At 39.2% G+C, this 72,089-nt stretch overlaps 1 protein-coding gene and 2 long non-coding RNA genes across 3 annotated transcripts; 1 reads left to right on the top strand and 2 right to left on the bottom strand.

Moving 5' to 3' along the window:
* Positions 1–20,412: 20,412 nt before the first annotated feature.
* On the bottom strand, positions 20,413–33,070 carry LOC131592284 (uncharacterized). Its single transcript, XR_009280568.1, has 3 exons — positions 32,881–33,070; positions 28,181–28,265; positions 20,413–20,928 (listed from the first exon to the last, which is right to left on the bottom strand). It is a non-coding gene; the product is annotated as an uncharacterized LOC131592284 (long non-coding RNA).
* A 4,336-nt stretch (positions 33,071–37,406) lies between these two features.
* Positions 37,407–46,210, bottom strand: LOC131592430 (amphoterin-induced protein 2-like). Its single transcript, XM_058863928.1, has 2 exons — positions 45,833–46,210; positions 37,407–39,175 (listed from the first exon to the last, which is right to left on the bottom strand). The coding sequence occupies exon 2, from the start codon at positions 39,100–39,102 to the stop codon at positions 37,537–37,539; it is 1,566 nt and encodes a 521-aa protein (XP_058719911.1). The 5' UTR covers positions 39,103–39,175; positions 45,833–46,210; the 3' UTR covers positions 37,407–37,536.
* A 9,103-nt stretch (positions 46,211–55,313) lies between these two features.
* Positions 55,314–60,774, top strand: LOC131592491 (uncharacterized). Its single transcript, XR_009280629.1, has 3 exons — positions 55,314–55,396; positions 56,148–56,246; positions 60,653–60,774. It is a non-coding gene; the product is annotated as an uncharacterized LOC131592491 (long non-coding RNA).
* Positions 60,775–72,089: the final 11,315 nt, after the last annotated feature.

Genomic DNA, 72,089 nt, shown 5'->3' with positions numbered 1-72,089 from the left:
TCCTTATGGTACATTTTATTCCATTTTGGTCATTTAGAAACAATGTTCTACCTGAACACAAAGGAAAATGGGTTCACAGATGAGCTGTTATTTCAGTATGACAGCATGTGGGAGGAAAAGTGCACTCAGGTTGCAAACCAAATATAAGGTATGTAAGGTTACATCTGCTTTGTTCAGGTTTTTCTCAGGAAAGTAGTGTGGAGAACAGCTGCCATTATTGGTGCTGAAAGCACTAGGGAGGCACATCCCTGAGATCTCCAGCCAATGTTTCAGCCATTCCCAGTGATCTGACCACTACCCCTTTTTCCCCCTGCCACCTCTCTTTCATGAAAGGAATCTGGGGCACGTGGAAAGTCCTTTCCTGACTGCCCACTAGAGGTAGGCTGAGTTGGTTTAACTGTGATCTTGGAGGATTCTCATGAATCCCATGAGGGATATGGGGATTGCTGTCTGTAGCCTATTACAGCAGTGGTCTTTATACAGAAAAATATTCAGAAATAGCTATTGAGGTAGTGCAAATACATACTCTGCATAAATCTGCTTTAACTTGCAAGTCTGCACAAGCCTTTATGCTTTATTATCTAAGTAAAAGCAATAATTGGTGTGAAATCAGCAAAGTAAAAACTCCCCAACCAGCAAAACAAAAAAGGAAACTAGGTTTTGAACAGGAGATACATTTAAAGAAGCAGCTATCTTTTTTTTTTTTTTTTTTTTCTGTGAGAGATCTGAGCTGCTGGTTCACATTTAAGGTGTGAGGGTGAGCATGATGCCGTGCCCTGCACAGGTAAGTGTTACCAGAGATCAATACCAGAGATGATATTGATGTCCTACTGCAGCACTGGCCTCCTCTTGACTCAGCACAATAAAACATTGTGCTCAGGCAGCTAGACTGCTTCCAAGGGTGAGATACCTTTGCTTGACATGGTGTTGTGCTGTACATATGTACTGTCTGCTCTCACCTGCAGCTTGCATCCTCTTTACAGCATTGCCAAGTCATTAAACCATGAGAGGAGAGAGGGCACCAGCTTTGAGTAGGGTCATGTCTACCAAATCTTGGGTCTCAAGTCTGTAATGATTATTGACAGTCATAGAACTGATCAGCTGAAGATATTTGGTTCATAACTAACCCTCCCCCTTTGTACTGATCAGAGTAGGAGTCTTTTGGGGACTCCTATCACACTTGCTGAAAGCAGCCTGTGAACTAAGCTGCAGCATAAACATAATCTGTCTTCTACCTCTTAGCCTGTATGTGCTCTAAAATCTCTTCTGAAACTGGACAAAAATGTTGCATGACATTTTCCTTGATTAAAAGTAGGCCTGAGAACATCTGCAGTAGATGTATATAAGTAAGGAGCAATAAATTGTTCTGCTGCCAAGTATGATTTTATTGTGAGTCCTCCCTAGAAGCTGCTTTTCCCTGGAGCTCTAAGAGAGAAATATCCAATTTTACATAAAAATAGGTTTCTAAAGGAATCTAAAGAAAGTTTTGTACATAAAATTCTATACAGGAGGTTGAAGATCAGAAATTAGGCAAAAAGAAACCCGTAATACCTTTCCTACGCTGTCAAGATTTTAATAAAAATCTTATGATTATACAGTGGAAGTCATTTACCATAAATTTCAAACGTTCTGGTTTAGCAACACTGAAATTGCCTCTATGGTAACTCTTTCAGGCTCACCGAGTACCTTCAAGTCTTTCTCCTACTGTTTTACAACTGTTCCAGGTGTTCAAAAAGGTTTTAGAAATCTTTAATCTGGCTTCCAAAATTTTTGGATGAAGAGTCAGCTGTCTAGATTTTGTAGAATATAATGTGGAAGGAGGCCTCAGGGATCATTTTGTCCAACCTTTCTTGGCAAAAGAATGTTCTAGAGAGTATGTCCCTCTTAAGAGCCCAGGACTGGGGAATCCATCACTTTCCTGGGGAAATTGTCCCAATGACTGATTTGTCTCATTCTGAAAAACATTTCTCTTGTATCTAATCAGAATCTCCCCAGGATGAACTTGTATCCATGGTCCTGTCTTTTCCATGTGACTCCTTGAAAACAGAGAGTCTCCATCTTCTTTGTAGCCATTCATGTCTTGCAAGACTTGTCTTGTAAGCACTTTTAAGAGAAAACACTTGAATGATCCCTTACTTTACTGCTGAATATGGTGCTGTGTTTCAGCTGAAGCCTTTTTTGCAAAGCCTGAGACAGACTTCAGGTCACGCGACATCTGAGGGGACACAGTGCTGTCCTGCTGCAGCATCCCTCCAGGGCTTAGGCAATGAAGAATGCAGTTTCTGTGGCTGTAGAGCAGTCTAACAGCTTAATTCACATGCTGGGCCATCTTCATACATTGCAGCAAGAGGTTCAAAGTGCCCACTGATCTGTTTCCCAGGTTTTGGAGTTATAGAATAAGATAGAACTAGAAAAGCTGTGCTATGGTTGTATACCCTGCAGAAAGGTCACTGCACTTAAGCAGAATAAGATGAAAGCCAATTTTATGTCCCATTCTTGTTGCATGAGCATTGAGAGGTCATAAAACTTACAGACTTGCCATATCTGTGACAGACTGGGAGTGTTTTTCCTGCTGATGAGAGGAGCTCAGGGTGTCTTTTGGGACCACAATCATCATTTGGCTTCATAAGGTTGATGGCAAAGAGCAACACCCCTTTTAGTCCTACTTCACTGAAAAAGTTAATGAAAAAGAAAAGTAGAGACATAGCCTAATGAAGACTTTTAATTCTACTGGAAGTGGTGGAGGAACTCTAATTACAGTTTGTATTTTGGTTTGAAAGTAGTGGGGCTAATTTTTGGAAAGATGTCATGCCTCTTCCCTAATGTCTCCGTAAAGCCACTAGAGGGCCCCAAAGTCCACCTTAAAAATTTGTCTTTGGCATTTTTGAAAAGCAGTGAACGTGTTCTCCAGAACTCTTGTGCTTTCTCATTTTGCTGTTATCAATGGGATGTGCAGGGTGAACACAATCACAAGAAAATAAAGGTTTGGGAAAGACGGTACCTTGAAGGATAGCATCGCCAGGGACTTCTATCCACTAAGGACTTGCATGGCTTTCTGGATTTTGGTGGAAGTGGTGTCTTAGCAGCAGCTGGATTTCCACTGTGTCTTTTCCTTTTTATGAGACAGACGTAAATGTAGGAGATTCTCTGAGAGTGCACAGGAGGCTTTTGATTTCGTACAGCCCCCTTTGAGGATGATTGCCATTTGTCAACCCTCCCCTCAAGCCTTCCATAGCTTGTCTTTTGTTTGTGGAGGAGTGAACTAGCTGGGTTGCACCTGCTGTTGAGTGTGAGTTATAAACAGGGTGAATTCTTTATTAAACAAGAAAAGGTTCTTTTTGAACAATATTTCTTTTTTCTTGTAGAGTTGAATGTGGAGGGCAGCAATGCTGCTCTGCTCTGTGTTTGTGGATGCGTCTGAGCAAAACATTTCTGGGCTTTTTGGTCATCCTGAAGAAGAGCACTTCCTTGTGCTCTGTCTCCTTGCAGTCCAGAGTAATAAACAGATTTTTGAAGGTGTTCGGACAAAGGCAAAGTTTAAAAATAAATCCAGAAAATCCTACTTTCTTTTTTTTTTCCCCATTTACTTTTCCCCTTCCCTTTAATTAAATAAGCCTGCCACTTCACATGCCATGATCTTGATCTGAGACATTTAGATAAAGATGTGTAAAATTATGTTAAATATTTGGCATCTCTCTCATGACTGAAACTGAAGCTGGATTCTATGAAGAGAGAATATGTCATTGGGACCAACAATTCACTCATTTATGTCCTGGACACTTTGAAATGTTGGGCACTGAAATACAAAAATGTCATCATAAATTTTATGTCTCTTGCTGAAACACCTATGATTTGATGGATGATACTAGAGCAACTGACTCCACAATCTAGAGAGGAAAAAACACTAAAATTGCCAGAAACCTTCCTAAAATACTTTGCCTGTGGCATATAAGAAAACATAGTGCAGTGTGGGCTGGCTCTACTGGAATTTGCTTTAAATGACCTGCATCATATCAGTGTCCCTTCCATCCCAAAAAGAGCTGTTCAGAGTGACCTCTGTTATCCATTTAATGCACTTTGCCAACACTGCCCTGTTTTTTTGAGGGCTGACAGTGGATACAAATGAGGTATAAAGTATGTGTTTTCCTTTAGAGATAATTTTGCCTTTCCAGAACTGAATTAGTATTTGCATAAGAAGTAGCATTTGAGACAAATGTATGTCTGCTGGACCAGTGAATTCCAGAAAAATTGTTCACTAAATCTAAAGGTAGATGACTAAAATATATTATGCAGGTCATGTCTGAGAAGTATTCATTTATCTCCCTTAATTACAAAAGAAGTCTAGATGACTTCATGGGTTGTATATTATATATATCTACTTTCTGGCAAGATGAATTTCACCTGTAATATCAGTATCATCATGTGAACCTTGCATTTGTTTGTGCTAAATTACCAGTCTCTGTGCTGTGTGCGTGGCACTTGGGGAGAGAAAAGCTTACCCTGGAGGCAGCTTTCAATACATGTAGGGTCTTGAGAGACACCACAGCTCCCAGGAATGACCAGGTAGAGCTCAGTTATTCCAAAGGATGTCCTTTTCCCATCCTGGAACTCTGGAGATGCTACATGAGCAGCTGTAGACAAGCTGCTGGTTGAGGAAAGCCTGACCAAAGGTCCTTGGCTCAAGGGTGACACACTTCTGTGTCTGAGCACTTTCATGGGCTGTCTGTTGGGTCCTTTCTCCATCCCACCTGCCAGCATCCCTCTGGGAGCCAGGAGCATGTTTGTGCTCTTATTTGGGACATGGCACATGAGGAGGGTGACATGAGGAGGGATGGAGAAAGAGAGGTCTGATAAATCATTTAAAGTATTTTAAAAGATCACTCTTCAGGGTGTAGATTAACACACTCTCTGCCTCCAACTGAAGATGTTTCACTTGTGTTATGAGTGAATGTTCTATTCTTAAAATAATACAGCTTTCTATAAAGGAGTGGTTTGAATTTGCAGTAATTCAAATTTTATTTTTAATTTTATTTAAGAGGCCATAAATGGAATAATAAAATTCTTTACAGTATTTTAATTCCTTTCATAAGCTTATTTTGGATTTTGAGGAATGTTCATAACAAACATGTGTTGGTTCAAAGTACCTTTCTTCTTAAAATCTTTGTGTTTTGGGACACAGCCAGATAGGATGACAGAATATATATTATTTTTATAGCTCATATGTTGGATTGACAGAATGAAGAATGTTTTATCCTTGCAAGAAAATTAAACATTCCTGTCTAGTTTAAAAAAGGGATTGTTCTAAAGGACTTGCTTTATATACTGTCAGGATCCTCTTCCTGCTCATTAGGAACTGCTCTGTGTTCTTTTGCAATCACCTCTCATCATGTATTGTGTCATTTCAATTGTAAGTGGTTTAAAGATGCTTAAAAAAGCTCTGTGGACATCTAGTGTGTTAATTGGATGGGGAACAGGAAGGTGTTGTTGCAGTGAGGTATTGTACACAGTATAAAATATCTCTGAGCAAGATACTTCAGTTTAGTGTCTGATTGTATGGTTCATTCAATACTGAATGAGGAGCAAGAATTCCTTTCAAACAGTGGTTGTCTTTTGTGTTGTTTTTGTTTTTAATAATGCTGCTGGGAAGTTCAGGAAAAAATAGAAAGCTCGTTTAATTAAAAAAAAAAAAAAGAGAAGACTAGCATTCTCAGAAAAAAGAAAATTTTCTGGAATAGAATTTATCTCACCCTCCAGGCTAATGAATAATAACATATTCTGCTGACAAAAGGTAACTTTAGAAATATGATATCATCACAGCTAAATCTTATTGATTGATCCCATGCAGTTTGCAGGACAGTTGTGATAGTCTCATACAAATTACTCTCTCCCTGAATTTCAGACCCACTTTATGTTCCTTTTTATTATTTCTCCCATTGTCACTGTCTCCAGAACTGGTGAGAAGTACCTGGAGTACTGGGTCCAGGACTGGGTTCTCAAGTAAAAGGCAAACAGACATACAGAAATCAAGTCAAGCAGAGGACCATGAAGGAATGGGAGCATCTGAAAGAGGAGGAGCATCCGAGAGAGCAGAGATTGTTAAACCTGAAGATAAGATGGCTCCAGAGGGATCTCATCAATGCATATAAATATCTGACGAACAAGAGTAAGGAAGAGGGATCCTGGCTAATCTCAGAGGTTCCCAGTGACAGCACAGAGGCATTGGGCATAAGCTGAAATACAGGAGACTCCCTCAGAATACAGAAAAACACCTTTCTGCAGGGAGGGTGATTGAACCCTTGCACAGGTTGCACAGAGAGGTTGTGGAGCATCTGTTCTTTATTAGCCTGGAGAAAAGGAGGTTCAGGGGTGACCTTATCACTCTCGACAACTCTCTGAAAGGAGGGTGTAGCCAGCTGGGGGTTGTCCTCTTCTTCAGAGGTGTCCCAGATCTCAGGTCTCTTCCAGCCTAATTGATTCTGTGATAGTCCAAATTCCTCTGAACATGATCCTGGACAGCCTTCTCAGAAGGACCCTACTGGAGCAGGGGGGTTGCACTAGACCATCTCAAACCTCAGCTCCTCTGTGCTTCTGCCACTGTTTCTGCAGTTTGACAAGAGCCAGGACAGGCTATGGCTGAGCAGCCTCAGTGCTACTTAGTTTATATGCAGGCATGAGCTTCTGAAAAAGGCTTTATGTTGATTTACAGACTGAGAAAGAGATTTCTTCATTTCTACTGTGAAACTGAGCCAAAGACCAGAATGGACAAGGCATATATCCAGACTGAAGCCCTGTACATTAAAAGCCATAATGCCTAGCCTAAATGAATTAATAGTAAAATAGGATCTTCAGAGGCTGTGTAGTCTGTCTCTTTGTCCCTAGGCAGAATTAAATGTACCTAAATCATTACTGGCAACATTTCCAGTCATTAATGATCCTTTGATCCTTACTATTAGAAAGAGTTCCTCGATATCTAAGTGGAACTTCAGCAACTGATGGCCCCAGATTCCCATTAATGTCTTTTTGCTACTCTGATCATTGAGCAAAGTTTTCAAGACTGCTGCCATTCCCTCCTCAGCCTTCTTTTTCTCCAGGTTGAACAAACAGTTCAATTCTGTCCACCCTTTCTCACTAAAGACACAGAAAAAAGCCACTTTGAACCCAATGAATGACACTAGGTTATCTGCCTAGTTTAAGTGCTACCAAATAAATTTCCGGGTGCTCTCAGGCTGACCCTTGTAAACAGCCCCTGATGTTGATGTGTGGCATGTACTGAAGAAAATGATCCTGCATATGCACCTAGAGGCCTTTGGGACATTTTTTCAAGACTAAAAGCAGTGTTTAGGCCAATCCATATGTACCTAAATGAAAGCAGTGTTCCTCGCGAGGGAAGATGGACACAGGGTGTCTGTGCCTGGTGTCACTGGGCTTCCTGCCCTGCCAGGCATGCCTGAGCTTTGGGACAGCAGCTCACTGCGGGTTTACAACTGAGATTCTTGGACAACTTCCTGTGTGGAGGAGCTTGTCTCCCTCCCTTAGTTGAGCTGGGAGCACTGGGAGAGCTGCCTCCTGCTCCAGGAGCTCGGGAGAGCTCTCTCCTCCCTGGGGACATCCTCAGCACCTGCAGCACAGCTGAAATGATCTCACCCACAGGTTCACTGAGGTGAGCCAAGTTCACAGAGCTCCGTAGTGCCCCAAACTCCCCTGGTGGGAGCAGAAACAGCGCTAGCAAGCACTTGAGGCATTTTCTTTGCTGTCTCAGAGCACCAGGTAAACCTTTGCCTTCAACTACCACGATCTGCCTGAAGAAAGTAGTAGAAAGCAAATGGATAAATACAAGTTAAAATAGCAAAGAAAGTAGGGGGAAAATTACTCCACATCATGCCCTTTCCTCCTAGCCTAGTCAGGCAGTAAAGGCCTTGAAAGATTTTACTTCTGTATTTGTTACATTACAAAGCTGAAGGAGTTATAGATGCACTAAATTCAACACAAACAATTCAACTTCCCCCAGGAACTGCACTATTTGCCCAGAGACAATTTAAAAAATAGGAAGAGATAAGTCTTGTATGCCGAGTTAATGAAATCTGTAGCTTCTATAAACATAATAGGGCTACAAACAGTAAACCAAGAAAACCGGTAAGACTTTGAAATCACAGAAAAGTTGCTGCTATTGGGAATAACAAGGAAAAATGGTCTGCTCTTTTGAAAGTTTATGCAGAATTTTTTTCTCACTCATTTCACTTTGAAAATACCTTGAGAAATAATATAAGGTATATTCTGACATTAAAATTCTGAAAAATGAATAGAAATTCACAATACTTTTCAGTGCCACCTAATCTATATTTTTATTCAGGTGAACTCACTGAATAAAAACAGATAGAAGAGGAATCAGGACCAAAGTAGTGAAGTGAATAAAATAATTTAAATGCAAAGTGTAGCCTGCTAAAAGTAGAGTGCACATTTTTATGTTCAGAAATATACTGATGCTTTCAATCTCTCCCACATATTACTGAAGTATGAACTATTTTACTCAAAATGTTGTATTCTAATTCTTTTGTCAAACTCCATTGATTTTAATAAGATATCAGAGTTGTAACAAGGTGTAGAATTAGAAAAGAAAATGCTCTAATACAGATATTTGCTTTTACAGATCTGTTTCAGATGTCCTTGATTATGCTTTGCTGGGGTCTTTGACACCACCTTCCAAGTTCTTTCTGTGGAGGCTACAGTTTTATTCACAGCCTCTTTGGGCGAAGCTTTTTCTAGGAATTGACAAGGCCCCTAAGGCAGTTTGCGAAGTTTGCTTTTTGTGGGTATGACAGTACCCACAAAAAAAAAAAATGGTACCAGCTTCTGGCAGAAGGACTAAGTTTTAAGTAGAACTTCTTATTGTCTGCTTTGACACGTTGTTGTGAGCCCTGACAAGATAGGGGCAAGATCACCTACAAATTCAAAAGACAAATAGACCTGATAGCTCAACAGAGTGAAAATTATTTGAGAAAAGCTAGGGGTTTGAGCTATATTTAAGATGTATGGGTTTAAAGTTCTCTCTGGCAGAATGTCAATTGTAATACATTTATAACTCGAGAAAAAGAGCATAATATAATTTTTCAGCAGTTTGATAAATGAGACATTGGAGAAAAATGTTTATCCTAGAACAAAAAATGCCCAGAAATCTGCTATCCTTGATGATGGGCTTTTCAAACCATGATCACCTCTCTTGCAGTAGTTGATTAAGCCATATTTGGGACTATCATCAGCTTAATTTTGATTTCCTTTATCAGTGTTTTACAAAAAACAGAGCTGGGTGAAGGTCAGAAAACAAATTAAATTAGCTTTTTTTGATAAAATTATTAAGCCCATGTTTTTATTAAGCATTCATATCTACTCTCTGTTTCCCTCAATACCCAGAGGGTAAAAGAGATCAGCAAGGAGTAGGTCTGAAAGAATAAGGTCATATATGAATAAGAATATGGAAATAGAATTACAGGGCATGTTTGGAGGGAAAGATGTGGAAAAACGGCTTGGGAAAAAAGTGAAAGTGAAAAGATACTGAGATATTGATAGAGGAAGGACAGTCAGTCATCTTTTCCAGATTTACAGGATTTGGAATAGCACTAGGAGTGAAAACTGCACACAAATTTTATGGAAAAAATACAAATTGAATGAAAATTCTTCCTGAAAGACACACATTTTTTCCCTATCAGTTTTCTTCCATGCAGAGCATCATTCTGGTTTTAGGAATTAAACTTGTACCTTTTGGTGTAGTGGGGACTTGCAGGCACTCCTCTTTATTTGAGTGGAGTAGATACTCAACCAGCAGAGACCCTGTTTCAGTGGCATTGACTTTGCTCTGATGTTCTCCAGCTTGAGTCCTCAAAACAAGTAGCTGTATAGCATAGTATGTAGTTTGAAGTAGGTCTGGGCATCTATATTTCCTGAATAAATTTTAATGAAATAATTATGGTAAGAATGCAGTGTTTGTAGTTTTGGGAGAAATAAACTGTTCTCTGTAATTTTTTTTTTCACTTTTCACAATATGGATCTTGTCTTTTTTTTGTACAGCTAATTATCTGCCTTGCATTCTCATTCCTTCATTGTTTTGTCATTCACTTTTTTGTCTTATCATTCACTTTTCTGTTATTGACTATGATCATACCATTTGTCACAAATTTCTGCCATAATTTTTTTTGCCATACATCCTCATCTTTCCACCTCTCTTTCCCTTGTGGGCAGGGGTCTGGAGCTAGAAGTGAGCTATGATGTTCACTGCCACAACCTAAGGCTGATAGCATCCCCACAGGGGATGAAACTGCACAGATGTCAAACAGCCATGGTGCAAGGAAGGTCTCTCCAAATCTTTTGTTCTAATAAAAATGTTAGTCAGTGGAGTAACTAGGGTATTTTGATGGGATTTCCCCACCACAAAGCTAGAGGGGGTGATGAAGCAGGAAATGGAGGAGCAATACTCCCAGATCATGTCATATGATTTTCTTTCCTCAGTGTTGGAAGGTGGAGTTACAGGAAGAAAAGATGCTCTAAGAGATCTTTAATCAATATTTACAAATTTATTTGACAGATGCAATTAAAACTGAAAATGAAGGTAGTAGATTCTGAAAAGAGTAGGACTGATCTAGTTTAATGAAGATATTTGACAAAATTACATAACATGTGGTAGAAAAATAGCACTTCTATTCATCTCCATAGTAGAAGAACAAGGCAACTTACTGCGAAACTGAAAAAAATCCATTTTAAAGCTAATAAAAGAGAATGTGTTGATACCCAGTATGCTGTTAGCCTGGGACTCCTCACAATTTCTATCACAGGCAGCTTTTGGCTGGGATGACCATTACTTGTGGAAACATGGAGACAGCTGATAGTAAAACACCGAAATAAACTCAGCCCTTAAATGTGCGTAGGGACACACATGAATATTGAATCATATATTCTTGTCTTCATGAAGTCCTTAGAGGAAAGTGGATTTCAATTAAATATAAAATAAATCAATAAAAGATACCATTCCTCAATGAAACTAGTCTGTCTTTGTGTGAGATGCTTGCAAAAATAGCTATTTTTCCATTTTTCTACAATTTCAGGCTTCTTGCTTAAAATATATGTCTAAAAACATGACACTAAAACTCATTCCTAGTGTTTAAGATGACAATAATTATCTCTTACAATAACTCTACAACCCTACAATAAGCTCTAAGAATAATAATAAAAAATGTTTTTCTACTATTTCCTTTCCTGTGCAGGAGGCACATTATGCTATATTTATATTTCATGTTTCTCGACTTCTACATTCAAAATTTTACTGAAGTAAAAGGTATATTTTGTGTGTAAAATAGACTTAAAATGTATGAGTAGAGTGGAGGAAATAGAAAGGAAAAAATCTGCAATTATCTTGAGTTTTCCATGGTTAAAGGAGTCTATAAGACAGTGGTGAATTCATAATATTGTTAATTTCCACCAATTTCTGTTTTACACTTGTGTCTCTCTGCCATTCCCTTTTTATCTGAAGTGTCTGAACAAGACTCACTGGCAACCATCTGCCATGGATTTTATTTTCTTTGCACTGCACTAATAGCAAAGTTGTTTATCTCTGAGAGGCTTACTCGATAAAAAAAAATGTCTAGCAGTGATTGCTTGGGGGGTGGCTCTCTGCTGCTGAGAAGAGTTCATACAAAGAGCATGGGTTTCTTTCCCTCTAGTGCAGTGAAATTAAAATCCATGTCCAGCTGGTTCACGTGTGGTAGGTGTGTGTTTGTTGTCTGAGCGTGGGCCATAAGGACAAATGACCCTTCTGTCACCCGCTGGCAGTGGGGTGGAACTTCAGTGAGAGCCACAGCTGAGGTCCACACCTGGTGCTCACTGTTACTCCTGTGCACACAGCTGAAGGTGCTGGGGAGGCACCCTGAGAGCTAAAGGGGAGGGCTAAAGAGCACCTCCAGTTCAGCAGCCTCTGGGCTTGGAGGATGCTGGAAATAATCCTCAAAGAATAAAACACTTTTCCTTTCAACCTCTCAAGCACCATGTCATAGGAAATAATTCAACAGCTAATTTGGAAAATATTCTCATCAGCAAAATGCTAAATTTGTCTATTGTAGACTGTTGCTTGGTGGCATTTAAACAAGTTTTATACAAATGTTTTTCTCTGCCTTCTTTTATTTACTGGTGATGTTAATTAAGAAGGTGAGCCTGATTTTTTGTCTATTTCTATTACTTCCTGTGATTCAATGGAACCATTCTATCTTATTTTATATATGCACTATTATACTGTATGTACCTGGATATTTTATTTAATTTGGTCTACCTTAAAATGGGAATCAGTTCACAATTATGCATATAGAATTTATCCCATAACCCATTCCCACTAGCAGGGGAGTTTGCATGGGTGTTCTCTGCTCTGCTTCAGTGAACATCAGCATTTCTAAAGGCTGGTTTGACTTGGCTTGACAAACCTCTGTAGAGCAAAGAAATAGATTAAGAAATGCATGGAGTAAGAACTGAACTCTGCAAAAGGTACAGAACTGGACTCTTAAAGGTATGATATTTCCTTAACAACAAAGTGAAATTTCCTGGAACCCACCAATTACAGTACTATCTGGAAAATATTTTTAATTTTTATTTTATAATATTTTATATATATTATATAGATATATATTACAATAAAAATTTATAAAATTTTTATTTTATCACTTTTTTATTTATAGGTTAATGTGCAATGCTATGGTTATTTCCTCATATTTGAAAAAATATGATCAATGGCCATCAATGAGTTTGATCTCAATCCTGAAGTAGTTACTTGTGAGTTTGTAACTTCTTTTCTTAAATTTGTGTTAGATTTTAAGGGGTTTAGTCTGAGGCATGATTAAGTGCAGAGCATGAGGTAATGTACAATGAGTGGAAACACCCTATCTTTCCATATGAAAATTTTTGTATTTCAGAGCCTTGGTGAATGTAGGTAGTATACGCATTTTGAATAAAAAAAACTAACAGAAATACTTAAACACAGAAAGGTGTTGAGAGAGATAGACTGGCTATGTCTATAATGTACCTGTGGAGCCAGTGTGACCCAGCTGGGCTCTCTGCCTCTTCTCTGCCTGTACTGGCAGGGGACACCTCTTGGAGCACTGTCCTTAGCTGAGGGCCACTAGCGAAGTGCATTGACCCTTCTCCTACTCTTGCTGCACACAGGGAGGATGGGGCCAGAAGGACGGCCCCTTTTCCAAAGGGAGAAATGGTGTAGGCCACGCTAAAGGTCATTGTTATTTGCATCTCTTGTGACCTTTCAGTAAGACCCACTGCACACATGGTTGACCTTTCCGTGGTCCAGCTGCTGCAGAGTTTGCAAAGAACGTGTTTAACTTTGCTATTTGCAATAGGAATTGTATATTTATAATGTGGGGTAAAGTTTTGAACAAAGACCATAGGACCTAATCACCCCATATCCTCTGGATCCAGGATAGTCTTAATCTGTTCTTACTATGTCCCTTCAAGTAATGCAATGATGATATTTCAGAAACGATTGCATTCACATCCAGTTTGAGCCAAGTTAGATATAAAGTTGTCCTGGATAGAATTATGGAGGAATGCAAGATTTCTGTTAAATGTGCTGTGTCCACAGCTCATCTCTGTGTTTTGCTTGACTTGCTGTTGATCTTCCCCCCCCTTAGCTGCCTGGAGTTGGGTAAACTCGGGCTGGACTGGTTTGGGGTGCCCTTCATCCCTTTATTCTTGACTGGTTAATACAAGATGGATCTAGCAGGGATCCTTGCTACCTGTATAGCTACAAATACTCTGTGTTCTACTCAGTGATGAAACTGGAAGCACTAAATAAGAGAAAACAAATCCTTGTAATAAAGGGACTCTGGAAATAAATATACTGTGAAAACATTTCTTACATAATTGTATTCTGAAGTCATGTGATTGGTGAGAGGAGCTGAATGAGGGAGAATGGGGAGTTTGGCTCATGGTGGTCGCCTCTGGAATAATTATTCTGGACAGGTGTTTACCCTGTATTTTCACTTGGCCTTCCTGTACAAAGTTGGTTAATGCACATTTTTGCTTTATCTGTCTTAGAATCACAGAATCTGCCTTGCACATTGTTCTTTATTTCCATTGTTTCAGTAAAATGGCACAGCTCTGAAAGATGAATTCTGATGTATGAATCAACCAAGCAACACATAGCTTAAAATAAATAGTTTTAGAAGGAAATCAGGAAGAACTTATATTATATATGCTAATTATAATAGGTCACTGAATGTAAGACTAAAAGGCAATTTAATATGGAATCTGTCTTGCCTAACTCTGGCTGTCAAAGCTAAATTAGGAACACACAGGGGAACTAGGCTATCAAAGACAGTCATTTAATGTCTCACAGAGCAAGTTTTTCAAAGATCCTTAGATATGTATTTCAGATATACTTCACTGGTTATGGAAAATCCTAGATGATTAGTTTAGGCTGCATGATGAACATGTAAATTAGATAAGGCAAATCTTTGTCTTCGTACTGTAGTGAAGCAGATCATGAGATAAGACAACAGCAAGTTATTAACAGCCATGGCTAGCAGTTGAATAACTGAGATTATATTAAATGAAGAAATAATTCCCGAAGAGTGTCATTAACTTACCTGCTTACAGTCTCCCACATTCACAAAGTCTATACTGTCCCTCTGCACAGAGATGGTTGTTTGCCCTTCTTCTCAGGTCAGGAGGATACAGGGAACACTGGGTTGAGATGTATGGAGGTTAGGGTATATAGACCTGCCCGTGGTGTTTAAATTGACAGAGTTGTAGCTGAAACACATTTAATGTGAAAAGAAGCAGTCAGCATCAATGAAAAGACAGGAGCTTTCATTTGGAACTGAGGATTAGCCATTTAGCAGCAACTAGAGGAAATACGTAAATGCTGATGTAGAGCCAAGAAGTCATTCTAATATTTGCTGTTTTCCTGCTTTGTATTTCAGTTCTGAACTGAAGGTTCAAATGAGGCATGGTAGTCAAAATGTATTAGTGGCCATAACAGTGGTAGACATTGCTCGCTGTGATGAAATTTGAAATGCTTGTTTAAAAACCTTCTCTCAACATTAACTCTAGCACTACATAGACAAAATACTAACATTTTTGTTTCCAAATCTAATCATTTGATTGAGCGAATATTTGTGATAGGAGTTATTTGGGAGCTACTAAAAAATGAAACTCAGAAAATTCTGGTGTACCAGCAGGGTTGCTCAGCTCCTAGGAAACAACATCTAACCAGCACCAAATCAGCAATAGGCTCGGTGCGTCAAGAGGGCACATTGCTGGTTACTTCTGCTCAGTGACTCTTCTTTTGGTTGAGAGTTGGAAAGAGAATTAATGAGCTCATGGTGTTCCTTGCTGTCTTTGTAGCTGGACAAACAGGATGTGCTGACACGATGAGAAAGGTGACAATTCAATTACTTTAGTTTAAGGCATGGGAAGGCTGAAAGCTTTTGCTTTGAGAATAGGGAGACTATTTAAAAGCCATTTAAATGTTGTGTAGCTGGAATTTTAAACAGATATTGGAGACTACTGTGAGGAAAAGACAGAAATGGCAGGAAATTCTTGTGGTGTGATTGTAACTTGTCTGTGTGTAAGGGGTGGCTGAATTAGCTGTGAATCGTATGAACTTGGTGCTGCACTGTGATTTTTGGCCTCTATCAAATTGCAGTGAGGGACCTATGCATTTGCTGGCTATATTTTCATGTTCCCTCTAATCAGTTCTTGCATGCCAGTCATTTTGTAATTCTATTAAAGGCTAAGCTTGAAGGGCAAGCTGTATGCAAATCCTCTGACATTGCTGACTTTCTATCTCTGCTAGAAAAAAATGACAACACAAGTATGAGTGGGATGACCCTGACTACTGACAGTATTGCAGAGCCAGAAAATATTGCTGCAGGGGCCATGAAAAGTGTGAGAAGCAGAAATAACTAGGAAAGAAAGAAACTGTAGCCCCAGAATAAACACAGTGTGGAAGTCAGTGTTTCCTCTAAATGTTAACCTGTGGCCATTCTAAAATCCAGACTTTTGTCCGTCCAGATGGCAACCCCAAACACTGTTAAGAGAGTGTCCTGGAGGATTCCTGGAGGATCCTGGAGGATGAGAGGAAGCTCCTGGGCAGCTCAGAATGCCATGAGATGTTCTCCCAGATTCTCCTCTGCCAATCTTTGAGGGTTCTGGAGATGTATCTCCTGTTTCCTCCAGAGACACAGATGAGGAAAGAAGGCCTGACTACTTCCCCCCAGCAACTAGGAGTGTTTCTCCTGAAATCAGAGTGATCTGTGCTATCTCAAAAAGGAAGGTGCACTGGCTTTTTTTCAGTAGGGTTTCTGGGCCCTCTATCCTCCTGTGCAACTATGGTCCACTGAGAATGGTGGACTTTTTACTTTCCTTGAAAGAAAGGCATCACAAATTTTATAGTACTTCTTTAAGAACAAGTTTCATATTATGCATGAATAAGACTTCTTGAGCCAATAATACTTTATTCCTCCTCATTTGATTCTTTTCTTCTGGAGAATTGTTTCAGACACATTTAGCTTTGAGATAACCCAAACTTGGGATTTTGTCCTTTTTAGAAGACTGTCCCCTTCTGGTCTTGCTCTTGATGGATTAAATTTTTTTTCACACATATAGAAATAAGTTATTGTTGCAATTTAGAGCACAGTAAACCAGTTGCACTTGCATGTATTTCCCCAGACTCTCACAGCAACTGGAAGGAACTGACATTTTTGTCAGCTGCCTGCTTTGTGCAAAAAGAACAGAAAGAAAACAAGCAGAAATGTCAAGTTTAGGTAACAGTGGAGGCTACACAGGGTATACAGTTTGGAATATTCTCTACCATGAGAACTTTCCTCCAGTGGCTCTGAGATACATAAGCTTTTCTGCAATTTAAAGACCTTGTGTATTTTTGTAATATGTTGCGGTTGATGAAACCATATTTTGTGATGAACATCTGTGGTTTTTATTGCAAGCACTTCCCTCTAGCACTGTATGATTATGACTGAATGTACCCCCATAAAAGGTCTCTGCCAAAGTCTGATCCTGTGGACAAGCCTCAAATCAGGGAGGTGCACCTGTTGAGCAGGATTAAACCTTCTCTTTTAACCGTGAAGAGCCACAGTGTGTTTCAGACACAATTGTGCACACAGAATAGAAAATGGCCCTAATGCTTCTATCACAGGTAATTTTGTGCCCTGGTGGCTTTGCACTGGCAGACAATTTCTCTGGGATAGGTTTCACAGGAGTCTATGCCTGAGTTAGTCACAGGGATGTGCTTCGTAGCCAGAAGAGCCATGTTAACTTGTATTGGACAAATGCTTCTGTTCACCAGCAATCAAGGGAATCTAGATAACCAGTTCAGATGTAGACATCAGCTAAAGAGACACCTGGGGTTTTCTGCTGAATTTCACTGTAGATATGCTTCTTCTCTTTATTGCTCAGCCTCTGCATTTTGTAACCTGCCAGTGCCCCCATTGGGAAATAGGGCCAGCAGAGTCAATTTACATGGCCTTGGTGCTGCAAGTTGCTCCACAGAGCACAGGCATCCTATGGCCCCAAAGACATGGTGACCTCAACTTGTGTGTTGATCTGCTCACAAATTTGTGATGCTTATCACCTTTTTTCTCAGGGTACATTTGACTGCGTTCTTCCCATATTTAGGGTTTCTTGTCTCAGTGGCACATAGTTGTTAGAATTTGTGCAGAAGTTTTTGTGAAGGGAATTTTTTTTAAGGTTTACGTTCAGGCTTGGTACATATGGAAGCATATCTGATCTGCTTGTCTGGCTGATTTGCTGAAACATATTCCACCACTAATCTGGAAAAGCCGAGGCTTTTCTTTTGAAAAATTGGCATGCAGAGGCAAATCTGGTCCCAGCACTGCAGATGCGTAAAGCACTTCAGCAGAGGGATAAATGTGGTTCTTCTGCACAGACTGTGCTGCTTCTCTCTGAAAAACAATCCTTCTCTCAGAGGATCTTTGGAGGAAAGACAGAGTGGTGCTGATCCTGCGGGATAGTATGCAGCTTTTCACCACCACCTTTGCAACTGATTCAAAGTGTGAACTCAAAGCCTGCAAGGAGAACTATGAAACCACTTTTGCATTTAATGAAGATGAAGGGCAATTGAGAGACTTCAGAAAGACTAATACTCTTATCAGTGAAGAATCAGAAGAAACTGCTACCAGTGCCTTTTTTTTTTTTTTTTTTTTTTTGTACAAGATGACATTTTGAGGTTGTTTTGTGCCTCTAAAAATGTCTGTGAAACATGAATGGAGAGGGAAATTTTGTCTGAATACATGAAGGTGAGATGTAACCGTGCAGTGGCATTTTAGAGTCCCTCTAAACAAAGGGCTGAACACTAGAGGACAAGGCCTAGGAGAGGAAGAGCATTCTTTCCACATGTCCTTCTCAAACTATTCAGGATAGAATTGGAACACATACTTTTCTAATGGTGGACTGGGAATATATAATCATTATTTTGTTCTTATGACAGAAGCCTGATGATTCTTCAAATGAACTCCTGCAGCTAAGAATGCATTAATAAAAATGTCCCACTTATCCTGCTTTACTAGACTTTCTAGAGTAGAAAACTGGGAATAGATTAGATTTTTTATTTTTTCCATAGAAATCCTGGGCTTAGAATGGGCATTGGAATCAAATCAATAAATAAAATATTGCTGCTCCCACATGGTAACTGAACAGAATTGTGTTTTAATAGTCAACATATAAATATGAGAACATTGAAAGAAAACTATATGCATAGGGGAAATTGAGGGAATTCTGTGGTGTTTTATGACAAGATCTGCAAGAGCAAAAATAAATATGTACAAACTATGACTGGACGTGAAAGCACTGCCTGTCACGTTGGTCAGAGTTTCATGAGCTGTCCTACCAGGGAGAAACCAACCAGTATGAAAACCATCTCACCTGGTTTGTCCCAGGTGAGATGGTCAATATTTCAGAAGGTCAATATTTCATATCAATGTGAATTGCCCAGCACACACTTTAGAAACAGTGGAAAGAAACAGGTGCCTCTGGTAAACAATTTCTCTGCCCTGTTTTTTAGGATTGAACACAGTACCCTCTAAAGGTGCTTATTTTTTTAAGAAAAGCACCTCAGCCTGAGGTGCCAATTTGAGCTGAAAATGATATATGTTTAGATCCCTAACTTAGGGCAGTTGAATCTCACTACTAAACTAATGTGTGACTTCTGTGAAATTAAATTTTTGAGCTAAAGCATTTTGTGGAAAAAGCCAGCAAATCTTGTGTTTAAAATGATCAGTTGTGAAGGATCTGCTGCATTTTATAGTAAATCTAGTAAATTTTCTAGTGTTTTAAAAGCTTTTGCTTGATTTATAGCTTGATTTAGTCCACCTTCAACTTTTATCAGATAGATCTCATTAAACCCTGGCCTGCCCCTGCAAGCTACTGCATAGCTTTGCTCCCATGAAGTGTATGTGAGGATTTATCTCCTTTTAATTCTCTTGTCTCAGTATCAGGTGTCTAGCCTGAATAAATCATTTACTTTGCCCTCGCAGCCCATGGAGACAGATAATGATTTATCCAGGTTGTTTGGGACATTTGTTTTCTGCTGGAGGAAAAGCATCCTGGGGTGATGACACTTTCCTTCAGTTACACAGTAGGCCTGGAAGAGGTGGCTTACACTAGGTGACACTAGATCAGCTACGATAAGGTGGAATAAATTCTTCTCTGAGGTGTGCTCATGACATTCCTAACCTTGGTTTCATTAAATTAAGCACACTAAGCCAATGGAAACCACCTTTAAAGGTTTTCTTAAATTATTTTTCCCCAAATTCCTTCCCTGTCTTCTATAGTCTGTTATGTTATTCTCAATTGAATTATTCTGAATTTCTTAACACTCCTCTCAATAAGTGGACACCAGAAGTGGACACTCTTGGCTCAAAGAAACAAACTGCCCTGCTCCTACTTGGGATTCCCACTTGAAACTGTAAGTGCTTTGGACAATGCCCAGTCACTCATGCCTCAGTATGATTGTTTTTCTCCCATGAACCTCAAATCCTTTCCAAATAACCATATACCAAAACATGGTTCTCCATCCTGTGCACATGGCCTACGTTCTTTGAAAGGATAAATGTTTTGAGGGACTAAAATAAGCTGATTTATTTTTAAATTCCAGATCTCAAGACACATAAGGCAGACACTTTGTAGAAAGGTAATATTTAATCTGTAAAATTTGACCTTAGCTTAAATCACAGGGATGTGGCTCAGAGGAGACAGTATTTTGTAAACCATATGTTCTCTACTTATGGAATCACGGTGTAGCCACAGAAAGAAGTCAAAAATTAACTGTTTGAATGCCTGACAATCTGTGATGCAGTGGAATCCTGCAGGAATTCTGCCTCATGCTCACACATCCCTCATATGTGCAGTGGCAGGTCTTTGGAAGGAGACCTACATTTTCTGTGTACATAAATGTCAGTTTGGTTGGAATATGATCTCAGCTGAACCAGCCTGAATCTAAAGGAACATTACTGACTGTGCAGCTGTCACTCTAGGTTTACACACTTGTAACTCAGCCCATTCTGAAATCCCAGTCAGTCTGCATCTTCATGGAATGAGTGTATAATTTACTGAAAGTTTGTCTGGAAGAGAGAAAATAAGACAAAGGATACACAGAAAAATTGCTCCATTTCTCAGATGTCCTCAGAACCTTAGGAAAATGTCAGGTGCTTTTAAAGAGAGGATACAGAGACTGGTTTGGTGTACTTTATCCTGGGTTGCCATTGTAAGGATGTATTGATTATGTTGGGGAACACCTATATACAGACAGATGTAATCCTGTGGCTCTTTGTCTCCAGGCCAGAAGTTATTTTCCAATTGCTGTTGCTTGTGCTCAAAATAGCAGGTCTTGCCTGGTATTTTTGTTTTCTGGAATAGAATACAACATTAGCCCATGGTGAGAGGAAAAGATTGGAATATTTTAACCCAATATATTTTTAAGGAGGTCTGAAGTACTCCAGTGTCACAGATTAAAGCATTCCCATGGAAACATATGGCAAACATTAGTCCTTAAAACTAAACTGTGTTACACTTGAAGTTGTACATAAAAACTGCAGGCACCTGCTCCCATTTCTGTTCCATGCTATACAAGTACTCCTGGGAATTTTTTCTTTTTATGTCCTGTTTTTATTTTATTTACTAAAGTCTTCTGATAATAAAAAAGAAAAATATTCACATAATTCAAAATGGTAATTAAAAGACTTGCTTTCTACAAAATAATTGCCCTATATTTTTTTCTTGTGGTTTATTTATTCACCTTTCCTCCACTTCTTCCCACACGTGGGTCTTTTACTCAGATTTTTTTTCCCCTGAGGAGTTGGAGATGAAATCATCATCATTAAATATTTAATTTTATTCCATATCCCTCACAGCTTCAGATTTACTCCTCTGAGAATGTGTTTTATTTTAGCCATCGTAGTTTGATGGTGATTACCAGAGGCTAACTTTAATAAAGGTGACTGAAGGTTTTCCTAGTGAATAATTTTCTTTTGGAAATACTCCAAAGAACAGATCTTTACCAAGAATGTATCAAAGCATAAATAAATTGCAAAAAGAAAACACTGCAACAGTAAAACTGCCATGAGTGTACCAAAATGCTTTATGCTGGCTATGCAGAAATACAGATTTTTGGTTTTATTTATTTTCATTTCAATTTGCTGTATGCTTAAATGTAGCATGAAATATGTATTTCCTACTATGTACTGTTATACATTTTCAAATTGTCACAGTAAAGTGATCTTAAATCAAAATAGATTATAACAACTATATAAATTCTTGCACAGTGCGTCCAAACAACACAAGACTGGATCCTTTTGGAGCTGGTGCAGTGAAACAAGACCCAAGCTCCAGCAGGCTTTCAAGCACCTCAGTGAACATCCCTGGAGTTTCCTGTGCCCTGGAGATGGCTTAGCTCACACCTGAGCAATGCCCTCTATAATTACCTTTTTTGTTCTCATTCCTTTTCACTTTCCTACCTCTTTCCCCCAGCCTATTTCTCTCTCCCTCCTCCAAGCCCCTGCTCTGTGTCTGTGTGATAGCTGGTGGGAGAGTGGTGTGCCCCGTCTCCTTCTGGGCATGGAAGAGCTGTGGGCTGCCCAGTTTCTTGCACAGGGAGCCAGCAATCACATCCTCCAGCTCACAGCAAAAGCTCTGTCAGCCTCTGCACAGAGCAGAGAGTTGGGACTGGCTCTGAAATACGTTTCTTATTATATAAGGATTTGGGCTTGAGGAAATATAATGATAGCAAGTGGCTATAATGGAAATTGTTTTGGCATGATATGACTCAAAAGCCCTAGCTCTAGCCACCATTCCCCCCCCAATATGCTAGTACACACACCAGGAAGATTTGAGTCAATTAGCAAGCCTCAGTCACAATTGACTTGGGGAGGAAGAGCCTATCCACTTGAGACTCTTCAGATGTGTAACTAATAACATGTTGTCAGCTTACATTAATTTTTACACATCTTGGCTACATCAGAGATATACAGACAAAATCTAGCATTCAGAGAAACGACATGGAGTTGAGGACTCCACAGGGAACTTAATCAGTGCAGACATTATATTGATCACAAGCAGTTTTTTTGTTGTGATGAGATTTCTCTCCTTCTGTAACTCTTTTACAATAATGTGTAGGAGGAAAGATAATAGAATGGAAATTGCATCTGTGAAATACAAGAGGGTGTTGGAATATTTTGTGAAATGCTGCTCAGTGATGCCAAACATCTCTCACAGTACCAGTTCTCTGTCAGAAAGATGCATCCAATATGCATAAATGTAGGTGACTTTCAGCCTCAGGAATATGGATTGTCATATAATCATAAAATATTTGAATGGCCTGAGTTAGAAGGGGCCTTAAATTATTTAGTTCCAATCCCCCTATCATAGGCAGTAACACCTTTTACTAGACCAGGTAGTTCAGAGCCCCACCCAGCCTGGCCTTGAACACTTCCAGGGATGGGGCACCCACAGCTTTTCTGGACAACCTGTTCAAGTGTCTAACCACCTCCAGAGTAAAGGATTTCTCCCTAATATCTAATCCAAACCTACTCTCAGTTTGAAGCCATTCCCCCTTGTCCTGTCACTCCATGCTCTTGTGAAAGGTCTCTTGCCATCCTTCTCACAGGCTCCCTTTGGGTACTGGAAGGCCACAATTAGGATTATTTATGAAGGGCTGAGTCTTATCTCAGTTAAATCTGCATGATCTGAAATGAATTGATTTGATCTTACTGATGCAAACGTGATCCAAGGCTGGCACTATGTTTAACCTGAGGAAACTGTTGCCCTTTTCTTCAATAGCATTATATTCTCAAAATAAATTGTTAAAACTGATGATTTAAAAAAAAAAAATAATGAAATTTTGTAAAGAAAATTGAAAGTTTATCTAGAGCCAAACCTCCCAGACATCTACTTGACACCAGGAAGCAGCAATTCCAGATCTCTTTTTTAACTCTTGGGGTAAGAAGATATACATCAGGGGGCCACACAGAGAAAACACTGAGGCAGAGTCCCATTTTATCTATGAAATATCAAGGCATAGATTAACTCAGTAACTTTGCCTGAAGACACACAGATAAGGTCAAGATATAGGATTCTGTCAGTATAAAGGCTAATTCCTTGCTTAAAATACAGAGTTACAGTATGAGTCAAAAGAAAAGCCTAGACCAAAGTACTGTTCACATGGCACCATCTTGTGCTCTCCGGAATTGACTTTATCACCTACAGTTATCCCACACAGCAAAGGTATCTGAGAGTCTCACAAGTACCAAGTGTCCATAACCTAAAGGATGGGAAACATCATGTTACATAAAAAGAAATTGTTCAGCTCAACACTGTTAATGTTTATTTATTTATCTATTTATTTATATTCCATAAAGTACATCAGTTAAATTATTTAGGAGTCCAGTCTCATGCATCTAATGGCTGAATGTGTCCAGAATACTGCAGTTTAACAGAAAAAAAAATTATGTGGGAAATCCAAAATTTCTCAATCAGATTTCATACTTCGGCTAAAAATTAAGAAGGGTGTTACTAGTTGTGCAAAGTTCTATCTTGCTGTTACTTTGCTGTTAGTATCTCCAGAGGTTATTGACTATATTAAGGACATTAATTCTGCTCTTAATCTAGTTCATTGTAATTTTAAAGTTTAATAGTTTATTCTGATGCTCCGATGCAACCATCTGAACGAGCACAATGAAGCCTATATCTGTATTAGGCTAACATACACCTTGTATTCTTTAAGAGTTCCCACTTCAAAAAGAAATGTGCCAATTAGTTTTTAATAAAATCTCATTGTTTTAATAAAACATTTTTTTAAGATGTGTTTAACATCACAAGCTTGTTCAGACTCTGATTCCGGTTTTGTTAAGATATAATCAGAAAAATATACTTTCAATCAGTCTGAATACTTACACGAATGATTTTTTTTTCCTAAAGAGGTTGTGTCATAAAAAAGACCAGGCAGCAAAAGTAGTAAGGAGATGCTCTGGTGGAGTGACTCTGCAATACACAGTGAAGGCAACCTTTCCTTTGAAAGGACATTGTCTTTCAAAACTTGTTACACTCTCACAAATTCAGGGGAGTGGGGAGTAGTTATTTATTTCCATTCTGGGGCACTCTGCAGTGTCAGGCCCACAGCTGGAGTGGGGAAACCTCTCTCATTTTCCAACATCCAACCCATGCTGTACAGTTTCCTCTTCCAAAGTCATAGAAAATCCTGCCTGCAATCCCACTGACCATGTCTCTCTTCATGTTGGAATGCGTTTACTGCAAAGCAAACCTTAGCCTACAAGCTCCTAAGAATGTATCTCTGTACTCCAAGGCTAAGTTAAACCTGCCTGCACTGATAGAAACTGTGAAACAGAGAAAGACTCATCTTGAATGATGAGCATTTACAGCTAAGGCAATACTGTGGTCCAGTGACCTGGAAATATTTGAGAAGTGTACCCAAATGACACTGTGGAGCTGCTTTGAAAGCAGTAGCATGGTACAAGATTTTCACAGCATGTTCATGTTTAGTGCAAGGCAGTTTCAGGAAAAAATTACTTCTGCAAAGGAGTGGCCAGTTTTCCCTCCAACAAATTAATCAGTCATCCTGTGTATGACACTTATTTCAGAGGTACTGTTGAGAAAGAGCAGATTTCAGAAGTACCATTTGTATAAACTTAAGGAGCAAAATCAAAATAAACTTCTGGGGAAAATTACTGCTTGCTTTCTGCTAAAGTTTCCAAAGGATAGTGAAGCACACATGAATTTCAATTTCAGTTGAATTGAAGTTCAATTTTAGATCAACGTGAATAAAAGAGTTTATATGTAATTCCAGACAATCTTCAGCAGCCTGCATTCAGGGCAGAAAACATGTACTGCAAATCATGGGGCAAAGGGGACCTAAACAAACACCGCCTATGGAATACTACAGGTCTGGAAATGATCTTGCAGCTCTTCTAGTACAATACCCTACACTGAAAAAAGACCAAAAATGCCTATAACTTTCAAAGAAGTTGTGTGCCTTACTTGTTTTTAAAAATCCTCTAACAAAAGAAAAGAAAAAGCTGCAGCAGCATCAGCCAATAGTCTCCCCCATTGTTTCATTGTCCTTTGGCCAAAAGGCTGTCCTTATTCTTCAGCCAAGGCCAGTTAACTTGTCAGCAGTGAGCAGGGTCAATACAATTTGTTCTTGTCGAATCTGTCAGCAGTTTTCACCGTTTAAATATGCTCTAGGCACTTATACATTGGTTACCTAACCACCTATTCCAGAATAATTCCAGGAACTGGTATTGCACTGAATAGTCTATAATTCCCTGCTTGTGGTTGGATTTTTTTTTCAAGGTAGGTATTGTATTTGCTTTTCTTGCATGGGATCTGCCCATCTTCTGTGTGTTTGCAAAGATAATAGCACATTTCAGAGATTTTTTAATATTTTTTTAAAGGAGTGAAGTTGAATATCATCAGGACTTGATGGGTTCAATTACACTTAACTTATCCAGACTTTTTAACTTAATTTATCACTATTCTGGTCATCTCCTACTTTCACATTAAATTTAATTTTGTTAAGTATCTGATCGGAAATTAATCTTTTTATGTGAAGAGAGCGAACACTTCAGGACTCTGAAAATTGCCTGTTAGGTTATGAACCTTAACTTTGCCCTTCTTTTGCTTCTCATGTACTTCTTTTACCTTGCATAATTTTGCTATCTTTAAGTTCCAAAATAATGTTAACACCTTATCCTCTGAACTTTCTCCATTCCTATTCAACTCATATAATTATGTATTTGTGTGACTCCTTTTGATTTTAGGTTCTTAGGAAGATCTTGATGCAGTTGTAATGCACTTTGCTCCTAGTATTTTAAGTTAACTCCTATAAGTTCATCACTGTACATTTGATGTAGCTCCTTCCATTCCTGATGTGCTTTATCTCTCAGATTGTGTATTTCAGAAGGTCAAGTAGCACTTCTTTTTACTGATCTCTAGGCTTCTCTCACCGTGCTTTCTTCTAAAATTTAGCTCACTTCTAGCTTTAACAACCTCACTGATGCAGTGATTGCTGGTTTGTGGGTGACTAAATTAGAGGGTTTTGTTACTGAGATTCTTAAATTGGAAACAATGATAGAAAACTGAAGTGCCATTGTGCTTCAGTTGCGAAACTTAAAATTGCTCACAGACACAGTATATTTATATATATTGTTCATGTAAAGATTACTGACAATCTCAGAGGATTTTTGAAACGTTTAAGAAACTCTGCTTTGAATATCAAAAGTCAGTCTTAAATTGTCATAAATTGAATAATGTGTCTTATGTTGTCAGATCGTAGCTGGATATGGACACCTTTGCAGGAAGTCCTCAGGGATAAAAGGCCTCCTTGGACCTCTTGACATGTACACATCACATCCTCATCATGGTCATGAGCAAGGCCCATGAGGTAGGGATAGAGGGAAATAAAGAAAAAAGAGGTTGCATAGGGACAGTGTAGTTAAGTCTGGCTTATATTCGTGAATTCATGTAGAAACTAAATAAAAGCAAAATTTAAAGAAACCTCAAAAAAACCTTCCAGATGTTGCTATTTTTCAAAGAAGGAAGTACAGCTGACAGAAGGCAAAGCCTAAACCCTAGTTGTGTCAGCAGATTAATGTCAGGAATATGCCAGTGTCACTCCATGGAGTGGTCAGTGGTGACAACTTTTTCTCAATAAGAAGCAATAAGAGGCTTCAAATCCACACAGCCAAAATCAGCATCTCTCTGTCAGCCTAGAAATGTCAGCTGGCATCCAATCTTCACTGATCAGTAAGGCTCCTTTCTGGCTACTACAGCACCCAGCTCAGCTTCAAGGACTGGCTTAGTATGTGAGATTTTGGAGAGCCTTTCAGAATGAATATCACAGAAAAGTATTTGTCACAACTACAAAAATGGGCCTTTGAAAGGATTCAGAGCTAGACTCAAATGGTCCATTATGGCAAAATTCCTGCAGGCTAATGTATGCTAAAGGACATTAGTCTTCCATTTATTTTCCCGTGTGGTCAAGTGCAGAGAGAAAGGCTTTCTGAAGCTTTAAACTGTCTTCTGGAGGAAAAGATCTCTCCTCAAGCAAAGCAGATGGCAGGAAGCTACAGTATGGGAGTTATTGTATTAAAATGCAATAGTCGTAGCAAGAATGTCATGATCTCTTTGAAAACACAGGCACTGTATATTAATAAATACCTACCTGTAAACATATTTTCTCCTCAAAGTACAATGTAAGCATGCTTACTGTTCTTCATGAAAACACTCAAAAATAATCCAAGGTGTGGAAAGATCTTAATATGCTACACACTACTATAATGCTTCCTGTCCCCAGAAATCAAAATGCTTTGCTAGTACTAATGAACTACTCCACAAAGATGCTCAGAGTCAGATTTTAAAGTAGACATTACCGAAACATCATTCACACAGTATTCCACAGTGGTTATCAGTAATCAGGAATAGTAGCTTACAGCTTCCTGGACGTACATTAAGCTCCTTTTTGAAGTCCTACAAGCCTGGTCAAACTTCTTTCATGTGCTCTAGGAAAAAGAAGCAATCCTTATCAGAAAGATAAGGCTAATCCTACTTTGATCTATATGAGTGTATTGGAATACCTGAAATGCGGTACCTGTACATTCTGTTGACAGCATGCAGTTGGTCTAGAAGAACAGTGTTTCTTCTGCCTTCCATGAGCAGAGAATCTCCCATACTGGCTGTTCAGAAAACCATACAGAGCAACCATCATCTTTTGTATTTAGTCTCCAGAGATACACATGCATTTTCCCCTCTTACTGTGTCAGTTCTTCTCCTCCCACTAAAAGGGTGAAATATTAATTGGCACAGCTGACAGCAATAAACATACCCTGTTGCAAATACATCTCTGAAGAAGAAAATGTTACATTTTCTCTATAAAGCAAATTAAGTTAGTAACTTCATTTTCTTCAGGGGAAAAAAAAAAAAATCCTGAACACTTCTACTTCAGTGACACTATTTCAGTATATTACAAGTGATGGCTTGGAGGATGAGGCAGGCTCCATGCAGAAAAGTGTGGAGGGAGCAAAGTTATGGTAGTTCTGTGTTCCAGTTGGAATCCCTTTTGCAGATGTAGTGTGCCTGGATATCTGGGCTTACTAGTTTTCTATACCCCAACCCTAGGTGTAACCCCAACCCCAGGCTGAGCACTTAAAACTGCATGGGTGTGACACTGCTACCAAGTAGAAAGGTGTGCAGGGATCCATGTTGTGGCAGTTCTGTGTTCTCCTTGGCATGCCTTTCACAGCTGCACTGCGCCTGGAGCTCTGGGCTTTATGGTTTTCTGAACCCAATTGCTGGAGTAACCCTAACCCTAGACAGAGAACTACTCAAAACCAGAAAAACTTAACAGAAGTTTCCAGGTCACTAGTCCTCTGCAACTCTTAGAAATCAGTCCAGTTATCCACTGCCTCTTAGGGAAATGATGGATTAATATTAACATGGTCTACCTACTGGGAGCAATGTGGCCTGAATGTGTGATGAAAATTAAAGATAACCAGAAAGTACTTCTCTGTCCATGTGTAAGGCCTTGTTATTTCTGGGATGACTGATCTGCACCTGCGTTATTGAGACAATAGTTCCCCATGTGGGAGGAAATTAGTAAGGCAGTACGAAAATTTAATATATTTTCAAAAGCCTGAGCCCCTATGAAGGTTCAGGTGCTGCTTTTGTTTTTCACTTTTGACTTCTGCACATTATTTTCCCACTTTTACTCAAAGGGTAGTATTCTTCTTCTGGCAAAATTTTCCCACTGTAACATTTCTATTTTTAACAAATTGCAGCCTGTGCTCTCCACAAAAGAAGCTCATTGCTGCTGGACAGCAAGAAAACAGCACCTGAGGCCTAGTCTTCACTCTGTCTTTGAACAGTTCTGACAAGAAAAAGGGGTCCTCTCACACGTCACCACTGTGAAATGCACCCTGCATAATAGAGCAAGTGACATATCCACACAGATAATGAAAGCTAGTGTAGTTCTCAATTCCCTTTAGTAGATGAGCATAAATTTTGCAAGTTATGCCTTACTGAGCAGAATCTGTAGGACAGCTTCAGGAAATGTCCCCAAAACTCTTGAGTTATTACCAGAGCCCATAATATCTTGTACAGGCCTAAATTGTATATACTGGATAGGGAGAGATTTACGGGTATTTTCGAAGAGTGTGAAAATGAAAAAATAGCTTTATAACATTTTTATGCACCATAATGATAAGAATTAAAAAACTTCCTTCTATCACTTTTATTATGAAGCAATTATAAATCACCATGAACGTGCCAAGTACACAGCACATTGATTCTTCTGGCATGCTTTCCAACAATTTCTCCCTGATGAATATAAAAGGAGCAGGGTCTGGCTGTGCTGGAGAGCTGGCCATATGAATTCTTATCACTCCCAGGCACTTAGATGAGGTGACAGGCACATGACTGAGTTGGGAATTCATCACAAGCAGTCCAGCAAACAGTACTTTGCAACAGCAATTTTCCACATGAAGCACCAATGAGAATTAGTTTTCTTTAATACGAAATTATAACGCCAAGAGCCACACTGACAACCCTATAATAAAATTCTTGGTGAATAAGTGATGAGAACGTATCTTCTACACTCTTACAATATAAATGTTTTCCTTGCTATGTGAAGGGAAGAAGCCTGTTTTCACAACTGATATGAAGCAGGTGCTGTTGAAAGCCTTCTGACTCTGCATTCGGTGTGAATTACTAGGTGGGACTGCTAAAAGACAAAACGTTACAGCGTTAAAGGACAAAAATTACTGTTTTCAGTAAATGCAGTGATTTCTGACATTCTACTGTATTTTTTTTTAATCTGTAATGGGAAGGAAATTTTAAAAAAATTATATGCCACAAATGTAGCAACAATAATAACAGCATGTGTAAATATATTTTTAAAATGTGAAATGACATACATGACAGCATAATCAACAAATCAGCTTATCTCTACAGAAAATATGGATCAGAGAGACCATTCACTGCAACATGATAATTTTGTTTAATTATATGGGCTGATTATCCATGCTTGAAAATAAAAAGGGGAGGGGATACACATACATTGAAAAATAGTTGCATTATCTTTTTTTTGACAAAAAGAGAAGGAGAAGGGAGAAAACATAATTCTTTCATCCTCAAATTCCAAATCAACTGATAGAGTTCCAACAAAAAATGTCATTCACTTGCATTCGTGAAAGTAGTTTAAAAAATAAGACTTGAAGTGATTTCAGGCAATAGCTCAAATATATTAACTTTTGCTTATCAAAACAAGGTCAGAGAAGCAAGTATACCCTCCGCTCTTTTGCAAAACACCTCCTTTACTGCGATCCAGCTTTGACTTACATGTGAGTGGTGAAAAGCTTTGTTTCCCTTCCACCAGTGTTTTTATAGGCAGCGGTGGACTGCCTGGAAAGAAGCTCAAGATTTTGTTTTTCTGAGTTCTCACGTAAAAAGAAAAAAAAAAAAAACACATAAATAAATAAATAAATAAATCAAACAAATCTAGTGGCTCTCTGATTCTGGTGTCAGGTAAAAAGAGCAAAGAGGACAGAAGTCAGATGTAGCCTGGTCTGAGGCTCTTTCTAGTACTATAAACACTTCTGCTCCAAAGGCAAAAGGGTAAATGAGCTGCTCCAGGCAACAGCAGCTCTTATCAGAGCTAATTTATTTTGTGGTCTATTATTGCCGACATCACCTCAGCTACCAGGGAAAGCGCTAGAAATCCTTTTGTTTCTGTGAAAGGACATTTTGTCTTATGCAAAGGCAGCACTTGCTGAGGCTCTCACATATTGGAGCCTCTACCCCTTCAGAAGAGGGTGTCTAAAATTTGTTTGGATTTGATGAGCACTTTGAATTTAGGACCATTAACCCTTGAGTGGAGAAATTGGCAGTATACCATATTCTGCAGCGCTTAATCAAACATGTTCACTCCCCCTCAACTGCTCTTTCCCTCTCCTGATGTTCCTATCAGGAATATATGCTATAGCAGCCTATTATGCTCCGTGCATAGTTCAAAAGTACAAATAAAAGCACTGAGTTCAAAATGGGATCTGTAGTAAACCTAAATGAGGATTGCAATTGAATTTGTTAAGCTAATCTCATTGAAGAAAACATCTTCCCAATTGTCTAGGAAAGGTCTGTATAATACAATTTGGCTCTAGCTTGCCTAGGAAATAGTTGACCCCTGGTTTTCATGAAATGTAATCATATAGACTGGACAGCCTCCTTATCTACCAGAGTCACTTTATGCTAACAGAGTTGTTTCACATCACTGATGGTTTCTATATCAATTTAGTTAAGTTGATGCAAGAAGTTTCAGGAATAGTCTTTCTTGTTTAAAAAAAACCTAAAATATGCCATTTTGAATTATTCAAATGAGACAGAAAATATCAGTTAAATGAAAACAACCCACAGGTTTATGCTTGAATAATCTCATGTTTGATCAAAGAATACTTAAATCCACAACTAACTTCTCCTGGCATCTCGATGATATCAAGCGGATTATATAATTCTTGACCCTCCTTGCCCTCCCTACTAAATGCAGACTTCATTAGGAGAACTAAATGAGAAAATATTATTCCAGTTAATTACGTTACTCTGTAAAGGAAAGGAAAATAGATTCATACAAAGAAAAGAATCCTCCTAACAAAATCAGAACATAAACCAGTAATTCACAAGAAAAATACTTTCTCCATTGCAACTGTTCAGTCCTTTAATGTTAGAAATTTCTTTTAAGAAAGGAAGAAAAGTATGGTCCTTTTACTTATGACATGATTTCTGTTCAGCAAATTTGGGATAGCCCTTGTTCAGAAACTACTATTAATAATACTGTTATGCTTTAATTTTTGTATGGATAATTTTCATAGCTTTATTACTGTCAGAACTCTGTTAACATACAGAACCTTCAAAATACCCATGAAATCTGAATTTAGGTAATAAATTCTTGGGTTTTGGGTTTTTTTTTTGTTGTTGTATTTTTTTTATTATTATTATTTTTAACGTGTACACACTGAAGATAAGAGATAAGATATTAGCCTTCTTTTAAAATATCAAGTGAACTTTGGTTCAGATTATTTCTTGCCCTTATCCCCTCCAACCTCAAATTTCTCCTTTTATTCATATCTGAGCCCTACTGGACAAATGGAAAAAGAGTAACAGAGGAAAAAAATCCTTAAATATGTGTGGTTTTTTTCTGTATCTTTAATGATTCAAGTCCTGTTTACCAGAAAGAGCAAACATAAAGAAAAATCTAAATTGCTATATCTGTAAATTGAATGTGTATCCTAAGCCACTACTTACCAATGTCAGCTCTCATGCTTTAGAATCCACTTGGAAGTAGTTGTTTTAATTTATCAATTCAAATAATCCCTTACAGCAACTTTGCAGTTCATCCAGAAAGCATCTTCAGGAAGTCAGTCCTTAAGCTGAAAACCATGAAGGAAGAGGCTAGAAAAGGTTCTTGTACCTGCCACAGCCAAATGGTGACGATTCAGCCTTGAAGACAGGGGTGTGCACTGGGGGTGATGGCCAGCAGCTGCAGTCCACAGGGGAGTGTCACTGCTGCATTACTTTAGAGATGATCACAACAGTGTGATTTGGCCCATAAAGGCTGCTTTATTTTCATTCAGTTCAGAGACACGAGAGGTGCATAGGAACAAGCTGTGGACAAGGTATAAAAGCACTCCAAAGGATTTACTCTAGAGGGAAGAAGTCATCTTTTGTGATCCTAAATTAAAGTTTTTGGTTTAATCACAATTTTGCCCTAGGGTTTTGGCTGTTTAGAAGAATGAGCTATATAATCTGATAGTTCTTTGACACTCAATAACTAGCAGTCCTTAGAAATCTGACTTTTTGAAGCGGTAATGCTAAGGAGACAGACACATTACTAACCTGGAGCACCACTTGCCTAGCAAGCAGGAGGTATATTACTGAGCTAAAAGCACACTGCATTTCTAACATAACTAACTGCAGATTAAAGGCTGCTGTCAGGAAAGCACCCTCAGCTTCCAGCATGGATGGCAGCTGCTCTGTGTATTTGAGAGGTAGTAGTAGTAGTCAGATATTTTTCGTGTTCATTGTTAGTCAGGTGATCTGAGTCAGACACTGAATCTTACCAAGGTCAGAAGAGACGACCAGCAAGCAGCTTTACCTGTCTCCTGCCACTACAGATAAAGAACATGGGGACAAAGTGGTTGTGCAGCTGCTGTTGTTGCACTCCAGACTGACCTGAGAGGTTTCATGCTGGTTTTACATGACTTGTTTCCAGCACACTCCACAGAAGCTGATGCCTGCAGGCATGTGTGGTACTGGAAACAGACAGAGGCAGGGACATAATTTCCCAAAGCTGCCTTCAGACCTTACCCTTATTTTTGATCCATGAGACAGCTGGCACGAATTTGATAGACCCTCAAGTAGGAGAAAAGCTGCTTACCACAAATAAAGGGGTGGAGGACATATATTCAAAGGAGACCCCCCAAAAAAAGACAGTGTTAAACTAAAGCTTAGAGCTCTGCCTATGACCTTGTGTGGCATGGTATCATGCACTGGAAAGACAAAAAGCACCTTGAGGTCAGGAGAGCATGGTGGGGAATATCTCACTCCAGGCGTCTTGTAGAGGCAGCAAGTGACACCATGGCCCAGTCACAGACTTCTTGCCAGTAGCTTGGTACCTCTGCCTCACTGAAAACCCATTTTAAGAGTGTGCCTGGACTGGTGCCAGAGCATTCAACGCCTCACAGAGCTGCACTCTCTGCATTAAAAATATCATTCAGCTTCTTTGTAGTTGCTGGAAACATCAATGGGAAATCCAAGACACAGACTAATGGGGAAGACATGGTTGTAGGACAGGCATGTCAACAATACCTTTCTAGGAGAGTAGAGCACAGCAGAGCTGCAAGGGTGGCATCTGAGCAGCCCCTTCTGCCCATGGACAACCAGGGTGCTGCAAGGCCACGGAGCTGGATGGCAGCACCGGCTCCCTGCCCACAGCCCCGACGGGGCTCACATTGCTGTGGAAGGAGAGGAACTGACAGCTGCAGTGGCTTTCCACAGCCTTCCAAGACAAGAGAGGACTGGGGCTGTGGATTATGGTGTTGGTGCTATAGATAAATATTCATTAATTATTAAAAAAAATCTTCATCAGACTTCATTAAACCTACTGAATGCATGAGGCTATGATAATGTAAAGAAGCAGCAAAAAAGGCAAATCTTTCAAAAGCTTTGTTTTTACCACCTTGCTCATACTCATGGTTTCAACTGTGAGCACTTGGAAGGAATCAGTAAAATACAGCCAGTTAACAGTCACAGTGAGTATCTGCTGTTTAGATCAATGCTCAGCTTCTCCAGTCATCTGTCAGGATTACTCTGATCTCACAAATCCCCATGCTTTTGCTGCAGGGCAGCAGCCCTGTGGGGGAAAGGAAGGAGGGCTCTCTCCCTTTTTGTGTTTCCGACTACCATACAGGTTCCAGACGCTCAGTGAGTTCGATATGCCATACTCCCACTGCCCTGTGCTGGAAGGAGCAGTGGTGTGCACCTGCTCAGCTGTAGCTGATAAGGAGAAGTGTGTATGCCTCCCACACACACTGACAGCCGCCTGTTTTCTTTTTCTGCCCAATTTGGAACTGCCCATCCGCGCTCTTGTGTAAACACTGAAATCTGGGTCAATCAACCTGATGTATGACAACAGAGAGTAACATCTGCCCACAGCTGTAACTGATCTGTACAACTGTCTGCAGAATATTTGTCACTCTGCTTCCCGCTCTGCCTCACCACCATTTCAGCCCTTTGGCCCTGGGTCACCTGTCATCTTCTTGCACAACACAGAGGACATCATCCACTCAATCACCAACCATACGTGTGAAATAGCAGGAGATCATGCAACTTACTAAAATCTTTAAAAAAATTAAAAACCTTTGAGAAGGAGACAATGTCAAACCTTTGCCACAATGGCAGATGACTCAACCTGATTCTAGCAAAGACAATCACTGTTTTTCCATCATAATTTATATGTAAAAATATAGATTTTGAGTTACTGTGTATACACAGATAAAAGAGGGAAACAGCTTTATGAAAGGACACTAACCTGCTTGACAGCTGAAGCTATTTTTAAATTTGCACAGATAAATGTACAAATAATAGACCCAAACTTCTGGTCATATTCCTCTCCTCAGTATTTATTACCCTCTCCCTAGAAAAATAATTTCCACTTTCCTGAATATCTGAGTTAATATCTCCAGCTTTTTTATAATTCCACATACTTTGTACACAATACAGATACACTGCTTTCTGAGTTAATCTGTTTGTCAGATAGCTTGTCTTCAAACAATTAGCTACATCAGGATTTCTCCATAGCAAATCAATAGCTCTGGCTCAGCCAGAATCAACAGCTTTAGCATGTTGACACGCCTCTCAAAATAAATCACAAAAAATGGCAAGTGGCTGTTACCGTAAGCTTCTCGAAAATAAAGTTGCCATACCATGTAGCCCTTTGATTCTGATTGAGTTTATCCTTTATCCTTTCAGTACATTCCCCCAAAATAGAATGAGACAGACATGCTCCATTTACTTGTATTTGGTAAGTTGTAATTACTTGAGAAACTCCTTTGAAGTTGCTACTTATCAATGTGAGGAAGACTGGAAAAGTCCAGCCCAGGCCCAAGGTAAGCAAGCATAAAAAAGAAAAAGAAGGCACATTTAACAGAAAACGAAAAAGCTAATAGAACAGAATGCTCGTTACAACACACACTTCATGCAACCTATATTGCATAACCAGTCCAGATCAGTTTTACCACCCATAAACTTTATGATACATTCAAGAAAGAAAGCAGTACATACATGACAAGGGCCAAGTCTAGGTAAAATCTGTGTTTTCTGAATTTATAGTGTCTAAAATCTTTTATATTCTCATGAGTTTATCCAAATACTGCATTTCCTCTTTTAGGAAAAAAGATTTAGGAAGCAAATTTACTAAGGCTACAGAAACCACGTGCCACTGAAAAAAAAAATTAAAATATTTTCCCAATTTCACAATTATCTTTGAAGAGAAGTCTCTCACCCCTAAAATGAAGAAGGAGCCCTGGTGGTGGTGGCAGATTTGTTTACCACACATGATGCCAAGCATACAGTGAGCAGGGGAGGTAAAGACAAATGGTTATAACCAATCCAGTTATCAGCTTAATTAGTTACTGCTGACTTGTGTAAGTCCTCATATATCTGACAACTTCCATTTTTTGACTGAGGCAACAGCAAAAGTAGCATGTTAACTTTTACCTGTTTCATTACATGAAACATTTATGAACAAATGCAACCATATTTAAACATGTAATCTTGTGACTATATTTTGAATAAAATCATTACAATGCCCCTCATTTAATGTTTTCAAGCAAATACATTATCAGTTGAAGGCCACAAAAATTTAGCCAGTGCTGCTAGGCATTTTGGTGGCAAATTTAACCCTTTTGTGCCAAGCAGTCCAAGAAAAATCATGACTTTTTTCCCATTGTGATTTTATGTAAAGACTGGATGAGCCTGTGAAAGGAATTGCAGAAAGTCTGGACATTTTTCTCCTTAGCTATAAGCTGTTTTTGTGCACACTTCAGAAAAGCTGAGTTATCAGCATGACTGAGTGTTGCATAGGGGTCAGCCCTGCCTCTGCAGAGTCAGCTCTATGGACTGAAAGTGTCTCTAAACAAGCACAATAAATTGCTGTGTATGGACCAGAGTAAAACCAAGCTTGCATTAAATTTATTCACAATAATGACAAGCCGTTCGCTTTTCCCAAACAAGGTATTACTGTTGCACGGCCTCTACAGAGAGGAGACGCAGATCAAGGACTGACAAAACATACCTTTTTTTAAAACATTTTATCTCTTTTATTTGTTTGTCCTGATGGATTGCTACAGGCAAAGGAGGTATTAAGAAATGGAACTGCACGATACAAACACAGGCAGCAAACTAAGCTGGCGGCATGAAAGGTGTATCTGAGAACACAGAGTTGACAGAGTCAGAGTCGGATTTTGTTCGAGTAGTTTTTAAGATACTCTCTGTAATGACACTGTCATTAGGAAACAGTTTTACTTTCCCATTCTGACTCTGTTTTGGTTCGTGCACGGGTTCCAGGAAAACCACCCGTTTACCAGTGCTAGCTTTCTTCTCATCAGCTGGCAGCTCTTGCGGCAGTGTGGAATTCAGTATGGATGGGTGGGCACTACTTTGGTTCAGCTTCCTCTTCTTCTTTTTTGCCTTACATTGACATGGGCAGGGGGTCAGATAGAGATACAGCAGCACTAAAATAATACTGGCCACACAGGCAGCAAGGGTGGTAAAAGCTGTATTAAATGCTTCATGAGCGTGGGACCTGTTCACTGTGAAATTGCTAACGTTTATTCTGACCTCTATGGTTTCATTTAATAGTCTTTTCTTATTTATTGCAATGCAGGAATACAGCCCTGAGTTCTCTAGCTGGGCATCTGTTATCTCCAGGCTGCCATTAGGGAACACCTTGAAGTTATCAGTCTCCCTGTCTGGCTCCAGCAATCTATTGTCTGGACTAACCCAAACAAACTGTGTGCCCATATCGCCGATTCTGCTGTCACAGTGTACAATCAGCCTGTCACCAACCTGGGCATCGTGAATAAACCCAAAGGCTTGGAAAGAGCTGTTGACAGTACTTTCAGAGCAATTCATAATGTTGTCATGCAGCAAAGGCAGTTGATTATGACCTCTTGGGTCTGACTGCAACAAACAGCTGTACTCATTTTTGAAGTCCACCACTGAGCTGAAATGCCTTTGATACCAGAAGATTAGCATGGAGTACAGGACACAGTCACAATAGAATGGGTTGCCATGAAGATAAATTCCACTCAGTTGTCTGGCTGGCACTGAACTCAGGCGCTGAACAGGCATTGTCTGGATGTGATTAAAGGAAATGTCCAGCAACACAAGGTCTGTCAGTTTATGTTTTCCAACATATAAGTCCAGTGGGAAATGCGAGACCAAGTTGTAGCTTAGGTACAGTTTCTGTAATTTGTACAATCCTCCAAAGGCTAAAGACTCGATCTGGTTTATTTGATTGTTGTACAGCAGGAGAACCTCCAGTGCCTTTAGCTCCTGAAACACAGGGCTGCTCAATGTTTTCAGGCTGTTGGATGACAAGTCTAGATACATCAGATTTGGAGTTGTGGAAAAGCTTCCAGCACTAATGCTGCTAATGCTATTATGATTGACTATTAAAGTGTTCAGTTTCTCAGACAGCACTGGGACCCATTCAGGCTCCAAAATCCCGATTCTGTTATAACTCAGATCCAGCCTTTTCATAGATTTATAAAGATTTCCTGGCACTCGAGTGAGGTTCTTATTTGTGCAGCTCACGATATCACTGGCACAGATGCAGGCTGCTGGACACATCCCCGGGGCACTGCCACAAACACTCACGGTGAAGACCAAGAGGCATGCGAGTCCTTTGCAGTTCACTTTAAAAACTCCAAGTCGAGTAAGAAGTGTCCACCAATTTAAAGACATTGTCACTGTCTTTCAGCTGTCTCCCAGTGCTCCTTGCCACAGATTACTTGTGCAGTTACCTTTGCACTCGTTGCTGTCAAAAGAGGGATACAGAGGTACAGCGCGTTAACATTTACCATTTGTACTCTGCATCATATCCTATGCCTTTTGAAAAACAGGGAATTAATCCTTACGGTTTCATTCAATTAATGGTAAAATCTAGTTCTAAGGTGAGGTAAACTTAACATTGGTTTTATGTAAACATGAAATTCTGCATTCATGTGTCAATATATATACTGTAGATACAGTATTTTTTATCTTTAAAAATAATGCAACTATTCTTGAGTCTTGGACAAACTAATGCAATTTCTGATCATTAAAAAAAAATTAGAAATGTTCCTCCGTGGAGTATGACTTGGCAATGGCATCCCCTACCTGTTTCCAAACCAACACAGATAGAATTCCCAGTAGAAGAAAGAAAAAGCCTCATTCTAAAATGTTGTTTCTTGTCTAGTGGGAAGCAGTTACAACATGCTTTTCTTTACAATCAGAAAATGTCACACGTTTTCAAGCAAAGAATTTTCTCAGCCTGCCTAGCTTTAAATGTCATACCAATTTCTTTTTTTTTTTTTTAATTCAGTAACTTATGGTTCAAGTAGCAAAAGCCTATTTTGAAAGTTATTAAGGTTGTTCAATAACAATATTTTGTATTCTGCTTCTTCCACCTTTGCCAATATAAGTAATGAGGAATAAATTTATGCCTATTGCTTACCTCAGGCATAAGTTTCGGGAACATTCAGTAAGGATGAGTCAGCTGTTTCTCAAAACTTAGTAAAGAAAAAAAATATTTTGTTCCTATGTAGACAGAAAAACCCCAACCATACTATTTTCTGAGACTATTTTAGAGTCAGTACTGTTTGAAACAGGGACGTAAGATTTGGCACAGTAGGGACTCTGTGCTAAGGGATACACTTTTTATCATCTTATGGGAAAATGTACGCATACGTTGCAGAGGAATAAACATTTCTGTTCATTCTTGCTCTCCCTGGTACCTATTTAGAGTTTGTCAGTAAATTCACAGGTGAGTTCATCTGCATGACCCCTTCAGAGTTCAGATGTGGTATTCAGCCCCCACATTATTATCCTCAAACTCATTTCTCCAATTTCAGCCACCTGTTGGAGCAGTATCTGAGCAGGACAAACCCTGCAATGTCTGCTCCATGCTGCTGATAGTGGCTATGGCCAGGAGCCTTTGGACGGTGGGATGAGGAGAAAGAAGTAGCCTCAGACGGAAAGGAGAAGAATAAAAGAAGAAATTGTATTCTCTGATGATGCAAGATGGATGAAGAAAAGATGAGACTTGAGGGCAAAAAACTTAAAATCAAGACCTACATGGTAGAGGGCAGCAGGGCAGAGGGATAGTGAAAGAAGGAAAGAGAGAGAAAGGTAAGAGACATGTAGGGAAGGAAGTGAAAAATCAGGGGAGGTGGATGCTAATGGAGTATCATCACTGTTACTGAAGAAACTGAGCAGGAGGTAGTCTGAGGATGCAGAAGTCAGTTAAGGCACACAAGACTGAAAAAGCAGATGAGGATGGTGTAAAGGAAAGGACTATGCAGAAGACAAGAGCTTCAGGAGGTAAACTTTGGAGCACTCCTCTCCAGAGAATTTACATCTGCTACTTAAGGACCTAAGATTACTGATGCAATTAATTAATATATGCCAAAACCAGAAATTTTCACTCCTCCTCAGGTCTTTATTTCCCCGCTTCTGTAGCCTTCTGCCAATCTGACAGGCTGCTGTCTTCTGCTGACAAATCTACTCTTAAGTCAAGTGGTAGAAGATGTGCTATAAAACTGAAGAGCTGAACCTTCTAATGATCCATTAGAAGAAGAAATATGAAGGCAGAAAGGGAAAATAGGACATTTCACCTTTCAAAAGAACTTATATATATCGTCCTTGTTTTCACTAAAAAATATAAAAACATTAAGAGAATTGCAAGACTGCCAAGTCAAATGCTCAAAAGCAAAGTGTCAGAATTACATTTTTATTTCCATTTTAGATTTTATATACAGTCCTTGGTTACATGATTTCTAAATTTACCCCCCAAAACCTTTCTTGACACTGTGCACAGGTTCTGAGGAAGAACAGGGAAAAGAATGGGTGATTACATCAAGAGCTTGATAAATCCTTATCCCTGAGAACTGCAGCTGTCCTTGCCTTTGTCACAAAATTCCTGTGAGATCAGGCAAATTATTTGAACTGGTGACTATTAAAAAATAATGAACATATTACAGTCACCAGCTTGGCACTTTTAAAATAAGGAACCTCTGCATGTTAAATTTGGGACGGACTGATCTAAGGAAGTACTGAGATGAGAGTCAAAATGCCATGACTCCATCCATGACACTTATGATTTCACAGGGATCCCTTGTTTATACAAGGGATATACTAACATGATTTTAGCTATAGAAATATTGTAAAAATAAATGGATTGGTTTGAATTAAAGTTTAAATCAGGATTCATAAATTCTTCCAGGCTTTTAAAGTCTCCTGAAGCCTCTAACCGCATGGGGTTTTCAATGAAAAGCTAGGAATCCAGAGGAGTATTTTTTTAACCAGTCCTAAGCTCCTTACTTAGTTGTTTTTGCTAGTTAGGTAGTCTATAGCAACAATTAATAGATAGAAGTTCTTCTAGAGGGTGAAACCTATGAAGCATTAGAGAAACTACCACCAAAAATCAATCTGTACCACAGTGTGAATTTGTATGGCATACAGACATAAGGCACAATGAAAAAACACTGGCAGATGAAAAAGGTATTTAGCAATTGCTCATTTAGTTAGTCTACTGCATGAAGCAAGGCATCTGAAAACCACATTACCATAAAACCACACGCCTGAAGACTGGATTATAAAGCATCCACAAAACAGGAGATGAACAGTTGCTGCAAAGGTTGCCTTTCCCACTAACATGTGAATGCCTGATTCTGCAAGCTATGCAGCCTAATTTTTAATATAATTGCACTTGTAACAAGTGAAGGGCACTTAAAGAACTCATCTCCCACGTTGAATGTAACTGTTATCCTGGAGATACTCCAAATGGGACATACTAGATCAATGCTCAGGCTTGTAAGAGTTACCAAAATTAATACTAGATAACCTTGCATGTTTGCTTCTTTCCGTGCCTACAATTATCTCATCAGAAACTCCAAGCTAGTCTGCAATCAAATACCATGGGCAGACACAAATTAGTCAATGGTTTAGATCAGCATAATACCCTTTAGTTCTAAGCAGCAAAAACAGTTCACATGGGCTGAAAACTGGATTGTCCATTTTCAAAGCTGACTGGAGCTGCAAAATGAAAACTGTTTCAGATAACTTGCCTTGTCTGGCAGGGAAAATCCAAATTATAAACATCCTAAACATACCACAGGACATACAAGAGTATTCAGAGAGTACTCTGATGAGCAGAAGCCTTCCTTTCCACACCCGACTCACAGTGTAGTGCCTACATTCCCAACAGGTTCTTTGCTCTTTTGGAGAGTAGGACTGTTGAGCTGCAACTTGCTCTTCAACCTGTGTTCCCCATATCTTCTGCACAAATTACCCAGGATGTTCTGCAAAGCCAAGCACGTTCAACATAAATATTTATAGGGTATATGATCATTTGAACTTACTCAAAATGTCTGCATAAACATTTCTGGGCTGTAACGTGTTAAGTGGCAAGAAGAACAAAACCTACAATTAGCCCTATATTTAAAAACTCAGCATTTTGTTTCATCCCAGTGACACTACTTCAGGTCTTTTCTTGATTTCACAAATTTCAATATTGCATATTTTCTCAAGAGAGATATTGTTATTGAATACTATCAGCTAACATGTGCCAACCAACTTTGGCCAAGTACCTCACCATTATTTCTTAATGAGCTGGGTAGATACCTTTTCTTATTTATAGTAAAGTGAAGGGCATGGTTGGGAGTTTTGTTCTTGAATTCTGTTCAAAGAAATAATTTCTTTGTGATGTTGAACTGCAATACTTTAAGTTCAGTGCCAAAAACACATTACTCCCTGAGATGATTCATCTGAACAGTAATGGTACACATGCTTCTTAACTGTTCAAGAAGAAAGGCGGGACATATCCTATGATTACAAGGAAAATCCTCTGTGGTCAGAAACAGCAAAATTGACAACAATCAGTCACATTCTAGAGAAGCTTATAATTTTGTTCATGGTTTTGAACTTTTTTATGTGTATGTGTGTGGTGCTTTTTTGTTTATTTCTGAGGGGGTTCTTTGTTTGCTGTTTTGTTTTTAAAAGCAACAAGCACCTAGACCTGCTGATGGAAAAGTGGACTGCCAAGCAACATACAGTCTCACCATCAGTTATCACATGAAGATCAACTAATGTCCTAAACATGCCTTTCTTCTTTCTCTGGGTTCTCTCTCCTACTGATGTGACATTAATAATATCTACACTAGTTTTCTCATCATCTCTAAGTACCTTCAGGCTTACTGCTGTTTCTCCAACAGAACCTGTACACCAAACTACCTCTCCCAGCTCATTTGAGACTTTGCTAAAAAATCTTTGTGTAGCACATCTCTTAATTTAACCAAAAAACTGGACTGGAGATCACAATTCACCTGAATGATTTTGCAAACACTACTATTAGTCTTTTCACTGTTAATAAAATTGGATTACTAGATGTTATTCCTACTGTAAAGTATTTTCGTGTACGTTGGTGATACAAATACTCCCACATTTAGCTGGTACTTTCTGCACAGTAAAAATGCAAGTATTTGCACACAACCCTGCTGCCTGCTGTACTACTGCAGGAATAGTGTTGAGCCCCTGGAGAGATCAAGCATTGGAAAACATTCAAGACCTCTGTTCATCATGCAGAAGGTTCACACCATTTCTACATCCCTTACCTCCTTCCCTTGCATCACATCTCCTGTAGTCACAGCCTTCTCTTGAGTCTCACCCCAGTCTCAGCAGCCCACAAGACACTAAAACATCTCTGCACCTCTCATTGTCTTCAATGTCCACACAGGTTCTCTCCCCTTACACCAGTCTACATACCAGATGAATTAGGGCTGTACTAGTCCAATATAACAATACATGAAATAATAAAGTGATGGCTCAGGTGTTCTGTTTTCTCACAGCCCTGTTTTGTTTTCTGTAATGACCTTTGACAAAGGTTCCTCATGAACTCAGAAGCAAAGGTGATTTTTAGAATGGGGTTTTATTAAATTATAGCAACAATATTATACAAGTATAATTATTCATGCTTTTAGTCCCAACTTTATGAATCCTGTTCAAGGACATGATACACCCATTAATTACATATAGACTAATGGCATCCTATGCAATTAGTATTTTTAAAAGTTACATTTTTAAGGAAGGTCTGCATAAATGTGCATTCCTTGTGTGTGTGTGTGATACTGTCAGAGAAAATATTCACACAGCAGCCACCTCGCCTCAGTCTCCAGACTCTACTCTGCTTTTATCACTCCTGAGTGGAAAAGGCACTCTGCATCAAATCTTCCTGACAGCTGTGCTCAGCATCTCTGACTCAACAGACACAGATTACCCAAACATCGTAATCCATGAGATTTAGTGACATGATGGATTGAACAGCAACGTTGGTGAGCTACATCTGGGAGATGTCTTGATACACTAGACTAAATCCCTGAACTGGGCTAAACTGTGCTTGGTGCAGGACCTAACAGTGATGAAAAAATGGCTTTACATCATATTTGCAGCAAGCTGATCCTGAGATCAGCAAGGCAAATGGAGTGTTCTCTCTAGCCAGCATCTGGCCAGACCTCAATCACGCTGAATTAGAGATTAATTTGTCCTAGTAACCTTAGCCAGATAAAACTATCATCTCTCGCTAATCCCTCACTAAACATTGAATTTCCTTGAAGAGAGATTTTTTCTTAAAATACGGTAACTCGCTTGTCTTAAAGAAAACCGAAACACAGTAGAGCAACTGGGTGACGTACAGCAGAGCCTCAGTCGGACTAATCAACAGTCTCTTTATAGCAGTACCAGCTACATGAAGTCAACATCTCTGCAGCTCTTATCCCTCTGAGAGAGTAAAAGGGAAATATGCATCAGTGAAACAACAAATTCATCCCTTTTGCCACGTTACTTTGTAAATCAAGCTGCAACCAAGCTTCAACCTTGCAAATTACTTCAGTTGCTAAGGAGATCAGCAAATAATTAAGAAAAAATGCAATGTTAAGTGGCAGCGCCTATTACAGCATCAGTAATCAGTCCCCAAGCAATGTCAGATCTTACCAAAGTTTAGTTGCCCAGCGAAGATCCTCACCGCCTCCAAGAATTTATCTGAGGGCTAAACTTCACAGAAACCCCCGTGCATACGATTTGGGGGGGGTCTCCCGCTAGTCTCACGGCGGGGACTGCCTGCTGCAGCTCCAGACTCCTACTGGGAGTCGGCGGAGGGCAAAGTTTCCTAGAGCCCGGAGATCGAGCAGGCTAACCCGGCATCGGGCCGGGGGCACCCACAAGCATTCCGAGAGGGTCTCTGACCGACTTTCCCGGGCAGGCGCGGCCACTGCCGCCGTTCCGCGGCTGAGGCCGGGACCAGGTCTCCTCGGCCCGCTGCCGGGCTGCGCTCGCCTCCGGCGGCCCCTCAGCCCTGACTCCCGCCCCTCCGGACGCTACCCCCCGTCCTACCCCGGCTACCGGAGGGAGTCTGCTCCGCCACCCCTCCGGGCAGCGTTACCTGGAGCTTCCGATGGCCGCTTCATGTCCGGGGAGCGCGATGCCGGCCCCGCCGCCGCCTCCAGCCCCTGCCCCGCATGCTGCGCTCCGTTCGGCTCCGGGGGAAGTTGCGGGACGGCAGCGGCTCCGCTGCGCTCCCCCGCGGACGCAGGCAGCGCTGACCCGCTGCTCCCGGGAACGGGGCTGAGGCCCGGAGCTCGGCACCGGCGCCGGGTGAGCAGGGAAGGCAGGAGACTCCAGTCACAGTGTCGACACAGTGGGGTTTTTATCCCCTCCTGCCTACGCCCTCCCAGTCTCCGCCGCCCCGCAACACCCGACCCGACCCGTCCCCACGCCGCCTGCCCCGATGCCCTCCCGGGCGCATCCGCGGCAGCGGGACGGAGCCGTCGGTGCCCCGGGGGAGGAGCGCGGCCGCTGCCCCCGCTCCGCCCCTCGCCGCCGGGGGCCGCCACCGCCCCGCCCGCTCGGGCCCCGCGGCGCGCCCGCCTCAGCCCCGCCGGCAGCGGGAGCGCTCCGCCGGCAGGGCGGGCGGGCTCTGCCCTGCCCTGCGCCCAACCCAGCCCGCATGCACCTCCTCGACGCCCGGGGAGGGGGGCACAGAGCCCGGGGAAGCCCCTTTTGTGGGAGGAGGGCGCAGCCGGCTCCTCGTTAAAGATGCATCAAAACTCCCCGTGTGCGGAGATGGAACCGCGGGGTGTTCGTGAGGCGCGGATAAATGTAAAAGGCATTGTGTTAGTTCTAGAAATTGTCCTCTGGTTAATTAAATGGTCAAACCCCACGGAAGATCCGTGGTGAACTAGGCTTTACTCAGAGCAGGGCAGTCTATCAAATGATAAAAGGCGTTATCTAAAATTAATTGCCGTGCACAGGGATTCTCTTGACCATGGAATCTGTGGGAGAACTGCTACAAATCAAATTGAGAAGTGTGACCAGATCATGAAGAGGCAAAGCTGCAGCTGAAAGCCAAAGTACACATTTACTTCTTATTCACACTTATTTTAACCTCCCCCGGCCAAGTTTCTCACGACATTTTCATCATAATTTAGAGTATCCTACATTTAGAGACTGAAATTGAACACAGGCTACTTTAGCAAATAACAGACATCATGGATTTATTGTCGTCCAGACATACAGTTTATAGAACAGTTCTCAGCAAATGGGCTTGTATATTAAAGCTGCTGCAAATCACACTTTTCTTTTAAGGGCACATAGCAAAGCAGTTTTTAATGTTAGGGTTCGTGGCTACATATAATGCTAAAAGGCTCCTTATTGTAGAACTCACCCTACAGGAAAACTAAACTTCTTTAGTATGATACTAGGTATATGTTAAAGATCTAATCCAATATATACCAAAGGTGAGATATAGGTGTTACTGCTATTGACTTAAAAGATTTTTTTAGCTACCTTATCATAAAAATCCAGCTTTTTATTCATCATTCTTATTTTGTGCTGAATTTCTATGCAGTTAGGCTATACAGCACTGAAGTAATTTTAATCTTGAGGTTATCGATTGAACACTGATTTGTTTCAGACTCTGCATTGGAATATTCATTTGTTTAAAGAAGCTTGTTGTCTTCATTTAGACTAAACCATTAAACTTTCCTGATGACCTTAATACTACAAAATACTGGGTGAAATATAAGTTGATCACATTACCAATACAGTCTGAGGAAAAGTGTAATCACTTTTATAGTCTTTCCCCTGCTTTCAATACTGAAAATGTTGAGCCTGAATTCTTCCTAAAGACTTAAGTTATGGAATTAAAATTCCTTCTCTGTTAGCATATGCAGTAGCTGTCCATTCATGAATTGTGTGCACACTTTTATTAAAGTAAACTGGTTTTAAAATGCTAAGGGTTTTTATTGCAGCTTGTTTAGACCTCAGTAAGTGTGGAGGATAAGTAAGAGCAAGGTGAAAGTACTGCTTGTAGCTAAGTTATTTAGATTCCAGCCATGAGATCTGGACATAGTAATAATTGCTTTGGGGAAGGCAGGATCCAGATGAAAGTGAAGTCCAATACTTAATGCAATTAGAATTTTGATTTCCAGTTTTATTTTTCTTGCTAATGCTGACTGGGATCTGCTTTTTATATTGGAGATCTCAGGGCCCAGAAGCTCAAAAAATTGATGGGCATGAAAAAACTCATAAAAAAAAAAAACTTTCATGAGTTGCTTAGCTTACAGAGAGAGGCCATCTGCCAATAAGCAGACTTTGCAGAGAAATCATGATCAAGGGATGTATCGAACAGTCTGAAAGGAGTTCAGAACCACAGGATTCTTGTAAGTCTCGAAACAGCTGGTTGAAAGCCTAGCAATTCTTTGTTCCCACTGAATGCTGACAAATTTGAACGTGGCATGATGCAATCTAATTCTTTGTGCTATTTCACAACATAAAGGTGCTTTTGTCACTTGTTGCATACTAAATTAGAAGGAAGATTACTTTTTAAAATCTAATTTGGATGAGAACAATTGGTATTTATCTTTCCCAAACAGCACTTATGTGAAAACAGTATCTCTCCAAAATCTTTGTTGGTCGTACATGGACACAAGCTGTGTGAAGCTGACAGTATATTAATTAGGATGCAATACCTCTCCTTTGATAATCTGTACAAATGTAAGGTTTCTGGCATCACCAACAGAGATTCTTATTGCAGCAAATTGCTGGTAGCTGTCTGCTCCTTCTGAAACCATCAGGATCCTGCCTGTGTTTCCCTGCCCCTGCACCAAACTATCTATTAGAGTGGAAGCTTTTCAGTGCTTGTTTTCACATCCTCTGCAGTGCCAGACAGACTGATGGGGTTGATAAGGTCTTTTAATAACAATATTTACTATGTGATCTTGAAAGCCCCACAAGTACAGAAATGCCTCTAGTATCTTCAATATTGAGTTTTTTTTAATTAAAACCACAAATTTATTACAGTTATATAATGAAATTGGTCACTAAAATACTTTTCCAAAAGCCATTTGGCTACAGGGAGTTTACAATACCTTCACGAACAAGCAATGTAACTACTGTGCTAGAGATTAACTAGGAGGCAGAGTACTGGAAGAAAGGGATATTCTCATCCTCCTCCTGTCCTCTTACACTCTGCATCTGGCAAGGACATGATTTTTCTGCCATAGTGCTCATGCAGGAATAAGAATTTCCAGCCTTCAGTTTAAGTCCTGGTTACATACATTATAGCCATTATATATCACACAGTAATAAGGGTCAGAGAGTCATATTCCATTTTTTGTGATTCTCCTCTCTCCATCCTGAATTAATTCTCTTTCAGTGCAAGTCCAGTCTGGGGGTTAGGGTACTTCAGTGAGTTGGAAGATGTGACCTGCAGTCACTCTGCATGAACTCTGAGTCCCCAGAAGAAGACGGAGCAAGTTGCACAAGGACTTAAAAGCAGATTTATGAGTACCTGAGGGGAGTCCTCTTCTCCCAGCTGGCACAAATATCTTCAGTAAAGTCTACACCAGTTTGACAACAGCTAGTGGGCCTAGCTTAGTGGTGAACATGTGGGCCTTGGATCCTCTCTGGACTTCACTGTGAGACACAAGCACACATGCTTGGTCCTGTCAAGGCTCTAAAACTTTTGGCATGCCCTGAAGCAGAACATGTCCTCTGCCCTGTCGTTGTGTCTCTGGGAATCCTGCAATGCCTCAGGAGATGAAGAGAACAAAAAGCAGGTCTGGTGGGGATAGCTGTGGCAGACAGGCCTGGCTGAGATGGAGTTCATTTCTCTCACAGCAGCCCTCACAGTGATGGTCTTTGCTTTGGTAGCTAGAAAGGTGTTGGTAACACAACACAGCATCAGCCCTGTCTCTCAGCATTTCCCCCCATGAGTAGGCTGGGGGGGGGGGGGTAGGATCCAGAGAGGGGACACAACTAGGCCAGCTGACTCAACTGAAGGGATATTCCATACCATATGGTGTCAGCTCAGATGTAAAAGCTAATAGAAGGAGGAGGAAGTGGGGGACTTTCATTATTTACAGTGTTTGCTTTCCTGAGCAATTACTACATGTGCTGCAACCCTGCTTCCTGGGCAGTGGCCTGACATCACTTGCTGGTGGGAAGTAAAGAATAAAATTACTGTTTTTTCTATTTGTTCATGTGCATGCAAACTTTCGCTTTTGTTTTAGTAAATTGCCTTTCATCAGCCTATGAATAATTTTCCATCTTATTTTCTCACCCTGTTAGTTGGGAAGGGGGAGTGCTAGAGTGGCGTGGTGGGTACCTGGCATCCAGCCAAGGTGAAGCCACCAAAAATGATAAGGTTGAGTTCCTATGGGTAAGGATCAGGGGGTGGGCTAAGAAGGAAAACATCCTGGTGTCTGTCATAGACCATGCAGGATGAGGTGAATTAATTATTTTCTAAGCAGCTGGCTGACACTTCACAATTATTAGCCCTTGTTCTTCTGGGAGACTAACCTGCCTTATGTCTGGTGGAAACTCAACACAGTGGAGAGGAGGCAGTCTAGGGAATTCCTGGAGTGTTTGGAGGAAGATTTCCTGACTTGGGTCACAACCCCCTGTAATGCTACATCCTGGGGCGGAGTGACTGGAAAGTGGCCCAGTGAAAAAGGACCTGGGGGTGCTGGTGACAGTGGCTGAACATGAGCCAGTGTGCGCCCAGGTGGCCAAGAAGGCCAACAGCATCCTGGCTTGCAACAGAAATAATGTGGCCAGCAGGACCAGGGCAATGATTGCACCTCTAAACTTGGTGTTGGTGAGGCCACACCTCAAATCCTGTGTCCAGTTTTAGAAGAAGACTTCAAGAAAGACACTGAGGTGCTGGAGTGAGTCCAGAGAAGGGCAATGAGGCTGGTGAAGGGTCTAGAGAGTAAACTCTATGACAGTGGCTGAGGGAACTGGTTTGTTTAGCATGGGAGAAAGGAGGCTCAGGGCAGACCTTATCACTCTCTATAACCACCTGGAAGGAGATTGTAGCCAGGTGGGGGCCCATCTCTTCTACCAGGCAGCTAGTGACAGGATGAGAGAACATGGCCTCAGGTTGCACCAGGGGAGGTTCAGGTTGGACATAAGGAATAATTTCTTCTCTGAAAGGGTGATTAAACATCAGCCAGGAAGGTAGTGGAGTCACCAGCATTAGAAGTGTTCAAGAAACAACTGAAGATGGCACTCAGTGCTATAACTTCATTGTTATGGTGGTGTTGGGTCAAAGCTTGGACTCAATGATTTTTGAGGTCTTTTCCAAGCTTAATCATTCCATGATTCCTTTTGGCTCTGCTTTCCAACCAGTTTGAAGCTGCACCCTGAGAACAACTCTTCTACCAGGACACAACTCACCAGACTGCTCAGTCTCCAAGGAATCAGACTTCTTTTCTTCCCTTCCCTTCCTTCCCTTCCCTTCCCTTCCCTTCCCTTCCCTTCCCTTCCCTTCCCTTCCCTTCCCTTCCCTTCCCTTCCCTTCCCTTCCCTTCCCTTCCCTTCCCTTCCCTTCCCTTCCCTTCCCTTCCCTTCCCTTCCCTTCCCTTCCCTTCCCTTCCCTTCCCTTCCCTTCCCTTCCCTTCCCTTCCCTTCCCTTCCCTTCCCTTCCCTTCCCTTCCCTTCCCTTCCCTTCCCTTCCCTTCCCTTCCCTTCCCTTCCCTTCCCTTCCCTTCCCTTCCCTTCCCTTCCCTTCCCTTCCCTTCCCTTCCCTTCCCTTCCCTTCCCTTCCCTTCCCTTCCCTTCCCTTCCCTTCCCTTCCCTTCCCCTCCTTTTTTACTCCCACATGGAATGAATGCTATTTATTAGACTGAGGACAAAGAAAATGGGTCTTTAGACCCACACCCAGTGTGGTGATGTGAGAAGATTGTACTCACTCCATACCTGGACAGGTGGTTCCTTGTTTTCCATACTTAGGTATTCAGAACTGACTTTTCTTCCTGTCACTCACGCATATTCTGTTACTCCCTGTTTTCCCTTTCATAGCTCTGCAGATCTAGAGGGGATGTTTGAAGACATCACCTATCCACCACTGCCATCTTTTCTCATTCTATCCTCAAAAATGCCATCAGCTGGTAAGTACTGTTGAAAAGGGAGTAAGAATGGTTACTGTTAACTTGAGCTTCTCATTAAGAGTGTGTATATTTCAGAATAAATTTTTTATACTACTTTTATTTGTTAATATACCCCTGACTTCTGGCCCTTTCTACGTTCAAATGCCTCTTTAGTACTCAAAATATCAGTCCCTCAGTTTGGCAGGTTTGCTGTTAATTGCAGTCTTCCCTGATGTCTTTGTTTTCTCAAGGGTTTCATAAGACCAAAGACAGGGAAAATATCATCAGATACATCTTAAATATCTCTGTTTATCAAACTGATTTATTTTACTTGCTCTGTGTTGGCACCATCAACTTACTGACTGAACATGCAATTTATGTCCTGGATAATTTCTAAAACACTGAAAGAGCCTAAACTGAGATGTTCTCCATTCAAAAGTGTGTTTCATACATTGAATGAAAAATAAATGAACATTCTGAGATGACTTCTCATTTTGAGAAAAATCTGCTCTTGAAATCAAAGCTTGGAAAAATGGAGGTGTCAGTGGCTTTGTGTGCCTTATGGATTTTTGGGGTCTGTGAGTCTTTGAATTTGCAGACCTCAAAAACACCCAAAGACCTTTTTAAGCAGTATTCAAATCTTCAGAACATATTTATATGCAAGGAAGGCATTGTTAAGCACTGGAGGATAATTTATTTTAATTTTCTATTCCGTAGGCAGAACTTGAGAAAATGTTACAAATTAACAGTAAGTTATTGGTTCACTGAATTGAGCCTTTAAAAGTAAGGACATTTGGGAAAATAATTTGTCATGGCCTTGAGCAGTCTATTTTAAAGCAGTATAGTAGCTTTTCTATGATAACAGGTAACTTAACCTTTAAAATGAAGTTCTTCATGCAAATAAGCCTGGGTAATGGACTTTAAAAGGTGATTTTGCATGCCCTCAGGCATTACTTATTTCTTGGAACACTATGTCTCTCTCACATATCCAAAATAAAGCAAGAAATCTTTTCAGAACACCAGCTTCATTTTGCATTATAATGGAGTGTAGTGACGTTCTACAGTAACTGTAAAATATTATCTAAAGAGAGAATATGCAAGTGGATTTTCTAATGAAACATGGATACTACCCCACACTACCCCACAGCAATATATAAAGTATTTGCAATATTTATAGTCATGAGGTAAAGGTAGATGGACAATCTCACTCTCGGCTTTAATTGTTCATGGATACAGCACTAGAGTGGCTGTATGTATCAGGAGTTAGAGTTCAAATCCATTTTGTGGATATGCAGCACTGGTAGGAGATTGAGAAGGTTCTTGAAGTATCTTATATTGAGTGTGTGACTCATTTAATTGGCTCCTACGTCCTGCTCCCCCTCATACTTTTCATGGTGCTTTTCTGCACATTTTCTGTCTCATTCCAAGACCCCACATGCTGAATATGGTCATGAATGGTCACTGTTAGACATGAGCTGTCAGGTGTGTGTGCCTGAGCTTACAGAGTAGGAGAAAGCACAGGAGGTGGTGCATTGCATAGAAAAAAAAAGAAGACAAAACAAAAGCAATTAAAAAGCCCATCTAGAAGATCAGTGCAGCCTTCCTCTGCATCTCCTTCTCCCCGAGGTGTGAGCTGTTGGCCTCCATTCTGAGATCAATGTGTGGAACCTCAGCTCACAGTACCACAGGATTCTCCAGGCTGACACCAAGACACCACATCTAGTGCAGCTGTGAATTTGCTCAGGGGGTGTGTGGGGGTGTAGCTACATGTCTGAAAAGGACAGGCAAGTTTCTGACACAAATCCCTTCAAAAGGGAGTTTCAGATCTGTAACTCTTTATGACAATGAGTTATTGCTGCAAGTCAACACAAATACTTTTTAGATGAAGAACCAATCTTTTATTTTTACATTTTATAAAATAAGAAACCAAATCTCCTAACAATTATGATGCCTTTTGCCCAGCCTGTGTCCGATTTAATTCAGAGATTTTACCACCAGCTTTTAGCAAGTGGCTGACAAATAACATAGGCGAGCTAAGTAGGAAAGAAATAAAATTGTATATTACTTTGGTGAACAGTGCTTACTTTGAAAAGGCTGTTATGATCCATAGTAATCCAAGCTAAAACTGCTCTGACTTTGCTTCAATAATAATAGGGATGAGCACAACCATCCATTAATATTTGTTACTTTTGTGAAAAAAAGGATATAAGGAAAAATCTGCTCAGAACTGTCACTAAGATTCTGGACATGAAGGCAGCTTCTGTGCTTGTTTCTTTAGGCAATATATCATCTGGAAATAAAAGGACACATTGCCCATTATTCATAACCATGCATCTTGAAAGCAGCAAAGGTGACTACAAGGGTAGAATTTTGTTTGTATGCAGACTCATGTTTATTATGCTACTTATTCTTTTTGTTACAACCATAAACCAACACAGTCCACTGCAGCAACTGCATAATTATCTCCATAATGACCGTGTAGTGCCTTCTTGTTTGCAGTGACTTTGGGAATGCTGGGGTGACCCCTCATTGGAGCAAGCTTCTGATCCACTTCAGATTTTGCAGAAAACCTTGCTTTTTTTTCAGTTTCAGGACAGAAAGGATTGCAGTGTTGTTCAAAGCAGTTTGCTCTGAAGCAAACTTGTGTTTTCAGAAATCGGAATTCCCTGTCCTGCTGTTTCAGTCTTGTGCAGAGGTAGAAGTCAGAATCAGTATCTCTTTTAGGCTGAGTTCATAGTAAGGGATGCCTGAGAGTCCTCTTTAAACCCTGATATTTGTAAGAAGGGAAACTAATTTAAAAAAACATGTTTTTTTGTTTTTTTTTTAATTTGGCTCTTTTGAGGCATATGATCTGACAAAAGCTATGAGACCTAATTATGGCTTTGATCATATACCAGTTTCAAAATAGCAGTTAATGCCTGTATATAAATGAATACATTAATAGTAAATTCAGGAACATACTATGTATTCTTGTCCATGTACTCAGTGGAGGTTGTAGTTTTTTCTAATAGGGATTCATTTCCAAAACACCTGGGTGGTGGCTGATAGCATCTGAGTATCTGGGTTTTGAAAAATGGAGAACTGATAAAAAGTAATATATTCAGAATAATCAGAAAATATTTCAAGACAGCTTATACTTTGAACTTCAAATGTATCTGAAAAAAATTGACAGGTCTAGAACTTGAGACTGATTTTAAAGTGGAGGAAAAGAGTATTTTGAAAAATGATTACCCAACAAACAAAGGAGAGAAGAATCTTCTTATTTGTAGAAAAAAACTATTATGCTGGAATAAGAAGCTTCCACAATCCATTGCTTCAGTCACCACCTCCAGTAACATTAAGTAAAGCAGAAATGTTTGGGAGCATGAGAGAGCATATGGTAAAGACTTACCCTCTCTGTCTCCCTGTTTACATTTCAGTGTTCTGAAAAAGCAATTATTTATTTCAAATCCTGAAACAAGAAAACTTTTTTTTTTAATCTTTGCATTTGCACTTGATTACAAAGTGCTATTGAAGATTTCCATATGAATAGAGCATCTGCTGGGTATCCTGTCCAGAAGGAATCTCCAGTAAAGGTAAAAGCTCACATTCACTTGCTTGGTTCTTCCCACAATCAGAGCATTTGCTTGTTACTTCTCCTTTACCCAGTGATTTTTTTTATGAAGCTTGTTGGTCTAACGTTATGTCTGAGACTTCTGTTCCTCTGTAAGTTTGGCTGAAACTTGAAGTCCCTGGGGAGACAGACAGCTACAGCGACAGACAGTCTGTCTGCACAAGCCTCATTTCCTTGAGAAACCATGTTAGAAAACAGCCGAGATGGGATTACCGTGCCCAGTCCCTGAAGAAGGAAAAGTGGGAATAGTGTACATTGGCTTTGCCAATAGTGCCTTTAAGAGTGGAGGACTGCAGTCAGCTTTGTTAATGCTCATGTACCTATGGTATAATGGATTTCAGCAGGTACCTTCACTTAATAACCACTTATAGCCTCATTTAGAGCTGACTTAATTGATAAGAGACTGAACAGTCATGTTGGTAGGTACTGCAGAAGTTAAAATTGGGTAATTCTGGTAAATGACACTTTAGAGTCTTCTGACCTGCTCAGTTCACAAAGCTTTAAATATGTAGGAGAGAAAGGACATCCCTCCATTTATTATTTATACAGGTAAATTCATCCCCTTATCAGTTCCCTGAACTGATCTTACTTTTTCCTCTCTTGGGCTATATATTTTGTTAATAAGACTTTTCAGATCTAGCAGAAATTTAAAATACAAAATCTGAGGCTAAGATCATGGCATCCAAATTACATTTTTTTTTTTTTTTCCCCAGGGCATACTCATCTCTATCATTTTTGTCAGCAAGTAACCAGAAGGAAGAGATTTATAAAGCAGATGTCAGAATGTCAAATCTGCCTTCAGCTGATTTTCTGTAAGTTTATTATCATATGAACTACTGTGTTCAAGGATATATAAAAAAGCCCAAAGTTTTGTTTGCATTAGTAAATAAAATATTTTAAATGGGAAGCCTACATGCCAAGCAGTGGAAAAAAATTCCATTCTAACCTTTGGAAGGAATTTTGCTCTTTTGCCACAAGAACCAATCAGTTTTTATCAGACAAAGCCTTTATTATTTGATAACTCCCTGTGCCCTCACAAATGATTGCTTATTTTCCATCAGCCATCTGACTGCTAGAAGCTTGAAAAACAACACATGGTGGGGCAAAATAACTGCCATGCTTTAACCAACTGTGTCTGCTTTTCTCTTCTGGTAAGGTTTTTTTTGGCTACAGAGAACATCTGCTTTTAATGAACACAAATAAGTCAATAAAATTAATATGTATGTTATTATGAGGTTTTCTTCCCTTTCTATGTAAATATGATTAGCATTTTGAACTCCAAGTACCTTTTTTGGAGTTTAAATATAGCTCCCTGTTTTTTGACATCAATACAATAATAATGATCATACACATTGGAAGAAGCTGCAAGGAAAGAATAATTTGTGCACCTTCTGTGGTTATTCTTGGCCTCACATAAATCCATTCTCTCTGGATTTCCTAGAACTCATTTCTGTATTCATGCTAGTGTCCAGTAGGATCTTGCAAAGGTCAGTGTGAGTGGAGACAATGGTAAGATTAAGATCCAAGTAAGAATCTGAATCTGTTTTAAATACTAGTTCCTTTTCTGTTGTTTTTTTTGTTTGTTTGTTTTTTGTTTGTTTGTTTTGGGTTTTTTTGTTTGTTTTTTTGGCTGTTGAAGTGCAAAGGTTAATTTTCTTAACTCGTAGAATTAAATTTTGAGAGTCAGGGTTTTTTATATTAGAGCAATTTTGTTTTCTTCATCTTTGGCCATTGCTACCTATTTCAACTTGAACAGTTTGTACCCACACAGTTTCTTTTATTTTTTGTTGTTTATGGGTTTTGTGATGTTACTCATGGCTTATACCCAGCCAAACATCAAAGCGTGTTCTCAAACAGTATGCATGAATAGTTTTACTGAGGTATCAGGTCATCTATGCTCTTTATTCCTTTTTTTAATTAGTACCCTTAGTAGCTGCAGGATCATTTAATCTTTGTATTACTACAGATCTTTTGGCTGGGAAACTGGAAGCATGTAGCCAGTACTCATCCTGTTTTCCAACCTTGCCTATTCACCTCTGGTGGTGAGATCCAGCAGTCATCTTCTTCTCTCACATATTTCTGAGCCCTGCAATAACTGTGGAGAAATAGTTCAGTTGTTTTTGAAGTAAATAGAAGTTCATATGTTAGACAAAAAAAAAAAAAGTTTGGTATATTTGGCAAAATTCATGTAACAGCTAACATCACTTGAGCCAAGCCACTGCTTTTGAGACATGCCATTTCTATTCAGAGCTTTTATTTAGATGAAGATATAACAAAATTTTATTTCAGCCAGACTTGATTTTAGGTTTAATTTGGACTGATAGTACATGGCTAATAGATACTTGAAGTTAGAGGGCAGATTGTCATGTAAGTTTATGCTCTAGTTTGTTAGTTTGTAATGTCAATTTTAAAGTAATGACCAAGGGATTAATTTTGGAAGGGCTGGTAAAGCCTTATTTTGTTGAGATAATTGATAACCTGATAACTGATAACCTGATAACTACAATTCCCATTGTAGGTTTCAGGTTTTGGTTGCTTATAGCCTTGTAAATATTTCACAGTTGGAGCAAGAATATCCCACACTAGCTCTCTGCCTCAGTTGGTGCTTGATTAGCAGGTGTCAGGCATTCAGATATTTCTGAAATGTTCTGATGTATGTCTAGGGATAAAAGGAAAAATTAACAACCAGTACTGCCTGTGTTAACATTCATGAAGGATTTTCCCCTAGCACCTCATTTTGCAGGAATTTGTGAGGAAGTAGTCAGTTTGTAAATCTTTGAATATTTATGTTTTGCACATTAATACACTATATACCTTTAAGTATATGGCACTGGAAATTACATAGTCTAGGATGGAACAAGGGGAAAAAACTGTCCTTTGGTCTTGAACCTGACATCTAAACTGGGAGTCTAGCTCTTTTTTTTTTTTGTTTGTTTTGTTTCGTTTTGTTTTGTTTTCCTAAGGCTTACTCTCAAGAACAGAATATCTGGGGGAAGGGAGATCCTTCTGTGACAGTAGGGAAGAGGTGGGTATGAGAGAAAAATGGTAATGGAAAAAATAGTAGTCAATGAGTTCACTGCATAGAGAAAAGTTATGAACGAAGGTAAACACAGGCAAGCTTATTTCTGGTTGACACTGTGTGGTCAACTAGTATCAGTCAGAAACTCTACTAAACCCCAAGTTTTATCAAAAAATCAGGTAATCATAGAAGAGTTTTAGAAACTCTTCTATGGGAAGGGACTGTTGGAGACCATTTGGTCCAACCTCCCTGCTAAAAGTGGATTCAACTGTGAAGTCAGATCAGGTTTTTCAGGGTCTTACCTAGTTCCAGCCTCTCTGAGCAACCCTTTCCCGTGTCCACTTCAGCTTGTCCATGGTGAGGAAACTCTGAGCCTCTTTCTCAGGCAGACATAACTGACAAGCTGTCTCCTGAGAGGAAAACCTCTGAATCACTCAACGCTGCCTAGTAACATTGGGTAAAATTGTTGATTTCAGTGTAAATATTGGCAGTGGATGGCAGCTTTTTGACAGTGATTTTCTATGAGACTTGTATAAAATGAGGTGTACAGGTAGCCTGCAGCATCTGTCTGGAGTTACAGAGATCTCTGCTGTATTTCCCTCACTTTTGCTGCATCCAGAAATTTACTTTTTCCTCTGTCTTCTGTCCTTTCCTCCGGTTTACCTGTTTCTAATCTAATGGGAATCTTACTGGAAACTAAGCTTTTATTCAGCTAAGCCTGTCTCTATATGAGCCACCACCTGCTCCTGATGGACACCCCACTCAGCCTGAAGATTTAACTTGGCAGAACTCAAGGTTCTCAGGGAAATAAACTTTACAATTTATCCTGACATCCACCCAAGCACATCACATAGTACAGAAAGTTCGGTAAGATTTTTTAAGAGCATTGCAAAAAGGAAAGAAAAAAAATAGAGAAAAAGCAAATTTTGTCCTTATCCCTGTTACACAAAATAATTAAGAATGTTTGAAAATCTAGAACAATATTTTGATTAACAGTAATGTATGTATTTAAACTTGTATGCCTAATCTTTCTAGATTAAAAGAAAAAGTGCATGTGTCTTGCATCCAAAAATAATTTTAATTTACAAGTATGGACAGTATTTATGTCGGCACCAGATTTGGTCATGGCAGCTTAGCATCTGGCATGTGGGATTGGCAGCACAGTTAGCTGTTGTATGGAATAGCAGCCTTGTTTTTTATTTGTGATTTTTCTTATTTTCCCATTCATCTACAAATGGACAAAAAGAGCTCAGGAAAAAACCCCTGCTGCTAGGCTTCTCTTTGAAAGTGTAAGGTGGTGAATACATAGGTATTACCTATTATATAGGTAATTCACATAAGGTGGTGAATTCCTTATGTGGGTTTCATTAACACAGAATCTTTCTGCAGGTTTTCCAAGGCAATAAAGGCTATTCAATCATTCTGCCTGGGTATCTCTGTTCCATGAGAACAAAGGTTTACTCTGCTCTTCAATGTTAATAACGTTTTCTCAGATAAGCAGACCTTTTGTTATTAGGTTACTTAAATATAGTTCCTATTGCTGGTAAGTAAGGAAACCATCCCTGGGAGAAAACCTGCAAATTGCCTGCTCTGTTTGGCCTGTTGCTGGCCAGACACCTGGTGAATGCTGCTCAGCAACTCAGCACAGCACAGCTGGGAACCAGGGTGGGATTGCAGGGTGTGGATAGCGAGAAGTTGTGGTTGCTGGAGCTACCACAGCAAGGGGAAATGCAGCACTGCAAAATCCGTAAGATTAAAAGCTTCAAGAATTCCTTTGTTGAAAGAACTTGATACTTTTTAACTTAAAAGTGATATATCAAGTTTAAGGCATGGTGATGCTTTATAGTAAGCTATCCATTATGGTTAAATACAGCCTCATGTTCTTCTGAACTCTGAAATCTGATTTGAAACTTTGTTGGACTTCTGTGGACGCACAGTTATGCTTTTAATGAGTTTGTATTTTATCTGGGACCAGTACATTCATTCCAAGCTGATAAGTATGCTGTGTGCTCTAATTGTTTCTCTAATACACTTGAATCACAATAATATTTATATGCTGCAGGAGTACTTAAAACATAAAACCCCCTTTTTACCAGTAGTAAAAACCCATGTATGACTGAGTGACTGATAGATAATTTCTGGTGGTGAAATAATTGCTGTAGGTTGTATGTTTTCATTTTTTAAGTCCTTTTCTTATAGGTGGGATAGTTCTCCAGCCAACCTTCAGAGGACCTATGCAAAGCTAGGAAAGACCCTTTGGAGCCCTGCAAGGTTCAACTCAGGCAGAAGGACCCACCCTCCCCATGGGCAACAGATATTTTTTCAAGGTAAAGACACTCTCACGGATGACTGCTCCTGGGGAAGGGAGAAAGGGTGTCAAAAGATGAAGTGAAAAACTTGAACACCCTTGACTGGAGAAATGGTCTCAACTCTTCACAGTCCAGTCATAAATAAAGTGCTGCAAAGGAATTGTTTTTGTGACAAACTTGCTCGTGGGCATTTAGAGGACAGAGTGCTCTGTATAGTGATTTGTGCCAGACATCTTGGGACCATTCAGTGTAGTTTTGGATCTCTTCCACCATTTTTAGATGAAAGGATGTGAAAAGAATTGATCTTTCAATTTTTCTTAAACATGGTGGGATTTATATTGCTCTGCATTTGTTCCTTTAGACTGTTAGTTGAACAGCAGTTATCATAGGATGTTGCTCAGGTCATTTATTAATGTTTATGCAAAATATTTATGAAGGTGGGTCCTATGACTGTTTTAATTTCACAGATTAAATGTTTCAGGAACAGAGATGGATAACACCAGACATTCTAAATAGCATCAGGTAAATGGAAAAACTGTATGTATGTGTTTATTGCCTTTTCCCATGCCATTTTCCACAGAGATTTGTCTAATAGTTGCTTCTATTTTGATGTGGGACCTATAACTTCTAAAGGGGTTTTAGAACCATGAACATATGGTTTCTTCATGGAAAGAGTAGCCAGCTCTTTCTGTGAAGGTTAATAAAGTGATCTAATTAATTTTACATCTATTAAGAGGTGAAGACTTCAGAAAATGAAGCCTGATTATGGAAAAAACCCTAATACCATCTCCTTCCTGAGTAGGTTTTGCTGTGGTGTCTCTGTTCTGGAGTGAAATGAGTATTTAACTAAATTAAATGAGCTTTTCACTGAAATGAAAACAACAGGCCTCCTTTTTAATTCAAGGTAAACCCCATTTGTGAAAGACTTGATTTCCTTTGGAATATCTACTAACCAAATGTTGATTTCCCGAATTTAAGACTAATATTTGTTCACAGCAAAATTATCATCAATCAGGACTAAATTTCCAAGAACACAGACAGGCACATAATGCCTGATGAAATATGGTGACGTAAATGAAAATCATTTAACTTAAGAGGGGCAGTACCAGGAGCAGGATTATTTCTATGACTCTCAATTCTTAACTATTTCATTACTCCATACACTTTAAGGAAAGAAGGAGCTGCAATTCCTTTTTCTGTTGTCTATGCAAGCAGGTAGAGAAATCCACATGGGTACCCAGCCAGTTAGAATTGTTTTTGATGTGTGTTCTCCAGCAATGTATTCAGACACAATTTATCAATAGTTAAAAATGGGGTCCCCACCATTTTCCATGACAGTTTGTTTCAATATTTACTCATCCTACCTACAGCAACCACTGCTTTTTTCACTTTGTTTTGGTATGGCTTCTTTTTGAGTCTTTGGCTTCAGTTATGCCTTTGACATATGCATTTTACAGATAGGCATGGTACATGAAGACCTGCCAAGGTGCAAAGAATTTAGCATGACCTTGACAAAAATCCTTTCCAAAGTCCATTATAATGCTTTTCTGCTACATCATGCCAACAACATCACTCAGTAAGCCATCTCTGCTTAGGAAATTGAGCTTCAAGACTAAGTATGTTTGAGTAGGAACAAAAAGTACTTCCGCAGGTAATAAACAAAAAAGTTATTTCTGTTTGGTGATTAATTCAAAATTGATCTATCTTTGCTTAAGAGTAATAAACATTCCTGAGACAAAGTCTGAAAAAGAGCAGAACATGCAATTGCAAGAAATTTGATTGTGAAATTGTGTTTTTATCCTGGACATGTCTAACATGCATATAATTTGATTCAAGCTTAGCACAGGCCAGAATTAGAACAGCAAATTGCTTACTTTTAGGAAGAAGTGTAATCCAGGGCTTTACTGCTTACATTATTTGTGTAATTAGAAAAAGGCTATGGTTGAAGTCACTAATTTAATCTCCAAAAAACTGTGGCTTTTGGTAACCTACTGACATTGAAATCACAAAGATTTTAGGGCACATTTTAACTAATCTGTAACTAAACGAATAATGGATTTGTCTTTTTACAGTGTTTTAGTCATAACACTGCAACTGAAAGTGAAACCACAGTTTCTTAACTATTTTACGTGATTGGAAATTTCATTTTATTATTCAAAGATAATGTATAGATCTTGTCTAATATTTACAAAACACGGTTCAATATTTGCGTTCTCAAAGAAAAGTTTGCTTTCATTTTCAGGTATAGTGATAGGTGCTCAGTTATCACAATACACTCTTCAGCCTTTGTCTGCCCTCTGCCTGTTAATAAAATTTAATCTAAGTGATAGAATTCACTGATGATAAATCATAATTTATATAAATTATAAAAAAACTTTAAATTGTATATTTTTAAAAACATTTTTTCCATATTTACATTTCAGTTAGGTTCTGTATAATGGCATTCCCAATATTACTCATTTGAATTGTGACTTTCAAGTAAATTTAAACTTTACACTTGAAGATTCATCTTGAATTACAAAAGATAAAATCTCTTTTAGCTGAAAAACTCCTACAGTGTTACAATTATTTGTAATTATTTATTAAGTGTTTTCAATATGGAAAAATGTAAACAATATATTTCTTCATTACCTAGTAATCCAATGTGTGTTGGAAGTTGTGGCAAGCATCATTTGATTGGAAATTAGGACTCACTTAGACAAAAAATAGATTATTTTCTATTGAATTAGAAACCTTCTTTCACTTCTTTAATAAAAGCAATAAAAATATCAGGTGCTTTTATTACTCTGTTGTATGGAAGAAATTCTGACGGTACTTAAAAGCTAAACTGAGCCAGGAGAAGACCAAGTCTTTCAAAGATTTAGACTTAATAAATCTTCATCTCATTTGTATTTCTGAGCTGAAAGAAGAAGACAAGATTTATTGCTTTTCTGACTTTCCATTTGTCAACCAAATAATCTGATTAATGGGCAAAAAGACAATGTCCTGAAAAAAAATGTTTCAAATTTTAATCACTTTCTGTTCTGGACAATTAGCCAATATATTCTGTCTTTCTTTAAAATTTCTACAAACTTGTATTACTTCAATGGCTATAATTTGTTATGGTTAGTATGACTGATGGGTAGTATTTAGGGGCATAGCACTGTTTTCCTGTTCTGTTTTTAGGCATTTAATTTAGTATTTTGTATCTGGAATAATGGCATGGACTTTCTTGACCTACATCTTTGAAAACTGCTACTGTAAATAATATATTACATTGATAGAGAATTGCTAGCAAGTATGTTCCAAGTAACAATTAATAATCTTTCCAATATACTTATTATTAACACAGGGATTTTTGACTATTATTAAATGTCCATTAGTACTATATTTCACAGTAACAACTGAGAGGAAAGCCATGAATGTTCTTCTGAAAGGGAAGAAGCATGATTCAATTAATTCACCTAAGTCAACAGTATTTCCTCATCATTGATTTCAAAAGTGGATTATTATTAAGCAGTATTTTTGGTCTGTAGAGGATCAGTTGTGTCTTAGGCATGCACAAAATAATGTATTACAGGCAGATTGCAAGGTGAACTATCTCTTCTGAAAAAAAAACAACCAAGCCCAAACACAAATCCCCACCCATTGCAAAAACCCAAACAAAGAACCCCACCAAGATTAAATAAAGAACAAAACATTTCTTCCTGTGTTGGTTTTACACTAAACTAAAATATTCTGGGGAAGGAGGATTTATTATAGCTTCTCTCTTATTTCCAAAAGAGGTGAAAGTTCCAACAGGAAAATAAGAAACAAGGTAAGGAATATATCACCAACTTCCCCGTTAGCTGCTTTTACAGAGATGGTCATGTCCCTTCTTCCTCACCTTTCCTCCTGTACATCTCTGCTGCTTCCCCACACATGGATCTAGTGCTCATCCTTTGGAAGCTGGATTACTGTCTCAAACCATCAACAGACAAACCCAGAAGAGTGCTGCTTCCGAAGGCCACTGTGTAAGTGAGCTAAACTGAATTACTGGGAAGTTAGACAAGGACCAGAGCCCCTAGAAAATAAGATACAGAGGTACAGAGTAAAATTAGTCTGTGAGATTGGCTTAAATTTCCGAAAAAATCATTCTCTGAGCCTTAAAGTGGAACCTAAAGCAAGGGATACATGCTCCAGAATGTGGACCTGTGCCTTATCATCACCTGCTGATGGAGAAAGGAGTTAAACTCATCCTTACATGATGGAGAATATTTGTTACTTCTTCTCAGACCTATCTCTTCTAGCTTATGCAGACAATTTCAACCCAGAAGTAAAGCTAAAACATGTTAGGAGACAGGAACCGGTCTGCAGCGTTATCTGGCCACATGTCTCTTTGAACATGTGAGTATTTGGTAAAGTGAATCCAGTCCAAAATATCTACAGCTCTAAAACCCAGAGACAGATGTGTTGTTGGCTGAATCAGGAGAAACACATCCTGAAAGACTTCTTTTTGACTGAGTACATGTTCAACTATATGTAAAAGGTACAAGGCAAGGATATAATCATCAGGGCTCTTGAAAACAGGATTGCACAAAGGAATACTTCAAAGGTAGAGCAAGAAAATCCAACTGCATATGTACACAGCTTGACTTTTTGACACCACAGGATCTGCAGCGTCTCTGTAAATAATTTCCTGAGTAGAGCCCTTGGCATTCTTTTGTGTAATTTATTATTCAGTATACAGTTCATGAAACACTGGGGAGAATGAATTTGTTGTTGCATCAGAGATGCTTGACTGAACATAAAGTAGGACTCTACGGCTCAACATGTTTGTCATTGATAATTATTAGTGCTACATTTGCAATTCCACTGAATTTGTAATAGAGGTGCTATTTGGAACTGGGCACTAACTGGTTACCTACCAGAGAAATTAGCAGCTGGTTCTTGCCCAAAGCTATATGCTGATTGTAGCATGAATTGCCATAGCTCTATACAAAGATAATTAAAGTATTAAAAATTTCCATTAACTCTTTCTGAAAAAATGTTTACATTTGTTTCCTTCCAGAGAAGGAAGCTTCTGCAAAGCAACCTATAGGGGTTCCTTTTACCATATGTTGGAAGTTCTCCATTATACAGTGATTAGGGCACGGTTTCTCCTGCCTCAGTCTCTCTGCCCTTTGCACACACTGGAGGGAGGATGCGGTGCCTCAGCTGGGGCAGCCCCAGAAACAGGCTCTGAGGAGAATGGATTGAAAGCAGCCGTGGAGAGAAGGACTTGTGTCTGTGGACAAGAAGCATGTGACCCGATAATGTGCCCAGAAAGCCAGATGTTTGCTGGGCTGCATCAAAAGAAGCACGACCAGCAGATCCACCCTGACCTGGAGTGAAACGTTTTGGGCTGGAGTCAGAGCTATGAGCCTGGGAATGAAGAGTGAGCATGGGAATGGGGAATAAGGGAAGACATGGGAATGCAATATGAAAAGGCAGGCAACTAGGGTTGTAAAGCCATTTTTGAGGGAGAATATGGAGATGAGCAGAAAATGGAAGTTATTCCAGCTATTTCCCCTAGGGAAAAGTATGAGCTAAAAATGAAGATTTTCCCATCTGCAAGCTGAAGTTTGCTTCACCCATCTTTCAAATGCTAAACTGGGGTGGGAAAATCAGTTAAATTTCTTGTCAACAAAATATTTTAATATGATATTGATCATAGGCAAAATAATGCTCTTGTTGACAGTGTCTTTGTATCAACAGAAACAATTTGTTCCTTTTTAGAAGAAAACAAAGCCAATGAAAGACAATAGGTCTCTTAAAAGACTTCAGTGCCTCAAGTTTTAGGAAAACAGGAGGCAAATATGGACAGAATTCCATCTCATTTACAACAGAAAATGTTATCAAAGATGAAAAAAACATGCAAGTTAAAAGATCTGGAAAAGTTATTCAGATTGAATAGCTTAACAGCTTAGCTAAAATACCAAGAAAAACAGCTTTCCTAGCTTTCTAATTTTTCTTGGAAAAATTTAGTCAAGGCTTATCACCTGATACCTTTTTCTTCTACATCCACATTGATGTAGACTCTGAAAACATACTACTGTAGACTTTGTTTTAGAATTTGGATAGATGTTAAGCAATGTCTGTCATGTGTTACAAAAATTTCTATGTATGTAATGAATATTCAGGCTTCCTTGTCTAGTACAGGGGCAATAAAATAGATCTTTTTCTCAATTCTATTAATAGCAGTGGAAGACTTCATTGAGCTGGAAGTAAAAATAGCATACATTTCAGCACTGCTCATCTTGCAATGCTTTAGACTACCTGTATTGGATGCATACTGTCTCAGCTTCTAATAAAGATGCTGCAATCATTGGTTTTGATCAAGAGGACATTATTTTTCCTTGGAACTTACTGCAGTTTATCATATTATGCCGTGCAGAGGAAAACACATTTCTATTTGTTTAGTGAAATGCCAAGGGGAATGAATCAGTTGGAAAAATAGATTATAATTTCATCTCAAAGATGATTTTACAGAAACCTTTATAAATTAGAAAGCTTTAAAATTGTCAGAGAGGCAACCCTCTGTCAGCAGGACGTCAGTAGCCATCAAATTCTGTGTGGTTATGGGATCTTTTGCCTTCTTGTTTTCCTGAATTATAATATAGCCCATCATGAATGTTTACAGTCTGAAATCACTTTAAACTGTATTTCAATAGCCTGGTTTAATCCTAGATTGGGCCATGCTTTTAATCTGTTTCTGGGAATTATCCAAAAGAATTGTATGTATTGTCTGTGATGGGTTTAGGAGATGGAAATCTTTAAATAAAACTGGAAAGGAATTAACCAATGTGGAGTGGGTAGTAACTTAGAAGCCAGTGGGTTACTGTGGAGATTTTGGATATTTTTACTTGGGACAGATTGAATGTAGTTGTGGGTACTTCATACCAATTTTCAAAAGTATCTGACATAGTGGAACTTATAAAATCACGTACTTTACCTTGCCATTGGATCAACTAAGGATATGCACACATTCATTTAAGGATCACTGGTCATGTGATCAGCAGGAGCAGGTGAAGCAACTTAATGTAATCATATATACATACTCTTAATCGCCTTTAAAATAGTTTATGTCTATCCAAGAGTGCTGCAGAAATGTAATTGCCAGGCAGTGTCTAAGCCTTTTGCCAGCACTGTGAAATATAACCTTCCACACAGATAATATTCTGCAAGACTGCTTTTAATAATGGATCCTGTTTGAAAATGTAACAGACTAAACTATGCTTCTCTGGATCAAAAGCTAATCAAACTCCCTTCTGCTAATGAGAGACGAGATCAAAACTGTGGAAAACATATTGGGGACAGTCATCAATTAATGGAGAAAATATGTTTGCTTTGGGGTTTGAGCCAGACATGCTGTGAATGGGGTTGTCAGGCACAAGTGGTGCTGAATAATGTGGGAGAGGAAGGGGAAGCTGTAATCATCCTAGTCTCTGGTATGACTTCTAGATGTTTTGTCACAACTAGTTGGCTAAAGATCTGTCTGGCCCTGGAGGAAGCTATCTAATGTAGGTAGACTCATCCTTTCAGAAATCAGGTAAAATGACAGGTTAGGCAATATTTTGACCACATTTATTCAACTCAAGAGGTACTGTGATACTTTTAAAAAGAAATAGAAATCAATGCAGTAGAAATCAGCTGAGATATCAAGTTTAGGAGCACTTTTCTTTCTATAATAAGAACCTGAAAATGAAGTATAAGAAAACTTGGATCACAACAGTATGTCACAAATCTGGTTGCCCACCAAAGAAACTAGGCCTCCTTAGTGGTAATTAAAGCCCCTGGTAGACATAAATTTGACAGTACTGCTAATTACCCAACCTTGTTCACTGAAAGGGAGCTAGTTGCCAGTAAAATAGAATAAGTATAATAGAATAAGCATAATAGAAATGACAAAAACTCAAGTTCAAGAGAAAAATAATACGTTTTGGATTAGGAGCGCAAGTGTCTTTATATAGTTTCTCCTTCTATTAATGCAGACCTGAAATTTGTTCAGCAAACAACTGTGGGGAGCAAAGAGCTAATGTGAATCATGAACACTGGCCCTCCCATTGGCTTGATTTGGTTTATCATTCTGAGTACTTCCTTTTTTCATTAGTTATCGCAGTGAACCCCTATTGTGTGTTTTGATCTGCTGCTCCTCATCAAGTCCAAAGGATGAGTCAGGCTAGAAGAATCAGGCTGGTCTTGCTTCGTAAAACACTATATTTTATAAAGCTTTCTGCCTGTTTTGTCTTCTACCAATAATGTAGTGAAGTGTTCATGGAATTCATACTAAATAACATTTTTTTCTGTTGGTTTTTTTTCCCCTGTTTTTTGTTTGATGGTTTGTTTGTTTTCTTGATGGTGAGGTTTTTTTATGTTTTGAGTTTTTTTGTTTAATTAATATAAACCATGAACAGGGAGAACAAATAATTGGGTAAGGGATTCACATATGACGCTTGGATTTCTACAAAGTGTTCTGTGAGCAGCTGATTGTGCCCATACACCCATCTGCATTTTTAAACATTTTTGTTTCATGTTCAGCAGAAACAGTATTGTTTATTTCCTAAAGGATAAGCAATTAGAAATGAATATAATTAATACATGTGGCTCTTTTTTCCTGTCTCTTATCAGAGTCCCGACAAGCCATCCACATGCTTCAGTAGGTTTTATGAAACATTTGCAAATGACAAACAGATGGCCTTTTTGGGTTGCTGTATTAAACAGTGAAGATTAATATTGCCACTCTTCATGCAGTATGTTCAGTCATATCTTGTCTGCCAGGAGCTGGTTGTTTTCAGTGTCTCTGTCTGTAAATACTTATGGCTTGTTCTATAATCGAAAAAATAGAGAAATAAGCAAGCTTGACTAATATTCTTTAAACAAACTCTTAATATTCTTAAAAATATATCTATAATAAATGAGATTTCTGATAAAGTAGGAAGAACCTGTCCATCCTCACTGAATTATATTTATTCCCTTTTTAAAATTTATTTTAAGTGACCACAGTATATTTGTATGGTTTTGCTCTCTGGTTCTCATTGAGGAAGACAATATTTGTTGTGAGAGCTTGTCAACTTAAGGAAAACAGCACATGGCCATTTGGTAAGGGTATCAGCTGACAGTGTAAGAATGACTTCCTATCACTTCCCATGTAGAAGTGCTTTTATAAACGGCAGATCTTTCACCTAAAAGTTTTTCTACCCAACAGATGAATAAAGCAAACCTACATTGTCCTTAGGCTGGAGATAGGGTGGACTTGGCTATTTCTAGATTTTCAACACTTTGGAGAAATTGGCTAAGGACATCAGTGGTAAGGTTTGTATTTATACATAACTACTACTCTGCCTTGACTTCCCAAAGTGAAGGAGCTCCAGATGATTCCCATTTAGGAACAGGAATTTCTAAAGAGTAGACCTGTACATGCAAGATGTTTTGTCTGTCTTATATAGTGACATTTCCTAATCTCTGTTGATCATTAATTAGAAAACTTTCTAATTAGAAAGACTTTCTGATTGAATTATTTTGATACAGTCATTGACACAATTTCTATCCATTTAATTAAATTTTTCTGTTTCAAGTGAAAACAGGGAAATAATTTTGATGTCTGATTACTTTGGAGATAGTGTATCTCTGCCATTCAGTGAACTTCTACCATACTAAACCATCCTTTTGGAGATCATTAAAGTGTCTGAAAAGCTGCCTCATGCTGTATTCTGCAGCTCGTTGCTTTTCTCTTTTATATATATTCTTGCTCATGCTGATCAGTGATTTCATTTTCTGTGGTGCTACAAACGTCTTCATCTTTCAACCTCTCACAGTCACAAGCCTTCCTGGAGTAGTATTTCATCCTAAAGGTTTCAGGAATAAAAAGTTGAATCGGATAAAAGAAGTTATCTGTGAAAACTGCGTGTTGGAAAGTGCCAGACTTTTTATTTGCTTTGGCCTTTTTAATAGGTTATTTTTCCTGAGGATTCATTAGTTGGCTTTGACTGGATAATATGAAGATTCTTGGCACTCTTATTAAAACTCAAGATATGACAGCTGGGTCTCACCTCAAAAAAAACCAACTAAAATTTAAAAAAAAAATCAACTACTGTATTCCTCAATGTGAACTATTGTTTCTAATACTGTGTGAAATCTTGCTACCTTGTACAGTTGTATGGTTCTAAACCGAAAGAGCAAGATTAGGAAGTCTGTGTTTTCAGACTGTGGAGTAATTTATATCTCTGGTCCACCAGTCATGGCATGATGTCCCCTGGCAGAACTGAGCCTAGGGAATGGCCAATGTTCCCATGCAGCCCCTCCTCTTGCAGTCATTTCATGTCACAACATTTGATGCAGCTGGTGCTTAAGATATGAGATGGAATCATAGTCTAAGTGCATGAGTAAAATCATAATGACCAAATACCTAGGGAAGGTTTAACTTGGCTTTGACAGATGTAAACTATTTGACTTTTTATGCAGGGGGTTGCAGGTTGCAGAATGTTGGCTGTTGATATTACAGCCCAGGATTGCATAGCAGCTTTCTTTGGAAGTAGCAATGGTTTCTCTTTGGAAGAGGGAAGATGAACCTCCTCCTGAAGGTGATGATAACAGTAAAGGGAGCCTAAGAAATGAGGCTAGATTTAAACTACACTGCTACTTTTTAGGCAGCTGAAATGAAATTATTTTTTCTGTCATGACAAAAATAAAATAATGAAAATAGAGACTGAAAGATGTTAATGATCCCAGTATTTTTCTTTTAAAATAGTACCTTATTTAATCTTATTGCCCTAAAATAAAAGAATGCAAAATATTCAAACAAAATCATTTCATTAAAAATTACTGTTATTATTAAGAATGCCTCTATTCTAAAACTAAATTTAACTTACATCAGTTTTCAGATCCTGTTAGAATCTGTCTGTTAAAGGGCTGTGATTCAACAGACACATTTCTGTCACATATATATACGTATATATATATGATGCTTTATAAACTTACTCAATTTAAACTGCACAATCCCTGTATCAGGGGCACCACACTCAGACCATTTTGGTATGCTCATAGGTCCTGTAATTGTAACTTTCTAGGTTTTTTTAAACAGAAGCCCTGGGGAGATCTTTTGAGCCTAAGCTGTTTGTTGTACTATTTCCTAAAAAATTAATCATTCTTCTACTAAAACAAATATGACATAAACACAGTTAAAGGCACAGCTGGGAAAACAACTTTGAATGAAAGAAGGTAGAACAGTCTAATTTTACTGTGTTTAAAAATGAACATTTAGGTGTAGCTTATTTTAATGGTTTTTGTATTTGTTTATTTTTATAATTAGAAAGTAGTTCTTCCTAAAA

The sequence above is a fragment of the Poecile atricapillus genome, chromosome W (assembly GCF_030490865.1).
Source record: "Poecile atricapillus isolate bPoeAtr1 chromosome W, bPoeAtr1.hap1, whole genome shotgun sequence".
Taxonomy (NCBI): Eukaryota; Metazoa; Chordata; class Aves; order Passeriformes; family Paridae; genus Poecile; species Poecile atricapillus.
This window is presented reverse-complemented; position numbering and strand designations above follow the sequence as displayed.

Coding starts and splice junctions, on each gene's coding strand:
- LOC131592430 (XM_058863928.1), bottom strand. CDS start 39,102: ATGTCTTTAAATTGGTGGACACTTCTTACTCGACTTGGAGTTTTTAAA.